Raw genomic sequence first — 64,137 nt, forward strand, 5'->3', positions numbered from 1 at the left:
AATTATTTGCTATATTTACCAATTATATTTAGAAAATTTTTTACATTGTTTTTAAAAATTTTGAATTCCAAATTATCTCCCTCCTGTCTCTCCTCACTCCTTGAGAAGGCAAACAATGATATCTGCTATCCATGTGAAGTAATGCAAAACCTATTTCCATATGAGCCTCTATGGTTGTGTCAACTTTTTACTCACAAGGGCCAGGTGGGACCCTTTCTCCCATCTAAAGTTGGTACTTCTCCCATCACATAGCAAAGTTGAATGAATGTAACTCCCAGGGATAACCTTCTGGGGAACTTACTAGGTTTGGGGCCCTTTAGTTAGAGGTTTCAGAACATCTTGGTTTGAATTCCAATTCCAACCTTGTCCCTTACTGCCTGTGTCACGTTGGGTAAGTCACTTCATTTCCTGCATCTTAGTTCCTCAGATGGAAAGAGGGGCTTGGACTAGATAGATGGTCCCTAAGATCTAACTCAATGGTTCTTAAATCATGGGTTCAATGATTATTTTTATTGTTTATTAAGCATCTATTATCAATTAACAAACATTTTTAATACAAAAAGAGGCGAAAGAAAGCCCCTGCCCTCAAAGAGCTTACAATCTAACGGGGGAGACAGCATGCAAACAAATCTATATAAAGTAAGCCAAATACAGGACAAATAGGAGATAACTAATAGAGGGAGGATATAGGAATTAAGAAGGTTTGGGAAAGGCTGCCTGCATATGTATAAGTCAAATCAACAAGCATTCTTTAAGCACCTACTATGTGCCAAGCACATCCCTAAGTGCTAGGGATACAAAGAAAGAAGAAAAGCTCCTGCTCTCATAAAGCTCACGATCTAATTGGGGGCAGGGAGAGACACCTAAGCAAATCAGCATGAACAAACAGGAGAAACTGGTGACAGATCTTAGAGGGAAAGCACTTGCATCAAGGTCCGAAAACTATTAATTAATAGTCATCGTTTGCAGCTCCTTTCCACTAAACCCCTTAATAGATGGATGGAAGGAAGAAAGAAGGTTAGAAGGAAGGATGGAAGGAAGGAAAGAAAGAAGGAAGGATGGAACGATGGATGGATGGATGAAAAGAAGGGTGGAAAGATGGATAGAAGGAAGGGTGGAAAGAAGGAAGGAAGGAAGAAGGGAGGAGGGAAGAGGAGGAGGAGGCAGGAAGGATACATGCGCGAGGGGTGCGGGGACTGGGAAGCCGGAGGAGGGCCCAGAGGAGTGAGCGCGCACGGGTAACCGGAGAGCCCCGGGTCCGCTCCCGCGCCAGGCTCGGGTTGGGGTTCTCAGCTCCAGCTCCGCGCCCGCGTGGGCCGGAGGAGCGCGCGGGGGGCGGGCCGGGGGCGGAGCCGGCCCGCGCGGCGTGGCGTGGAGCGGTGGTGGCCGCCGGGGGCGCTGCGCGGGGCTGCGGAAGCGGAAGGAGCGCAGCAGGAGGTTCGCGGCGGCGGAGGCGCAGGCGGGCGCCGGGGCACACCGTGCAGGAGGCGGCGGCGGCGGCGGCGGCGGCGGCGGCCGGAGCGGACGCGCAGGAGGCCGCGCCGGGGCCCTCGGGGCTCGCCGAGCTGACGGGACGGACGATGGGCGCGCGCGCCGGGCCCCCTCCGCAGCTGTCCGCGCTGCTGCCGCTGCTGCTGCTGCTGCTCGAGCTGCTGGGGCCAGGCGCGCAGGCTGCGCGGGGTCGCGGCGCCGACAAGCAGAACACGTTCCGCCGGGCGGCCAGCGGCGTCTACCAGAGCGTGAGCAGCCTGTGCGGGGAGGACAACGTGCGAGCCGTGCAGAAGGTGGGGCGCCCCCGGTGTGCGCCCTGGCCCGAGCGCCTTCGGGGTCACCTTGCCCCCGGGCATCCTCGCCCGAGGAGGGAGACTGGGGACGCGGCGGGGGTCAGCCGGGAATGCCGGAGGGCCCCCAGGAGTGGGGAGCCCCCCTCAGCCTCGGGAGGGGCAGCGTGGTCCAGGGACATTTGTGACGCGCGTAGGGTCCTGGGAGGGGAGGGCTTCTCTCTCCAGCTTCCCCCTCCCTGCCTCCCATCCATCTGTGGGGCCGGGGCTGAGAACGAAGGGCACTTTGGCCCGTGGGTACCTTGGGCTCCCTCTCTGGTCAGTCTGTAGTCTTACAAATCCCACCTCACCCTAGATTTTCTCCTTGGCCCTGGCTCCTTGGGGACTGTGCCGAGCTGCCAGGGCCCTGGCCTCGGGGGACCCCCAGGGAGAGCTCCCAGCAGCCCCTTTCACAGGCTGCTTCACGGCGGGTGATGGGAGGGTGCTGGCCTTAGCTGAACCCTCGGGGGGGGGGGCTGGGTGGTCCTCACTCCCCTCACCTCGAGAAATGAAAAAAGATTTTTCTTAAGTAGACTGACCCCTCCCCCCCACTCACAGTACCTTATGTAAATACCACCTTGTTTAGTCGTCTTAGGGTTTTTCATCCTACCATGACTGAGCCTCAACCCACTTCCCCGGGGAAACTTAACAGCACATTATCCTCTTTAGGAAAATCCAGTAGAGCTTGGGCACAAAGTGCCCTTGGCACTCCTTCCTTACTCAGATCTCCGAGTCGCATCCACATTTGGCTTGCTCTTATTTCTTTCTTTATAAAACTTAACTTTTTGGTTTAGAGGACAGTGACAGGCTCCTGTCTTCTGGCCCTATTATCCCCTCATCCCTGTTCAGATCTAGGGAAGGTACAGGTTGTTGCCTTGACAGTGGCACCCAGTGGCCATCAGCAGTAGGTTTATGGGGCAGAGCAAGGGGCACTGATTACGATCTGTCCTCGACAGTTAAGGCACTTGCTGATACTGGCAGAGTTCCCAGAAGTAATTACCTATGTTCATCTTTCTCAGTTGTATTCTACCTCTTCTAACGGCTGTGCATTTCCCTCCCCCAAATGGTAGGTACTTAGACCAATTCTAAGAACCAAAGTTGTTGACTGGTACCTTTGAATTCCAGGAGAAAAGGAACTGGAGCTTTCCAGCCCAGGAAGGATTGGGGAGAGCAGCATGTGGGTTCAAGGTTTCCTCTTTGAGTGGTGGAGAACTCCAAACCAGACCCTCAGCCTTGTTAGCCTTTACTAAAAGTTTGGTAGACTGACTCTTTCCACAAATGACCTTGTTGGGAGTGTGAATTTTTTGTAGCTTTCACTTAGCCATCCTATCCTAATCTACCATTCCTCTGAGGAATTATTTGGGTATAAGACTTGTTTTTTATCTCTGAAGTATAATACTATCTTTGGGTTTCCAGTTTCATCTCTGAAGCATAATACAGCCTTTGGATTTCCAGCCTAAGGAACTTAAACATAGTAGCAAGACAAAGGGAAAATGGGCGCTTGTGTCCTCCAAAACGTTAGCTTGTTTCACAGAAGGATTTGTATCAAGTCGGTGGAACTAGGTAGGTAGTAATTTCTTCACCAGATAGGGAAAGGAGGCTTTGAATCTGGAAGAAAGTATCTTCGTGTAACATAGATTTAGAGTCTTAGGTTAGATGGTAAGAAGCTCTTTGGGGGCAGGGACTGTCTTTTGCTTTTTTTTTTTTGCTTAGCACAGTGCCTGACACGGTAGCTCATAATAAATGTAGGAAGGCTCTTTAGAGGGCATTAAGTACAGTTCATGATGACGAAATTGAGGCAGAGTGTTAGAAGCTTGCCCAAGGTTAAACACCTGGTAAATAGGAGGGTTGGGATTTGAATCCAGGTTCCTTGATTCCAAATCTAGAGGGAATTGAGAATTTGTTTTTGTCTGCAACTTGTCCTGTGATTTCATTGGTATGAGAAACACTTCTTGGCACCTTCTCTGCCATTTGTAGTGGGAACCCTGAGAGGTTTGGTGACTTACCTTGTGTCTACAGCAAGTACGTGTCAGAGGTGAGATTTGAACTCAGGTCCTTGGGGCTCAGAGCTGCCACTTTAGGCCAAAGTGTCTCTCAAGTCAAAATAAAGTCAGGACAAAGAAAGTCCTACTTTGTGCTGATTTGATTTTCCATGGAATAGTGACCCCACTTTTGGCAGTACATTTAATTTTGAATCTTAAAAAAAAAAGTGGATGCTGGTAGATTCTGAGCTCTTCAATATAAGGCTCATTTAATGGGTCTTTACTAGGATTGCTTTGGTTAGTCCCAGAGGTAGCGACATGGTGGTTGGAAATTGTTGAGTACTGGACCCAAGTTCAAATCCCATACTCTAAACTGTGTGAGATGGAGCAAGTCACTTAACCGCTTTTCTCAATGAGAGAGTCTCTTAAGAGGGAATGTATGTAAAGTGCTGTGTTTGCAAAACACCTTATAAATGTCATCTATTGGGGGTGGGGGGGTATGTGTAGGTATGTGTCTGATAGGAACATTCTGGCTTTCTGTTTGGTCCAGAGTCATAGAGGCAGCCTTGGGGGAAAAAAGTGCTGTTGCCTATTTACTTTTAAGAGATGTGTCCCTACATCTAGTTTTAAGAATTGGGTAGAAATGTCTCCCTTGGAAATCTGGTGAATTGACTTACCTTGTTTGAGATGGCAGCAGATTTCCTTGGACCTGCCTAAAGGGCATTGAGGTACAGTACCAGATTACTTTGAAATGAGAGCTTAATGTGTACCTGGGACAGTGGATAGAGTCCTGGGCCTGGAGTCAGGAAGACCTGAGTTCAAATCTAGCCTCAGACTGTATGACCCTGGGCAAATCACTTCACTGCTGTTTGCCTCAGTTTTCTTATCTGTAGATTGGGGATAAGAATAATGCCTACTGTACAGGGTTGTTGTGAGGATCAAATGTAAAGAGCTTAACACAGTGCATGGCGCATAGTAAATGATATATAAATGTTAGCTGCCAGTATAGAGAAGGGTAGTACAAACAAGCATAGCCCTGGGTTCCACGCTCGGGAGCTTGTGATCTAGTTAGAGAACCCACATGTTCACATGAAACATTTAAACGGCGCTGCAAGGCACCGCATGCCAAGTGAGACAAAGAAATGGGACACAGAGTGCCAGAGGAGGCCAGATACAGGAGAAAGAGACATGGCCCTAAGAAATCCAAGGGCTCCATGAAGGGGGCCCTGAGATCTGAAAGAGGGAGTCAGAGGGGGTCAAGGAGGGCGTCCCAGCCAGTGGGAAAGAGCATTGAAAGGGGAATGAGCAGGACAGGGACTGCAAGTCCAGGGCATTCTGCTCAGGTTGGATGGATGGAGAGGGTATTTGCTGCTAACTTCGCTCAGTGACCTTGAACAAGACACTTCCTCTCTGAATCTGGGTTTCTTTATTTGTGAGGAAAGAGTACGGTTAAGTAGATGGTCTTGAAGCTCTGCTCTGCCTCCAGAGTTCTCAGAATCTTCAACTAAAGATGAGCAAGAGCTGGGAGAGGGAGGAGAGGGCTTTGCCTGCCTTGGGCTTGCCCCTGTGTGAGCAGCAAAGATAACAGCAAACATCTGTCCTAACCATTGCGTAGGGTAGGTTTGCCTTCAGGGCTGCCAGAGATGGCGCCCCACCCCCTTCTCCCCCACTTCTGTGGCTTCCCTTTGTGGTGAAGCTTTTTTTGGGCCACAGCTCCATATTCTTTGAGGCCATTTGCAATTTTGCAGGAGAGTTGGGGAAAGGGAGAAATGGTGCCAGCCCTCCCAGCATTACAAGGGCCTAGGCAGCAAGGCAGAGCCCAACAGGTTGGGGACCCAGCTCACCGAGCCCTGGCAGTGACTCGACAGGCTTGGTTACTTTACATTCCTGGTCTCAGATGGCCCAGATTGTCCCCTAGATCACTTTGAAGATCTCATGTTCTCAAGAAGTTTAATAAGAAAGCAACCCCTAGCCAAACAATTCAAGTCCACCGGGAGAGAAGATGGAGTTTTTTTGGTGGTTGTTTTTTCTAAATGTATTTCTTGAAAAGACAAATGACCTTAAGCTCCTTTTTTTTTTTTTTTTGGGCCAAGTTCCAGGGATGGGGAACCTGCAACCTCGATGATACCTGTGGTCCTCTAAGTCCTCAAGTGCCATCCTTTGACTTCACAGATTCAGTCAGAGGACCTCACTTGAGGACCTAGAGGGCCACACTGGCCTTGGGGCCAAAGGTTCCCCGTCCCTGTATAAGCAATTTGTCAACTTAAGTGGCCTTAACTTTAGAATTTGAAACAGTCCTTCAAAATCAGTAAGGCCCATCTCAGTCTTTTTATAGGTGAGGGAACTCGGGCCAAAGAGGTTGTTTTACCCAAGGTCACCCAGGTGGTTGCAGTTGGCAGAGCTGGTACTTGAAGCAAAGTCCTTAATCTCTAAACTCTCTACACTTTTCAGTGGGCCACGATTCCTTTTCCTAATTGGTTTCCTTTGTTCCCTAAGGGTATATTAGATTGCTAAATGATACTTTGGGCCTTGGACAAGGCAAATTTCCCTCAGCTGTCAGATCGGAAGTAGTTGGTTTAGAATTTCTTACTGTATTGACACCACAACAAAGCCTGTAGGATCCATGGTGAATGTGAGTCGTGCGATGGGGAATTTCTTGAGATTTTTCCCTAAAATACCACCCTCATTCCACCCCCGCCCCCAAAAAGGGATTTCAGAATTCAGATCTTACAGACTATTTAGTTCAATCCAAATTTGAACAAGAATGTGTTCTGCAGCATTCCTCACAAGTGGTTATCCCTCATTTGCTTCCAGTGAGGGGAAACTGTTCACTGCGTGCTGAGGCAGCTGGTGGTTTACTTTGAGACAACACTAATGGTTCTTCCCCCACCCCCGATACTGATAAGTGCCTTGTAAATCTTAAAGCACCATATAAATGCTGTTATTAACTTTTTTAAAGGCAGGTTTTCATATGTATAATAATGAATATTATATTTCTTGCCTTCACAGTGGGTGAGAGATGAAGTTGGAGGGAGGGAGAGAATTTGGAACTGAAAATTTAAAAAAATTGTAATATACAAGTCAGCAAAAACTTAACTTACACATCAGTCAAGGCTGACGGTATATGTAGAATCCCATCCCTGTTGTTCTGCCTTGGCAAAGAAGGGAAGGGGAGGTACATTTTCACATCTCTTGGGGCCAGGCTTGTTCATTATAGTTGGAAGAATTCAGTTTTGTTTTTCCTTCTATTTATGACTGTTCTGCTCACCTCACCTTGCATCCATCCATAAAAGTCTTTTTGTGCTTCTCTGAATTCCTCACATGTATTTCGCATAGCACAGTGGTCTTCTCTAATTCTTAGAAAGTCTTCCCTTTCTCAGGATCCTCCTTCGCTCTTCAGTCTTTGTGGTGAAACAAAAGAAATCTAGTTCTTCTTCCACACCAAACCACCTTTCAGATATTTAAAGGACCATTTGTTTTCCCCATGTTGAGTTGGCCTTTTTTTGGCCAGCCGTTTCTCCCTAAAGTCCTTGCTGAGGAGACATTTTTTTCTCCCTCAAATTTCCTCACCGGTGCATCACTGCAAGAGGTGTCGCCCGCTTCTGCTGAAAAGGTGGTGAGCCTCCTGATTCTGCTGGGCTACTTATTCCCTCTCCCCCCAAATCTGTTTTTGGCTATCAGGGTGTCAGCACATTGGCCCATCCTAGACTTTTCATATGGTCTCAGATGATTGTTCCTGGAGATAGACCTGATTTATTTGAAGATAACAAGATGGCGTCCTTCAGTGGCTGGATTGTTGTGAATGTGGCTTCAAAGGGTCCTTGGGTTCCTTCAAAGTGGCTCCATTCTTCCCCTTTTCTCCTTTCTTCCTTCTCCATAAGAGCACAGCCCACCTACCATGTTGGACTGATAATGATGTCAGCCCCTTGTCTTTATTTAGCGTAAGAACTCAGAATTCTTCAGCAGCTCTGTCTTATTATTACATCCTCCAGATGAACCAGCTCATGGTCCACACAAGAGGCAAAACAGATAACTTCTAAATTGTTAAGTGGCCTTAAGTTGTAGTTTAGCTTTGGACAGATGACGATCCTCTGAAGGGCACACTGGAGGATAGCCTCTTCCTCCCCAGGCCCCTCCTTGCCTCCAGTGCTGCCTGAGCCAGGGGTTTTGTATTTGTACAAGCTCTTTACTTCTTGCCTTGTCCTCCACCAGACAGTCCTCAGTCTGTCTTCCCCTCTTCCCCCCAAATTTCTAAAGTACCTTTTTATCTTGGGCAGGGAACAGAAGCTCATATATGGTCTACCACATGACCAGCAATGGAGGAAATTGGAGAAGTGAATTTACAGAACTCTTTATTAATGCTTTATTTCTTGGTCTTTGTAGTTTTTCTCCAGGTCAACCGAGAGATTTGTAAATGGAGTAGATATCTTAGTGGAGACACTGTGGAGACTCTGGACCGATCTTCTGGATGTTCTCGGAATCGACGGTAGGTAGAATGCCTGCTCTTCTAATAACTCGCCATGTCCCATTGGGTCAGGGAGAGCATTGGTAATACGGAGTCTGAAATAGGTCCCGGTGTTTTAGAGCGTTGGCTTCCTCTGATCACATTCACAGCTTGTTTATGACCCGTGAGTTATGTCACTTCCACCGAGTGGTAGGTAGCATTTTGGTTCCTTTTCTTTAGAAGGAGAAGCAGAGATGCCAGTCAAGGGACAGGCCTTGGAAAGGGTCTCCTGATGACCTGTGCAATTGTCAGCCCCTTTCATTTTTCCATCTGTCGTATGTAGCTGGTTTCTCTATTTGCTTTGTACTCTTTTGTGGGGGCCGGGGGTGGGGGGAAGGAGTCTTCAGGACCAGTAACTGGGTCTGAGCTACACTTGAGGCCCTCCTTACCTCTCACCTGGACTTATGCAGTAGTCACCTAATTAGCCTTCCCATTTTCACACACTTCCCTCTCCATCCTTTACACAGCTAGCACATTGGCATTTCCCAAAGCCTGGATGTCAGTCCTCTGCTCAAGAAGCTTTGTTGGCTCTCCATCCCTCTGTACAAAAGACAGACCCCTCCTCATGATGACCAGCTTGTGGTCTGCCTGTGCACTCGACTTTACCTTTCTCCTCCTCCTCAAGTGCTTTCTCAATACTTGCTTCTCCTCTTATATAACTAGAACGCTCTCCCTTTCACCTCCTGGAATCCCTAGCTGTCTTCACAGCTCAGCTGAGCTGAGTTATTACAGTGCCTGCCCTCCCTGCTGTACCCCTCTAAAAATTTACTTTTACCGACTTGTCTCCACATGGGTGTAGGATACAGGCTTCTTCGGGGCAGGTTTGGTTTCCTTCTTGTCTTTATACCTCGGGGTGCCTGGAACTTAATAGAGGGGCTTACTATTTGTAGAAGGGTCAGTGAATAACCCTGAGGGCTGGCTGCTTCATGGGTCTGACAGACAGACCCGGGTTCCCACCCTGCCCCTCAGAATCCAGGTCACTGGAGCGCCCTGAGGAGAGCGATCTGGCTCATTCAGGGATTGCTTTTGGCTTCCTCTTTTCCCCTAGGACCTTTAATAGCTGCTCTTGGGAGACACCCCAGATAAAGCAATTCCCTGCAATCCCATGTAGAGTCTGTGTTTACCATCTCCCCAGATTATGAAATCCCTTCCAGCAAGCCCTGAAGACCTGAACCTGATTACAGGAGATTGCATAGGACAGGGCAGCGGCTACATGCACCTTAAGGGAATCGCGTCTGCTTCCTTACTGAGCAGCCAGTGATAAATCAGTTACCAGACCCCAAAGAGGGCTGGCCCCCGCTTCAGTTTTCACACCTGTGGAGTAGGAACAGTGGTACCCCAGCCACCTCTGCCCTCTCACTCAGATGTTAGGGGATGGTCAATAAATGGGAAAGGGAAGGAGATAAGCAGTAGTCAGAATGCTAGGCACAGAGACCTTGACTCTCTTGTCTGGATGGTTCTCTGTAGTGAGTTTCATTCCAAGCCAGTTTTCTCCATCCTCTTGTCATCTCCTTCCTGTGGTGCAGTCACTTTGTGCTGTGGGAATCCCAGTTTAATGAAAGTGGCGGCTTCCATACATTGTCTTTTAAGTTTTCAAGGGGCATTATTTATATCGTGGCACGTGATCCTCCCAACATCCCTTCTTAGTTCTGTGGTTATTCCCATTTTGCAGAGGAGGAAATCGAGACAACCAAATATACCAAAGCACCTGCACAACTACCACCATATATGTGTGTGTGTATATGTGTGTAGTTGTTGTTCAGTTGTATCCAACTCTTCTTCACCCCATTTGGGGTTTCCTTAGCAAAGATCCTGGAGTGATTTGCTATTTCCTTCTCCAGCTCATTTTACAGATGAAGAAATGGAGGCAGACAGGGTTAAGTGACTTGCCCACGATCACACAGCTAGCAAGTGTCTGAGGCCAAATTTGAACTCAGGGAGAGTAGTCTTCCTGACTCCAGGCCTGGTGCTTTGTGCTCTGTGGTGCCACCTATCTGCCATATCTATCTATACATATATATACATGGACATGCATGTAGATATACACACACAGTATGTGTGTATTTTTTATATTATGTCACACTGAAATTGACTGTGTTACAAGCTAGTTCATATTTCCTCACATGATCAAAGGCAGATGTCAGCCTAGCAGAATATGGGGGTGCGGTATAGTGGATAGAGGACCTGGAATTAAATCACGACCTGGTTTGAATCCTTTCTCTAATACTTTCAGTCAACCAGTAAGCATTGCTTAAGTGCCTACTGTGTGCCAGGTGCTATGCTAAGCACTGTGGATACAAAGAAAGGAAAAAGACACACTCTGCCTTCAAGGAGCTCACAGTCAAACAAGTATAAACCAACAAGTTGTAGACAAGATAAATAGGAAATTATCAGTGCGGGGAGGCACTAGAATTAAGAGGGATCAGGAAAGACTTCCTATAGAAGGTTTCTATCTCTGTGCCATGGTCATGAAACTTCATCTCTTTGACTCTGCTTGCTAATCAGTAAAATAGAGATAATAACAAGTTTGGGCTTTCCCTGGCATAGCCCAGGGTGACCTCCCACTCGAAGGAGGGGTCAGAATAGAGCTGACCCCTCTGAGGTGGTAAATTAGCACCATCAGACTCCTACTTCTGAGACTGAAATTCAGTCTCTGACCTTTTGGAACTAACAGTCTAGGAGAAGGGAGATGGTAGTTACTGGGAGGGGGTTTGCCCATAAGTGTTAGCATTGAATGTTGTCCCTGTCTTGTCTGTGTCCACCTTTGAATTCGGGGGGCCCCCTGGTCTGTTGCTGCTCATTCAGTCCTTTTTTCTCCTCTTCCCTGTTTTTCAGCCTCGAACCTGACGCATTATTTTAGCCCCGCAGCCGTGGCTAACAACCCCACTCGAGCTCTGTTGTTGGTCGGTGCCGTCCTCCTGGCCTACTGGTTCTTGTCTCTCTTCCTGGGATTTCTCTTCTATCTCTTGCACGTCCTGTTTGGTCGCTTCTTCTGGGTTGTGAGGGTCACCCTGTTTGCCCTCTCCTGTGTATACATCCTGCAGAAGTATGAAGGAGAGCCTGAACAGGCGGTCCTGCCCCTCTGCTTAGTGGTTGCCATTTACTTTATGACGGGCCCTGTGGGCTTCTACTGGAGGAGCGGCGGCACCGGCGGTGGCAGCGGCGGCTCCAACCTCAGCATGGGCAGCCACAGCCTGGAGGAGAAGATTGACCATCTTGATAGCCAGATCAGACTACTCAACATCCGCCTCTCCCGGGTGCTCGAAGGCATCGATCGCGACAGTGACAAATGAGACAAGCCAGGTTAATCACCTTTCACCAGCTCTTGGAAAATCAAAAAGCACTATCTTACTAAAAGTTACAAAGCAACAAAACAGCACATTGTGAGGTTATTGGACCACATTACAACTTTAGGTTGAGAAGAATTTTAAAATAACTTATGTAGAACACTGAGACACCCTGAGAACCATTAGTTGTGTAAAAAAAATATTTTTTCAAACGATAAAACCCACATTAGCTGTATACGAAAAAATTTATCCATGCATAGAGCATACAATTACTTTTTTCAAGTGTTTAAAGACATATTTTGTAAGGTTTTTATAAAGGCAGATCAAGTCAAGTCTATTAAAACTTTAAAGTGAGGAGAAGATTATGTGAATTTGGCATTTTAGAGAAGCTTAATCTCAAGCATTTGTTTTCACAGCTCTAAAAAGACACTGTGGGTTCACATGTGAGGTGTTTCCATTTTCACAAGTTGTAAGCTTTGGGGGAGGGGGCCCACAGTTGGGTTATCAGGTGTCAGTTGCTGTATGAACATATAGAAAACTAATTATTAGAATTGTCATTGCCCCATTCAGGTCTCCTTTTTAAAAATTTTTTATTTTCTCAAGTCTCCTTTAAATGAAGAATTCATTTTTGCAAACAGACCTGAGATTTGCTCTGTATTTTGTCATACTTGAAACTGGGGATTTTCCTCCAAAGGGTTTTAGAAAGTGAAAATCCAAGAGAATCAGAGAAATGTTTTGGAGCTTGGAGTCTGAAGTTTGGTAGCGAGGTGGCGGTCACATTGACACTCTCAACAGGCAGGTCTTGGTTTGATAACCTTCTTTTAAGGGCTGCCTTGTTAGGAAGCTTTGGGTTGACTTGGACCCAAATAAGGCCTCTGAAAGGAAAAAAAAAGCCCAGCAAGTAACACAACTTGCAAGTTATTTAAGCATCCCTCAGGACCACTGGGCAGCAATAAGCGCTCTTCAGGTTTTATTCTTAACATTTTAATAGTAGAATCTCTAGGTGCTTTTTGCCTGAAGTCTATGGTGTCCTCATTTCCGGTGATCCTTGGAGAAGTTACCTATGATTGGAATCATAGGAGGATTTGAGGGAGCTTTGTTTGGTGGGGGAGTCAGTAACATGCTCTGGTTTGCTAATTGGTACATCCCAGGTTTATGACTGCTATCAGCTTGAGTGAAATCTGTGGAGCAAAAGACAAAACCTCAGGGAAGTGTGCACAGGAGCTCCTCCTGATCTTGGGGGATGGTGGATGTTTCCACAGGTACCCTAAGATGCTGATTGTTTCCCTACTGATTTCCTCCCTGACCACCAGGGTGCTCAGTTTCCCTATCAACCACTAAGTGGAAATCTGACTGGGGTGGGGGCAGGGGTGAGGGTAACTGGTAGAAGCAGGTACCTGTCCAGAGCAGTAGTCATGATTTGGAGAACCCAGAATTTAACAACCTCATGTGATCCTTACTGGGATTTTTTTTTCTTTGCAAGCATTTGGAAAAACAATTTTTGAGAATTTTATGAAACTGCTATTTTTAAGTTGCACATAATGCAACACAAGGCTGCTTTGATTGGCTTCCTGTCAATTCAGGAAGTGTTAATTTAGATTCAGTTCAGTTGATCTTTGTGGGTATTGGTGGAAACACATATTTTCTGGATTGAAATGGTTCCAGTCGTGTTACTCAAGTCCTGCTAGCTCATGTCTTTTTAGCACCTCTGGGAGCTGGGCTCAGGGGAAAGGGAAGTCATTCTCATTCTTGCTTAGGTTCCAGGACCCCTCTCCAAATTACTTTTTGGAATTATTGTTGATTCTGTACATACTTAACTGCTTTTCAGTTTCCTCCCTATCCTAGACCACGTGGATGTGCTGTGTCATTTACAAAATGTCTTGAGTTTTAAGTCACTCTTTTTATTGGTTAGTTTGTGTGCTTTAATTTTTTTCCTGGAGTGAAATCAGTTCCTTATTCTTCATTTTTCCAAAGTTGTAAAACCCATGAGAGGTATCTTGCTGGACAAAGAACAAGACTAGGGAAGTAAAAGAAGTTGACTTTTTAGTAAATTCAAAGGACACAGGGAGGAAGGGGTGTGTGTGTGTGTGTGTGTGTGTGTGTGTGTGTGTGTAAACATACATACATGGAAACAAGCATGTCTGTGTGTGAGAGAAAATGTGTGTGTTTGTGTATGTGTACACGTACATACATGGGAACAGCCATGTCTGTGTGTGAGCAAAAATGCCCTGAAAATGGAGCCCAGGGCTAGAAACCATAAGTCTGTAACAGGCACCATTCCTCTGAGTAGCGAGAAGCATGAGATTCATGCCTGATTTTTCTATGGAAGTGTATCTGTGTATAATTTTATACTGTGTAATATACAGGTAGGGAGATGCCTCTCTTTTTAAATGAAGAATCTTCAACTGGCGATAACATTCTTAAAGGGTTACCGATGTTTTAAAACCGATCAGAATTCTGGATGCCAATGACAGAAACTTTCACGTTGAAGATACTACATACAAACCTTTGACATGTGGCCCAGGCTTGTTTTCATCTACTAGGGGGCTTTTGTAGAGAAGATCTCCAGCGGGATGAAAACTGATATAATACAGCCACTCCCCTTTGCCCCTTGCATCCAACCTTTTCTTTTGAGCTCACCCTTTTGTATGTGGAAAAATATATTTTTGTACCATGTGTCTCATACCTTGAACAACATTTTGTATATCTTAAATGCCGTAGGATAATAATACAGAACAATACTACTCATGACAGGTTCTAATGACTAATATGATGCTATTATAAGTAGAAACTGACCACATAAAATTTATCAGTATTAATTTCCCCACTGTATCAATATCATGATGGCTGTTTACTAAGGGTAGTAATTTTAAACAAGATAAATGCAAACTGTTCATATTGATAGAATCTTTAAGTTGCCGTTTCAATGTTTGGGAGAAATTTTTTTCATCAGTGCAAATTTTGGCTTGTCCCATTGTATGCACAGTGATGTCTTAGTGCATCCCCTTAATATGTTGAAATATATTTTTCCATACAAAGTTCTGTTGCTGTCTCTCCCCCCTTTCCTCCTCCATCTCCCACCTTATTTCTGCTTTAGGTTCCAGCTCCAGTCCCATTGATGTGATTGGGGAGTAGTAAACCTGCCTTCTTGCAACAGGATTTCCTGAATGCCAGCTTTGCCTTGCCCCCGGAACGGTCAGGGGTAATCTTTAATTGCTTCATTTCTGCTCAGTCTGACACTCCCCTGCCTCCCCCCCACCCCAACTCCCTACCCCTACTTAAACAGACCTTGAGAAAAAGGATATCTCTCTTTCTGGTTCATACTTGTTGGTAGATTTTGAAACTGGCTGATCTAACTATAAATTCAGCTGTCATCTTACAAAGTGTTAGGGTTAAAAGCTTAAGATGTCAAAACTCCTAAGCTATGGGTGTGCATCGTAATGCATCACAGTTCTACAAAAATACCTAGTTCTAGGGCAGTTTGTAAATTTCAGAGCTCTGCCTCTTCTCTATAGATAATGGAATTCTTTCTCTTTTTCCGGATGTGATACAGTGCTTTTAATTGGTATTGGGTGTCAATCAGTACGCTGTATAGTATCTGGTATAAATCAGCCTTGTTCCTGAATATTGCATTCTTCTGACTGTTTTGCTATTAAATAAATGCCTTGTCGATGCCCCGTCCTGTGGAATATAAACTGGTACCAATTTAGGCTTTTCGATGGCTGTGTTTCTGACTGTGGTTCGCATTCCATACCAGTTCTCTATATTTGGCAGCTAATGAAGTTATTGACCATACGTCTAATGTCTATTTTTAAAAATAGAAAGGTTTTACTGTAATGTCAACTTAATTAACCGCATGTGTTAAATCTCTTGAATCCAGTGTTTCATTGAATTCTTGTGATGGTAATGTTGATTAGCACCCTTCCACACCCAATGAAACAATCATCTTCGTTTGCCCTATTCTCAACTGGAAATTGTGTCTTTTGGTATGACACCACTTGTCAGCACTGATATTAGTGATTTCATATTGTTTCCTGCACCACATTGCAGATTTAGATCGTATTTAAGTTTATAAAAGTTGTGGGATTTTTGTGTTTTTGTTTTTGTTTTTCTTTCTGTAAAACAACTTGATTTGTTGCTAGTGATGTAAGACTCAAGGCATGTGACCCTTGGGGAATCAGGTCTACTGCTGTCATTGTTGGGAATCCTCAATATATCAAACTTATTTTTACAAAGGTATATATACATTCCTTTATTTATTAAATGATCACCAGATTGATGTTAATGTAGTGAAATATTTGTAGGCTGATTTCAGAACTGAAATAATAAGATATTGTGAAAATTAAAGCTTAATAAATGTTTACCGTAATTCTGTTGTAAGGATTTTCTGAAAGCCTTTGCTTGACTAGAAGTATGCAGCATTTCCATAAGTTTGTCCATGGGCACCTTGGGTTCTTTTACACACTGCTAATTGGATGGTGAGAAGATCTATCAGTTCTTTTGAAGTGCATCAGATGTAATTTTTATGCTCAGGTGTGGGATTTCCAGTCCAAATTCTAACCAACATTTAAGAAGGCATAGAATTGTCCTTAAATGTAAGAAATGTGTATTAAATATTTTGGGGCTCTAAATACTGCCCCAATCCTCTTTACTGCAACCAACTCTCATCTGACCTCTACCCCCCAACCTGTCTACTTCCTGATATTTCAGTCCCCATTCCCTTTCAGCCACCTGCTCCATTCTCCTTGTACATTACTGGCATTAGATGCATGTGGCACAACGTGTGTGTGTGTGTGTGTGTGTGTGTGTGTGTGTGTGTGTGTGTGTGTGTTGTTTCCCCCCACCTCTTGGGTATGAAAGGAACACTCCTTTTTAGTAACAAAGAGGGAATGTTTTTTGCTTTATAAGGAATACATTAACATAACCCAGGAGTCTTGGCATATTTCATTCAAGTGGAGGGGGTGGTTTGGCAATGATTATTTTTGAAGCCCCCAAGCATCAGCTTTGACAGCTTTGGGGGAGGATTCATCATGTCTTAGATGATTTATTTTACTGTATGAGATCTCCCTCTTGTACAGAATAGTGATAGAAGAAAGAATAGGGAAACAGGGTGGGTGGACATTTGCATCAATGTATTCTATCACTCCTGTAGCTGTTTTTTTTTTTTTCATTACTAGGGATGGGACATGAAAATTGGAAGATAAAAACAAAAAACTAGGTTCTAAATGACTTGAAGATCCTATCTTACTTGCTGCTAAGAAGGCCTTTTAGGAATTTCAGATTTCTGGGCTTCACTCAGCTTTCTGTTAAGCATTTACTCAACCACACCTGAAAACACTAAAGGTGTTGTAGTGAATCGGAGAAGAGTTAATGTGCCATCCAGTAGGCTTTTGTAGATGCAGTTATGGTTTATGCTAGCTTTACCAGGGCCAAATCAGACTCTACTTCTCCCCACAAATTCTGGTTCTCAAGATTTTTCTTCAAAAATCATAGGTTTGGGGGGCTTTTTTTTTTATTACGGTAGGAACTTATGCTAGAATTGGGGGATTTCAAGGACCATTAACAGTGTCTCACTGGATTTTATCACCCTTAATACTTAACTATGCAAATGGTAGCCATGCATGAACAGTTCAGTTTTGTTTCAGGCTGGTGGTGGAAACTCCTATTTTTAACTATTCTGTGACAAGCACCGCTCTAAGTTTGCTGGAAAATAAATATTGAGATAAAAACATGATCTCTGTCCTCAGGGAACTTATCTGCTAGTAGACCAGGGGTGGGGAACCTGCGGCCTCAAGGCCACAAGTGGCCTTGAGGCCAGAGGTCTGCACTTGAGGACCTAGAGGGCCACATGTGGCCTTGAGGTCAAAGGTTCCTCCCCTCTTCCCCGCCCCCAGCGTAGTAAAAGAACAGGACACCTACACATATGGGTATAAGGCAGTGTTATACAAAATGTTAGTAAACTATAAGACAAATGAGACTTGAAGGGAGAAAGGTCATTACTGACAAGTGATGAGGATGAACTGGAAGCCAGATGCCAAACTTAATTTTAAAATAAGGATAAACTAAAGTTGATGGCAGCAAAAAAGAAAGGGGGAGGGGAAGGTGGTACAAGTAGAGAACACAGACCTGAAAAGACTATTGGCTTTGGAATCAGAGGGCCTGGGTTCAGTCTCTTCTCTGACACTATCTGTGTGATATTGGGGAAGTAACTTGACTCCCCTGGGCCTCAGGTCCTCGTGTGGAATGACATTGGACTAGATGACCTTTGCCTGACCTTTCCATCTCTAGGTCTGACCCTATAACCTTAAAAGAGGAAAGTTATTGAAGTGGTGGTCCAGAAATGGCATTGGAAATTGAAGGGTCAATGGATGACCAATTCTTTGACTCTCTGAGTCAGGGAGGAGGAGGAGGAGGAGCGGGAAATGAAAAGGGTTGCATTGGATGCGGGCTCAAGGGACAGCCAGTTTTCCATTAAAATAAATGAAAGGAATATTAGTTTAAAACTTTTGAGAGTTCTGGGGAATTTGTAAAAATGATTTACTAAAATTCTACAGAAGAGATACAGCTATATAGGCCTGTCAAAAGTACTATTACATGGATTTGAAAGTGATCAAGGGGATGTCATCATGTCAAGAAGTCATGGGTTCCTTGTCAACTTTGAAGGTCTTTGACTAATGGCCTGAGGGATTTGGGTGCTGTGGTTATAACATTTTTTTCTTTTGAAAAAGGATATTACACAATTTGGGCAGCTAGGTGGCGCAGTGGGTAGAGTGCTGGACCTGGTGTCAGGAAGACCTGTGTTCAAATCTAGCCTCAGACACTTACTAGCTGTGTGACCCTGAACAAGTCTCTTAACCCTGATTGCCCCAGTTTTCTCATCTGTAAAATGAGCTGGAGAAGGAAATGGCAAACCACTCCAGTATCTTTGCCAAAAAAACCTCACTAACGGTCACAAAAGAGTTGGACACAACTGGAAAATGACTAAATGGCAACTTATCAGGTTTGTACATGGTATAAATTAGTACACTGGATGGCAGCATTGGTATCTAAAAATCTTAACAATCTAGAAAACAAGGCTAGATCAAGATAAGATAATAGAGCTAATAATGATATATATAATAATAACATGATATAATAATAGAGCTAAATTAGAAGATTACAAGATGGGAGAGGCATGGTTTGAAAAAGATCTGGGGGTTTGAGAGGATCAGTCAATAGACATTAAGCCCTTAGTACATGATGTCAGGCACTGCCAAGTGCTGGGGATACAGAAAGAAGCAAAACACAATCCCTGCCCTCAAGGATCTTGCAATCTAATGGGAGGAGACAACATGCAAACAAATATGCAAATACAGGAAATAAGAGAGGGAAGACCCTGGAATCAAGAGGAAGGCTTTGTGTAGGAATTTCATTTGGGACTTAATGGAAGCCAGGGAGGTCAGTAGTTGGAGCAGAGGAGGAAGAGTGATCCAGACACAGGACAGCCAAAGAAGATGACCTGAGCTGAGAGATGAAGCGTTTTGTCTGTGGAACAGCCAGGTGGCCAGTGTCGCTGGACCAAAGAGTACATGTTAAGGAGTAAGGTGTAAGCAGACTGGAAAGGTAGGAGGGGTCTGGGTTATGAGGGCCTTTGGATGCCAAACAGGGCATTTTGGGGTGGGGGAGGGCATGATGGGGAGCCACTGGAGTTTATTGAGTAGAAGGGGTAACATGATTGGACCTAAGCTTTAGGAAAATCATTTCTGTGGCTAAATAGAGGGTAGCCTGGAGTAGGGAAAGACCTGAGGCAGGCAGACTTACCAGCAGGCTGTTGCAATAGTCCAGGTGTGAGGGGATGTGGGGACCTGCACCAGGGTTGGGGCAGTTCCAGAGGAGAGAAGGGGGCATATTTGTAAGATGATGCAAAGGTGAAGTCAATGGGCCTTGACAACAGCTTAGGTGGGGGGGGGGGGGGGCCAGCAAGAGAAAGGAGTCCGGCATGACTTCCAGGTTGAGAATTGTAGCAACAATGTTGCTAGCAGCTATTTTGGGGGTGCAAGGCCAACAAGAGCACACAGGAGGGCTGCTAGCACAGGTTCTTTTATCTGCTTTTCTAAGGAAAGAAACTTTAAGGGGTTAACAATCTCAGTTTAATTAAACATACATATATCATTCACTTAGTTCAGGGGGAAAAGATCAGCCCCCTGAACTTCAGGGAAAATACAAACAGAAATTAGAAACATCAACAGACAGACCTTGTCTGATCAAATCACAATTCATAGTTACCAGAGAAGCACCAACATTTGGGTTACAAAGCTGAGGGGGGGGGCGCTGTTTCAATGGCTTGCCCATAGTCTCATCACTCTTTCAATGAGTGTACCCCCAAAAGTGAAATGCTACACTTCCAACACATACACTCTCAGGGCCCTGGGTGCTTGAGGCTCACCATCCACATCATGTACAAATCAATGACTCTCCACTGCCCCAGTGCTGAGAAGCATTCCAAGACAGAAGATCCCACTTTACTTACCCCATTCAAACAAAGGCCAGATGCATCAAAGGCACTTGACAGCCCTAGCATCCCAAAAGAGCACAGCAAAAAGTCCTACCCTGATTACTATTACCAAAACCTGAGATACAGGGACAAAGGTGTTGCCCTTTACCGTAAGAGAAAAGGTGGGAGGGGTGGGGAGGCTTTAGGGGAAAAGATTTGTTGTGTTTCGGACATGCTGAGTTTCAAATGTCTACAGGACATTTAATTTGAGATATCTGAAAGGCAGTTGGAGAAGTGAGATTGGAGGTCAGCAGAAAGATTGGGGCAGGAAACGTAGATTTGAGAATCACCAGCAGGGGCAGCTAGGTGGCGCAGTGAGTAGAGCACCAGCCCTAAAGTCAGGAGGACCGGAGTTCAAATTCGACCCCAGACACGACACATTAGCTGTGTGACCTTGGGCAAGTCACTTAACCCCAATTGCCCCTCCCACCGCAAAAAAACACCAAAAAAAAAAAAAAGAGAGAGAGAGAGAATCATCAGCGTAGATGGGGCAATTAAATCCAGGGAAGCTAATGAGATCAACAAGTGATAATGTAGGGGCAAAAGAGAAGAGGCCCAGGACAACTTTTGAAGGGCATGATTTGGACAAGGGTCTAGCAAAGAAGACAGAGCAGGAGGAGAACCAGGAGAGAGGAATGTCTAGAAAACCTAGAGAGAAGAGAGTACCATGGCAGAAGGACTGCTCAGCAGTGTCCAAGGCTGCAGAGAGGTCAAGGAGAATGAGGATTCACAAAAGACCATTGGACTTGGCAACTAAAAGACCATTGGTAACTGAAGAGAGCACTTTGGATGGAATGGTAAAATCAGAAGCCAAATTGTGAGGGGTTAAAGAGAGAGTGAGAGGAGAGAAAATGGAGATACCTACTATAAATGCCCTTTTTGAAGAGTAGCTACAAAGGGCAGAAGAGATAAAGCTTGATAGGGATTGAAGGATCATGTGAGGGGATTCTTGGGATTAGGAAGACAGGGACATAACATATAAGGGTAGTAGGGAGTGATCCATGGGATGAGGAGAGATTAAAATAAGAAAGTGGGGATGACAGAGTGGGCAATCTCATGGAAGAGATGAGATGGAATGGGATCTCTTGAACAAGCAGGAGGATTAGCCTTGGTAAGGAATATGGCCACTTCATCATGGGAAGCTGGGTTTAAAAGAGAGGGCCAAAAAGCACCTGAGTGATAGGAGATGAAGAAGAGAGGAGGGAATTCACGGTGAATGGCCTCCATTTTTTTTCCTGTAAAATATGAGGCAAGGTTCTCAGCTGAGAGAGTGTGGGGAGGGGGAGCCATGGGAAGTTTGAGGATGGCCAACTTGACAAGTGGGATGTGGCAGATAAAAAGGGAATGTGATACTGGACTGTATCAAGAGGGGACACAGATTTCAGGAATGAGGTGTTGTCTCCTTGTACTCTGGTCAGAAGACATCTAGGGTATTCTGTTCAATCTGGGGTGCTGAAAAAAATTTTTTTAGGAAGGCTGTTGATAAGCTGAGGAGCTTCCATATGGGGACCACGACGGTGGAGAGGCTTGAGATATGAGTAAAACTAGCATACAGACCATCTCTAACGTTCAATTGTTAATTTGTCCCATTTTACCCTTCCGGTCCCCTCACACCTTACTGCGCCTCTACCCCCGCCCCCAATATACAATCATGTTCCACCAGTCTACCTGTGGTTCATTGAACATGACATTCCATGTCTTGTGTATGTGACTTCACATTGTTCCCCCGTGTTCTGGTACCCCTCTTATCATGCCTTGATTTCTTCAAGACAGCTCAGGAGCATCAAGGAAAAAGTAAAAGTGTTAGGGATGAAGAGGGAATAATCCTTCTGGATCTTAAGGTATACTATTAAATATTCATATGATCAGTTTATGTTGGTTAGAAAGTAGAGGTTATATAACAAATTGCTTACTTTCTCAGAGAAGGGAGAGGTGAGGGAGGGAGAAAGAAAATTTGGAACTCAAAATTAAAAAAAAATGAATGTTAAAAATTGTCTACATCTGACTGGGGGAAAAATAAAATATTTTTTTAAAAAATTTAGAAATAAAACAAAAATAAAGAAAAAATAGAGGCTAGATCCGTGGGATACACTATGTATGCACACACACACACACACACACACACACACACACGCACACAAATCTATGTATACATGACCAAAAGCCTTTCCCTATAAGTTATCAAAGTATATGAAGTTATCAAAGAATTTCACTGTATTAACATCCATATGAAGAAATGTTCCAAGTCACTAATAATAAGAGAAATGCAAATCAAAACAGCTCTGAGATTTCACCTCATACCATACAAATAGGCAAAGATGACAAAAGATTGGAATAGTCAATGTTGGAGGGGTTGTGGGAAGATAGGTACACTAGTACATTGTTGGTGGAGTTATGAATCAGTACAATTATTTTAGAAATCAACTTGGAATTATGCAAATAAAGTGGCTAGAATGTCTATATCTTTTGACATAGAGATTACAACTTTGTTACAACTCCTGTTCCCTATATAGTCACCATATATACCAAAATATATATAGCAACAGTAACAAATATTGGAAACAAAGTAGATACCTGATGATTAGACAGGGCAACTAGGTGGCGCAGTGGATAGAGTGCTGGATCTGGAGTCAGGAAGATCTGAGTTCAAATTTGGCTTCAGACACTAGCTATATGATCTTGGGCGAGTCACTTAACCTTGTTTGCCTCAGTTTCCTCCTCTATAAAATGAGCTGGAGAAGGCAATGGCAAACCTCTCCAGCATCTCTGCCAAGAAAACCCCAAGTGGGGTCATGAAGAATCAGACCCAACTGAAAATGACTGAAGAACAGCAAATTGATTAGGAACAGTTAAATAAATCTCAGTACTTAATGATAGTGGACTATTGCTGTGCTGTAAGAAACAATGAATATGATGAATATTCATGATATGTATACTATATAGACATTTATAGTACATATATACACATATACATACATGCATACATACATACATACATACATATGGAGTGAAGTAATCAGAGCCAAGAAAACAATATACACAATGACCACAACAATGAAAATGGGAAAAAACCAAACCATAAAACAATTAAAAATGAATATTGCAAAATTACAAAGAACTAGCATGCTTTCAAAGGTACAGGTGCCAACTTACCTACTACCCAGTTCCAGGTCACAGGTCCAGAGCAGACTGACAAATCCCCATCCCTGGGGATGGCATTCTTGGGTAGAAGAGTCCTGGGCAGTCTACTGAGAAAGGGGGCAGAGGGCAGAGGTATGGCTCAGACCCAAGGGGCAGAGCTGGGTCTCAATTCCAGCTTCTATCTCAGAGGGAAACTGCAGAAAAATAATGAGGGCAGGACTTCCAGACCAAAAACAAATCTACAGTTTCACTCTGAGCCAGCAGATCATTCCAACTGGCTGATAATAGAGACAAGCAGCAGTATATTATTGCCCAGACCCAAATGCAGGTCAGGAACTTACAGAGCTCAGACAGGGGGAACTAGGAGAAATAGAAGAAAATGTAAGGTTATTTCATAGTGAAAACAACGGGCCTGGAAAACATATTGAAGAGAAAAAAAATTAATCGTTGGACTATCTGAATGCTACCACCAAACAAAAGCCTAGACATCATATTTCAAGAAATCTTAAAAGAAAGGTGTCTACATCTCTTAGAATCAGAGAGCAAAATAGAAACAAAGAATCTACTGGTCATCTCCTGAAAGGAACCCCCAAATAAAAACTCCCAGGAACATTATAAACAAAATCCAGAGCTTTTAGGTCAAAGAAAAAAAAATGCAGCAAACAGCCAGAAGAAAAGAATTTAAGTACCACAGAGCCATAGTCAGAATCACAAATGATATAGCAGCCACCACCATGAAGGAGTGAAGAGATTGAAATACAATATTCCAGAAGGCAAAGGTTATACATTTATAGCCAAAAATAACTTACCCAGAAAAACTGCGTATAATCCTACAAGGTAAAAAAATGAGAGGAAAAGAAGGATATGCCAGGGGGAGGGAAGGGAAAGGAAGGTTAGAGAAAATTATTTCACATAAACTGGGTTATCAAGCAGATGTCTATCTTTGCTGAGGGCTTGGGAAAAGGCAGCTGACACCTCAATCTCACTCTTATCTGAACTGGTCAAAGGAGAAAGTAATATGCACACACAGAGACACACACGGAGACACGTACACACAGAGTTGGGTGTAGAAATACATTTCACTCAGCAGGGAAGTCAGAAGGAAAGGGGAGAAGGAGGAGAAGGCAAATTAGAAGGAGGGGAGATCAAGGGAGGGATTAGTCCTAAGCAAAACAAACTCTAAGGATGCACAAAAAAATATTTATAGCTCTTTTTGAGGTGGCAAAAATTGGGAATCCGAGGGAGTGCCTATAAAATAGGAAAAGGCTGAACAAGTTATGATAAAGACAAACAGCTCTGAAAAAATTAAGCTTTTTGGTATAATGACCAACCATGATTTCAGAGGTCTAATAGTGAAACATGCTATCCACTCCTGATAGAGAGGGGAAGGACTCAGAATGAGAATGAGACAAATAATTTTTTGGACATAGGCAATGAGAAAATCTGTTTTTCTTGACTATATATGTTTGTAATGGGTTTTGTTCTCAATTGGTAGTGGGTGGATGGGAGATTGAGAAGGCATATTTTTGCTGATTAAAAATATATAATTTTAAAAATAATATACTTTATCTAGAAATGCTGTTTCTCCTTTGCCCCTCTTTTCATTATTCTCATTGATATTCTAGATCTTTTATTTTGACAAATAAGTTTTATTATTATTTTATAAGTTCTGTAAAATTTTCTAATAATTTGATAGGCATAGCATTAAAGCTGTAAATTAACTTTGGTAATTGTAATGTTAATACAGTTTGAAGATCTTTCCCCACCCATTAATAGGCCTCACATGAAGCCCATTAAGGGAAGCTTGATTAGGGGAGGCTTGTTTTGTAGGAAGGCCCACACCTTTTGCTAATTTCTGATTAGGCACTGGGTCATGAGGGTTGTGATGCCCTCTGGCTCTGAAGAAGTATATATATACTCTGAGGTTAGCATTTTGCTTTGGGGCTCACTCATTGGAAGAGAATTCATGTGAGTTGGCCAGAGGAGACTCTGGGGAGGAGCTTTGAAAAACCCAGATGTTGGTGTTTCTCTCTTTGGTAACTATGTATGTATTGCTGTGGTCAGACAGTTAGAAGCCCCGTCTGTTGGTCTTTATTTCTCTGTTTGTAATTTCTGCTTGTAACTTCTGTTTGTATTTTCTCTGAAGTTCAGGGTGCTGACTTTTCCCCTGAACTAAGTGAATGATATATATGTTCAATTAAAGTAAGATTGTTGACCCCTTTAAAGTTGCTTTTCTTTTAGAAAAGAAACTGTGCTAGCAGCCCTCCTGTGTGCTGGTGTTGTTGGTCTTACACCTCCACAGCAGCTGCCAGTAGCATTGTTGTTACAGTAATACTGTCATTTTTATTATGTTGGCATGGCTTAGTCACAAGCACTGAATATTCCAACTATTGAAGTTGTTCTTCATTCTTTTAATTCTTTAAGGAACATTTTGTAGTTGAAGCTATTCAAGTATTTTGTGTGTTTTGGTAAATTGATCTCCAAATAGTTTATACATCTTGTAATTATTTGGAATGAGATGGTAGGAGAGCCATGGAACCAGCAAGAAAGAGGACTAGACACTTTTTCTGATCCCCATGATCTCTCAAACCTCTTCAAAAGGGAAATTATATGCCAAAGACAAAACAACCCCAGAGATCTCCATGGTATGGCACACCTGGAACCCAAAAGAACAGAGGTTCCCAAACTTATTTGGTCTACCTGCCCCCATTTAAAAAAAATTACTCAGCTCCCACCCTCCCCAGAAATCTTTAACCCTTTAACTTCTTTTTGAGATTTGTATTATTTTCAAAAAATGTAATTTTTAAAAAAGACTCATCTTAGACTTAATAATTTATTGTAAATTTGTGAGTTTCTTCCTGCATTGAAATTTTGATGATGCAATATTGCATCATGTAACCATATAGTATTGGATTGTAAACAAGTCTTTACATAACACATATTCCTGCTGATGCATACTGGACTTCCCAACAATGCATAATATACTCACCTGCCAACACTTGCTTGTTAAGACCTGTTGGCAGACTTGACCACTGATGGGTTCTAACTTGCATTTTGTGTGTTTATTTGGAAAATAATGTAATCACTATGACTTTAACTCTATTACACAACAGATGAAACATGTACAAACAGTTTTTCAAAATTTTCTTATCTTCTCTTCTTTCCTCATGCTTCTACCGCCCCATTATTTTTATTCAACACTCCACAATTGCACTTGAGGCTACTACCAACCCCCAGGATCATTCCAGTGCCCCACAGAGGGCAGTATTGCCCATTTTAGGAACCTATGCAAAAGAAGGTTAAAAACAACAAGAACCAACCTATGCTTACCTTGAGCTTCCTCAGTAGCCCCTTCCTACTGCCCAGCATGCTGTCAGTAGCAAGACCATACTAGGTGACTGAGGGACCTGATCCATGGGTTTGAAACAAAGCCTACCCACACACAAAACCTATCTCCCTCTTTTTGGTGCCGTGGAAATACAGGCTCAAGGGTGCAATATTTGCCTGAGGTCAAAACAGCCTGCCAGCACCATGGCAGCAGCATTAATCTGTGCCACAAAAGATCTCTGCTGTAGAGTAGAAGAACAGAAAGATAAGAGGCAGGCCCATGTCTGGGCCTGAAGTAGAGCTCAAGCCCACACTCTGACCTCCCCTACTCCCAGAGCTTCTGTGATCCAAACTACAGAAAATCAACCCATGGCACCAGTATGGCAGTGCTCTGAACTTCTGGTGATGGGCTAAAGAACTGAGGAACAGAGAGAGTGAGACAGGATGAGGGGACAGGACACCAGGCTGGGCAAAGGGGCTATGCAGCACTCTCTTGAGCCTCAGGGAAAAAATATCCAGAATCCAGCTGGAGCCAACTTTGTCCCCAGCCATCTCACTTAGGGCAGAGACCTAAGCTGGTAAACTGTGAATTGCCCAGTGTGGGAGGAGGCTAAGATGCTTTGAGATTCAGCCCCAAGGAAAACTACCATCAGAGAGGAGAGACTGTCAGAAAATGAACATAGGGAAAAAGAAGAGGACAAAACAGACAAATGACCAAAGATCTCAGGCAGGAGAAAACTCAATGACCTCAAACCTAAGCAGATAAATCAACAAGGAAAACATTGACAGCAGAAAGAAATGTGGCCTCCAGATCTAGTAAACAAACTGAGGTTTCTATGAATAAATATTGCAAAACAAAGGAAAATGATCCAACACCTGAGGCAGAGGACCATGTGGGATTTGAGGAGAACATGGAACCACATGGTTTAAAAGGAAATGAGAATCATGGAAATAGAATTTATGGTTTGCATGACAAAAGTAATGGGCAGAATAGAACAACTTGAGTCTATGATGGCCAGTCTCACCAAAGAAACAAAAGAGAGAATAATTGATTGAGAATGCAAATACACAGATGTGAAGGACAATCCAGAAGAAGAGAACCAAAAAGAAAAATTAACATGAAAAAAATATGCTCACTTTGCAAGCAAAACGTACTCAAAATATACTCATATTCAAAGCTAGGATGTGTAGAGACATCCTGAGGATTGTAGGTCTTCCAGAAGAATATGACAAAACAAAAAACCTGAACAGCATAATGCAGGAAGTAATACAAGAGAACTGCCCAGAACTTTAGAACACAGATGATGAAATCCTAATTGAAAGCATTCATAGATTACCTCCAGAAGAACAAACAAACAAAAAACCAAGGTTATAAACTCCAAGAAACATAGTGGTTAAATTTAACAATTCAGTTCAGAAATAAGTTCTGCAAGTAATCAGGAGAATGATCTTCAAACACAAAGGAAAGAAAATTCAAATACAAGATTATTCTGTATCCCCCAGAAAGCGCAGGAAGGAATGTGTGTTCTAAACAGCAATGGAGCTCAGGGTGCAAATTGCCAGGATGATCTGTGCTGCAAATCTGAGCTTAAATATAAATTTTTGAAAAGGTGGATTTGCAATAATAAAAAGGCATTTGAAACATTCTTAGAAAGAAAACCAGACCTGAATAGATTAATTGCTTCTCAAGTACCCCAGAGAATAGAAGTGCAAGAGAGGTGAACAAATACAGCAGCCAAAGATAGTAACAGCAACAGTGATTGCAGAAAGAGCAGCAAGATACCTCTTTCTAAAAGCACACAAGGAGTCAAGTGTGAAGGTGGAAGTCAGGTGTAGATAACAGTGAAGAGGCCTGGAGCATTATGGACAGAATGTGGTGACACCCTGTCTATAGGTGAATCAATGACTTTTTTCTTTGTGGGACATTATAAAATGAAAGGGTACATGAAATGGGGGGAGGACAGAGGGGAATATGTGATGTGCCCAGGTCAAATTGAGGGCTAGCAATGAGGGGAAGGTGATCCCTGTAGTCTTTCAGGAAGAGAATGGGTGAGGAGTAAGAGGGAAGTATTGAAAAAGAGGGGAAAAGGAGGGAAACCTTGCTTTTGTGGTGGGAGGGGATTTCACTGATGAATGTTCTTGTTCCTGAAGAGAGATGATCTGTGAAAGGAGTGAGATGAATGAAAAGGCCAAGAGAGACAGAGGTTCTGGGTAATTAATAATCAATTTATTAATTAGGCTAGCTGATAATCAATAAGTTGATGGCCAGTGGTTTCTCTTGGTGACCAAAGACAAATCATGGAGATCCTTGAATGCTTAAATACCTTTGGTAAAAGGAGGGGGGGGGCATATTAGTGAGGAGGTGGGCTAGGAGTCTTCAGCTCTTCCTGCTGAGAACATGGCTTGATTATGAGACTCAGTTGCCTCCAGCAATCTGGACAAAGGAATCCATCTCTACCCAGACCACTCTGGGTGGTTTTCTCTTTCATGAGCTGGGTTACCCTAAACTCTAATGGAGGGGTGCAAGGACATGGGCTTATTTGCTATGGGAAAGAATTCACCTAGATTAGATTCTGTTTACACTCTAAGTAGAAGTAAGGTCTTCTAGTTGGGTGGGGTCCTGCCCAATATCTCCAAGATCACAGAGCATGTTCCTGGAGGATTTGGGCAATCTCATCTATCAGTAACATCCTTCAGAGACTGACTGATTGGCCTACAGGGCATGGTCCTTAAATGAAGAAACAGAAAGGGAAAACCTTAATCCTAATTTAATAATTGGTTACTAATATAATAGAAAAAGAATCACTTCTCTGAAGAAATTGGAGACCATAGGCTAGATGGTCTGAGAGATTTCACATGGTGGATGGAGTTCTACCATGGTGAAGTATCCTTTCTGTCACCTGTAGGAGTTGGCATTGTTCTGGGAGTGAAGCCCAATGGAAAAGGGGAACCCAAGGGACAAGCTCTACAAGACACTAGGAGAAAGTGCCCAGAGGGCAGAGCCCAAAAGGAGATACCTTGGAAGTTTTGATTCCATGAGAAATACCAAGAATAGAGAGGGACTAGATAATTATAGGGGTGATGAATGAGAGAATGAGGATCTAGAGTAAACAGAAAGAGAGGATGGATAATGAAGAGAGTGACAGTAATTCTGTCTGGAAAGGGACGCCAAAAAATGAATTTTAAAAAGAAATGATCAAGACTTATTGGAGGGGAGGAGAAGAAGGGGCAATTTAATCAATAAACATTTAAGCACTTATCATGTGCCACGCCCCATGCTAAGCACTGGGGACACAAATGTGAAAAGAGAGAGTGCCTGCTCTGAAGGAGCTTACAATCTAATGGAGGAAGACAACACAGAAAAGGAAGCTGGAAGGTGGCAGAGGTGCAAAGTGCAGCCAGATGGATGAGGAGATGCCCGAATTGGGCTCACACCTTGAAAGGAGGTTTGGAGTTCATGGCCCTTTCCTCCAATCAGACAATCAGAAGAGGGGAGAGCTGAGGTAGAGGACCGAGGCTGATGGGACCTGCTTGATAAACTGAGAAGGAAAAAAAGAAGGAAGAATTAAATAACCAGATAAAAGCAGGAAAGAAAAAGGAACTAACAAGCAGAACCCCAAAGAGAAAGGGAAAATAAACAAGAAGAAGGAATCAGGGTAAGGGAAAGAGAACCAGTAGGAATAGAGCCATTTTTAAAAAAAAGATTAAGTAACTGAAGAAACAGTACTGTGTTTATAGCAGAAGAGAGGGAAAACTCATAACTTGAAAAGACCAATATTAGAGACAAATAGAGGAAAATGTTTAGAAAAAATATTTGCAATTTCCTTTCTATTATTGACTCTTGGATTTTAAACAATACTGTTGTGTGTTGATGGTTTATTTTGTAGCCTACAACTTTACTGAAACTACACGTAATCATACTTTTTCCTATCTTTGCTCCCTATCTCCTTTTCATTATAGGCTTCCTTCCTTCCTTCCTTCTTTCCTTCTTTCTTCCTTCCTTCCTTTCTTTCCTTCTTTCTTTTTTCTTCCTTCCTTCCTTCCTTCTTTCTTTCTTTCTTTCTTTCTTTCTTTCTTTCTTTCTTTCTTTCTTTCTTTCTTTCTTTCTTTCTTTCCTTCTCTGTTTCTTTCTTTCTCTTTCTCTCTCTCTTCTTTTCCTTCCTTCCTTCTTTTTGCTTCTTTCCTTTCCTCCCTCTCTTCTTTCTTTTTTTCTTAATTTCTTTCCTTTCAACCTTCTCTTTACAATCTCCTCCCCTCTTAGGGTTTGTCTTACTTATAACTAAAACTTCCCAGAATCTACTCTCTTCTTTTTTCCCACTTTCCTCAGATCTAGTGTCCTTCTTTCTCCTTGTCGAATATATTTCTACACCAGACTCTGTGTGTATGTGTATTTGTGTGTGCCCATGTGTGTTCAGTTCTCTTTAGACCAATTCAATGCTGCTCCACCCACTTTTTCCATGTCTGCATAGAATTTTGCTTGTATACCCCGATTATGTGAGATAATATGTTCTGCTGTCCTTTCTCCCCCTCCTATACTCATCCTTCACCTCTCCTTTCTTTTTTCAACATTGTCAGAGAAAAACAAAACCTCTCCCGGGCTCTTGGTCTCATTTGATTCCTTCTATGATCCCTGTGACATTAAAGCTCTGAAAGGAACCTTAGTTGGCATCTTTTTCCTATTAAAATAGAAACAGCTCATCCTTACAAAGTCCTTTCCAGTTGTTCACTTAGTAACTTTTTTGGTTTCTTTTGCTTCCTCTGTATTTTAAAGTTCCTTTTCAGCTTTTGGTCTTTTCATCAGGAATGCTTAGAAATCTTCTATTTCATCAAAGATCTGGTTTTTTCCCTTTATAGGATTATCTCAGTTTTTCTGTGGAAAAGTCATTCTTGGTTGTAGGCATATATCTAGTTTTTTGGAATATCTCATTCCGTGCTGTTGACGCCTTTAAAGTGGTAGAGGTTAAATCTTCTGTTATACTAATTGTGGTTCCTTGATATTTGAATTTTTTTTTCTGATCGCATTATTTTTTACTTGATCTGGAAGCTCTAGATTTTGTCAATGACATTCCTGGGCATTTTCATTTGGGGGTTTCTTTCAGGAGTTGGTTGGTGTATTCTTTTTATTTTCACTTTTCCCTCTTGTTTTAATATGTCTAGGCAGTTTTCTTTCATTATTTTAAAAAACGTTATGTACAGGTTCTTTCTTTTTTTGGTTATGGATTTCAGAGAGCATAATGATTCTTAAGTTATTTCTGCCTGATCTGTTTCCCAGGTCAGTTGCTTTTTGACATTAAGGACCTTACATTTTCTTCTATTTTTTTCAACCTTCTGACTTTGTTTTAATATTTCTTGTCTCCTGGAATCAATAACTTCTATTTCAGCCATTTCCATTATTGCATAAGATTTTGAACCTCGTGTTAAGCTGTTAATTGTCTTTTTAAGTCTCTCTCCTCTATACCTCTTATTTCTTTTCCAATTCTTTCCTTTATTTCTCTCATTTCATTTATAATGTAATTTTCATTCTCATTTTAAAACTCTTTAAAAATTAAATTTTATTTTATTTTCAGATCTACCTCTGACCTTTCTTACACATACCTCCATTGGTTGAGAAAGCAAGAAAAACAAAACTCTTGACATAAATATGTATAGAAAAACAAAACTCCTGACATAAATTTGTATAAACAAGCAAAACTAATTGCTGTCTTGGCCATGTTCCCTGCCAAAATGGCTCAATTTGTACTCAAGTCAGAGTACATCACCTCTCTGTATGGAGGAGGATAACATGTTTCATCTTGAGTCCTTTGGAATTGTGGTTGGTTATTGTACTGATTAGAGTTCCTAAGTCTTTCAAAATTGTCTTTACAATATTGTTATTATTATATACATTCTTCTTCTGGTTCTGTTCATTTCACTTTTCATCTGTTCATATAAGTCTTCCCAGGGGTGAAATTCATTTTCAAGGAATGTTTTATTTAATAAGATAAATTTTATCATTAGCTTCATGGTAGCTCCAGATGAGAAAGTGCTCACCCACCCTCAGTCCCCAAGCAGAGTCTCAAAACAGTTCTTTCTTGTGAAAGAGCTTGTGACTGGCATAGTCCCAACCCCTCAGGGGACATGTATACAGGGTAATAAGCCCAGAGATTAGGCCATCTCCCCTCCCAGCCACCAATCCTCTTGCTGAATGGTACAGCTAGAATTAAGCTCCCTCCATCCTTGCCCTTTATTCCTTATGAGATAAATTCTTATTTCTCTCTTATATTAATAGCCAATTATTAATTGAGATTAAGATTTTTATCTTTCTTATTTCCTCATTTAGAAATAAACTGCTGCAGGTTACTCAGCCAGGCCTTGTGAAAAATATTGTTGATAGATAGGATTGTCCAAATCTTGTGGGTACGCGCTACTCACCTGACCCAACTAGAAGATCTTACAAGGAGAATCTATTGTAGGTGGAATTCTTAATCTGTTATCCTTCATTGTTCATTTACTGGGTTAAGGATAGATCCTTTTGTATAGATTGCCTGTGGCAGGAGTAGTCTGGCTTAAGACGAATCTGTCTTTGTCCAGGAGTGACATGATCAGTCAGTTGCATACCCGGCTTCTCATTAGAATAAGCCCACCTATCAATTCATTTTCTCATTAATTGTTAACCAATGAGAGTTGATTGCTGCCTCTCAGGAACAAGGGTATGTAAGCATCAAGAGGCTTACATGAGGAGACTGATTTACTAGAGAAAGCCAAATGACCACCCTTTTATCAATTTTTTCTAATCATAATTAATCAAATGATTGCTAATTGCCCAGAAATTGTCTCTCAAACTTTTCATTCATCACACCTTACATTGTTACACTTTATACATAATTTAGAAAGTGTCCATATTTCACTGGTCTTGACTATATACTTCAGATAACAGAGAGTTCTTCTATTGGTTGAATTATGGCTCTTTGTCTAAAATTCTATAGAAGTTTTTTTTGTTTGTTTGCTTTTTTTCAGCAGGGCAATTGGGGTTAAGTGACTTGCCCAAGGTCACACAGCTAGTACCTGTGTCAAGTGTCCAAGGTCAGATTTGAACTCAGATCCTCCTGACTCCAGGGCTGGTGCTCTACTCACTGTGCCACCAAGCTGCCCCCAATTCTATAGAAGTTTGAGCCTTGAGGGTCTTTGGACCTTTTAATGGAGTGAGGAAACCATTGTTCATGGTTCCTCCTTGGGAAGCCACTCTGATCACTGTAGGCTTCCTTTGCCCTAAGGACGATGGTGGCTAGACATTGGCTCTGTTCCCTGTTGGCATCATTTCTCCTCTTCTCTTTGTGAGTGATAATAAAGTTTTAACTACCATCCCTCTGTGGCTCTGATACTCTTTATCTGAACTCTCTCTTAATATAGTTCTCACTCAAAGTCAGAGAAGAAAAGAGTGAGGCAGAGTTGTTGGAATCTTCTGTATGTACACTTGGTTCTAATTCAAAACAGAGACCTGTGTCCTTCTGTTCCAAGTCATTGTGAATTTTCAGAAGCACCACATGCCCATGCTCCCAGGATTGGGTTCCTCATTGGCCACGTCCCTTTGGGCCAGAAATAGAGTTTAAATCTTCCAGGTGTACCCCTGAAAATGATCATAACAAAATGAATCTTGTCCTCAAATGTTCCTAAATTATTTAGAAATGAGACCTCTGATACTGATGAAAGAAAGGATCCCAGGATTTAGAGCCAAAAGGGACTTTAAGAGTTTATCTGCTTGGTCTCTTTTCATAGGATTGTTGTTTTAGAGCTCGAAAAGATCTCAGAGGTTGCTGAGTACAGCTCTCTGCTGGAAAACCACTGATGTCCCACCCTCTAACTGTCCCAACTCCAAATGTCCTCCAAAGCTCTGTCCTGAGCCCTCTTCTCTCTATATAACCTCTCTTGGTGACTTCATCAGCTGCCATGAGTTCATTATGTAAATGGCTCCCAGATCTATACATCAAACCTACAGGTGAACGTACGGGAACATACTCTAACGTCCCAAAAGAAAATTTGTATTATGCCTCATCTTTGAAGTAATAATAAAAATTAGCATTTATATAGCACCTTAAGGTTTGCAAAATGTTTTACAAATATCTCATTCAATCCTCACAGCAACCATGAGCAGTAGGTAATATCATTATCCTGAGTTCACAGATGAGAACACTGAGGTATAGGTCAAGTGACTTGCCCAAGGTCACATAGCTAGTAAGCTTCTGGGGTCAAATTTGAACTCAGGCCTTACTGAATTCCAGCGCTTCATCCAGTTCCAGTGCTCCATCCATTTTGCTACCTGGCAGCTAATTGTATTCAGGGTCACTGAATCAGTTCGTTTTGGTTAACTGTATCTTTTTGTTACAAAGAAGGATTTCTTTTCCAGGGTGTGTATGTGTGTGTGTGTGTGTGTGTGTGTGTGTGTGTGTGTGTATGTGTGTAGATCCAGAAATGATTGTGTTGTTTAAAAAAAAAGGCATCAATACAACTTAAAAAAAAAAGAAAAAAATAGGGCAGCTAGGTGACATAGTGGGTAGAGTACCAGCTCTGGAGTCAGGAGGACCTGAGTTCAAATCCGGCCTCAGACACATAGTTGCGTGACCCTGGGCAAGTCACTTAACCTCAATTGCCTTCCCCCCCAAAAAAAACTGAGAAAAGAAAAATTAAATTTTTAAAGTTTCTTTAGTTTGATGAGTAAAATATCTTTATGATCCCTATTCAATAAATGGCAACCTTTGTGGGCCATGAAAATATCCAATCTGCAAGAAAAACCACTGAGGCAGAGCTCTGAGCCAATAACCATTTATTAAAAGGACGTGGCCTACTTTAATGAATGGGACCTCAGATCTTCCTTGAGGTCTGAGATGCCCCCTTCCTCCAGGACTTTAGTTTTATAGTGCTTGATACATAAATGATACAGAAAAGACAAAGTAAAATACAGAGTCTCATTGGTTGAGAGACCTATATCTTGACCTTCTTCTTGACCTTCAGATCATACTTCTGGTCAATGATTGCTAGAGGATCTCTAAATATGGGTGGAGCTAATGGCCTTTCAGTAGCCCCATGTTGAGCAATAGAGTCATAGGCAGCTCTAGCAATGGAAAGACAGGGTTACTCATTGGTCAAGTACTGTTGGTCAAGTGCCCATAGACCCGTTTCCCTAGTAAAGGGATGATAAGAATGGAGGGACAATTGAAAATAACTGGGGAGACTTTCCACATCCTTGAGTCATCTCCATTATTCTGAGTTTGGTCACTTACTCATTAGGACAAAAGATGGAGGTCCTTTAGTTAGAATCTTGTGGTTAAGCAAGTGAGCTTCATAACAAGAAAGTGAACTTATAATCTATATGTAAAATACATGTTAATATATGTAATTCCTATATTAATCATTGGTAGACAAGTATAATGCTAATAGGGACCATTGCTAGTTATCTTGACTTGTGTCTTGCCACTGGACTCAGATAACTCTGGAGGAGAGAGTGAGGCTGATGACTTTGCTCAGCTCTGCCTCCACCACCTTCTCTTCACTCTCACAGTCACCACACCAAGATGGCGCACATTGCTTCTCTCCTGGACTATCACAATAGCCTTCCAAATGGTTTTGGTTCCTCTTGCCTCTTTGTTCTCAACATACTTGCCAAGTAGGTGTTCCTAAAGCGCACATCCGACCCAAAAATGTCCTGTGGGTGGCTCCTTCTTTCATCTAGGACCAAATACAAACTTCTCTGGTATTGAAAGCCCTTTATAATCCAGCTTACAATCTTGCCTGCCATAGTACCCGTTATTCCCTGTCATACACTCTCTGTATCAGCCAAACTGACCTGTTTGCTGACTCTCAGCCTAGAGCCAATGGACATAGCACCGGAGGACCTGAGTTCAAATCCTGCCTCAGACACTTAGTAACTGTCTACCTTAGTTTCCTCAGTTGTAAAATGTGGATATAGCATCCATGCTTATCGTGAGGAGTAAAAGAGATGATATTTATAAAGCATATGTAGTAGGTACTTAACAATGGCCTGTTTCCTTTCTTTCTCATCCTTGACATTCCATTTCCTAACTCTGTCCCCCATGCCTGGAATATACTCGGGGCAGCTAGGTGGTGTAGTGAATAGAGTGCTGGGCCTGCAGTCAGGGACACCTTAGTTAAAATCTGGTCTCAGACACTTCCTAGCTGTGTGACCCTGGGCAAGTCACTTCACCCTTTTTGCCTCAGTTTCTTCATTTGCAAAATGAACCAGAGAAGGAAATGGGAAAGCACGCCAGTATCTTTGCCAAGGCAACCCCAAATGGGGTCAAGAAGAGTTGGACATTGCTGAACAACAGCAGCCATAGCCATGCTCCCTCGACCTCAGGCTCACTTGGCAGATGGCTTCTCAACCTTGCTCCACAGAGGATGCCTTCTCCTCCCCTAGGCCCTAATTTCAGCTTCCCCTATTAGAATGTAATCTCCTTGAAGGCAAGAAGGAACTTTCTTTTTACTAATGTTTATATTCCCAGTGTTCTGTTTTCCCTAGTCCAATCTCTTGGGATCCCTAGTTTCTTTCAAAGCTCAGCTCAAGTAACATTTCCTATTGTTATTCTTGTAGTGGTTTTTTGCCCTTCAAAAGAGGGAGTGACCTAATGACCACTTCCTGTTGGAGGCCTTCCTGATACCCTCCAGCCTCTGGCTAGGGCCTCCCCAACTCCCCTTCCAAAATAACCATTTATTTACTTTGTATTTTTGTAGGTTGCCTCCCCTGCTAGAATATAAACCACTTGAGAGCAGGAATGGTTTAATTGTTTTTGTCTTTGAATTCTCAGTGCACAACACATAGTAGGTGCTAAATAAATGCTTGTTGGGTGTCCACAGTATGTTGGTTAAAAACCATCAGATTCTGGTTCTGTGGCCTCCAAGGCTAGATGGCAGTAGATGTAAACTCTAGTCCCAGCTCTGTAATGATTAATGATTTTAGATTTGCTGATAGGGTTTAGGTTAGAGGTTCCCAAACTTATTTGGCCTACTGCCCCCTTTAAAAAAATCGCTCAGCATCCCCCTGCATCATTTCAAAAGAATATAAAAATTTTTTTAAAAATGATGCATTTTGAATTTAATAATTTGTTGTAAATTTGTGGGTTTTTTCCTTCATTGAAATTTTGATGACAAAATATTGCTTCATGTAACCATATAGTGTATTGTAAACAAGTCATTACAACTCACGTATTCCTGCCGATGGATGCTGAACTTCCCTACAATGCCTTACAAACTAACCTGCTGACATTTGCTTGTTAAGACCTGTCAATGGACTTGACCAATGATCAGTTATAACTCACATTTTGTGTGTTTATTTGGAAAATAATGTAATCACTATGACTTTAACTCCATTACACAACAGAGTAAACATGTACAGTTTTTCAAAATTTTCTTCTCTTCTTTCCTTGAGCTTCTATTGCCCCCTTATTTTTATTCAATGCCTTCCAATTGTACCTGAGGCTACTACCACCCCCACCCGCATTGTTCCAGTGTCCCCCAGAGGGCAGTATCACCCAAGATGGGGACCTATGGTAGGGGAATTTGGAGGTGATCTAATCTGACTCATTAAACCTGGAGAAGGAAATGGCAAACCACTCCAGTATCTTTGCCAAGAATACCCCATGGATAATTGGCATGCTATGGTCCATGGGGTCTCCAAGAGTCAGATGGGACTGAATGACTGTAGAACAACAATCATTTTATAGAGAAGTGATGTGACTCACTCTAAATCATAGAGCTAGTAAAGAGCTAAGGCAAAATTTTGAACCCCCATTCTCTGATTCTGAATTCAGTGCTTTGTTTCATGCCTTGTGTCATGGATAAATCTTTAAATGTCTGGCTTTAGTGGCCCATACATACCTAGCCCCTGTATCATGGATAAAGCTTTGAATGTCTGGCTTTAATGGCCCATGGCCCCAATTTTGACCAGGCTTTGCATAGTTAATTGACATAATCCAATATGTACTATATGACATTTAGTCATCTCATTGTGATGTGGGGTAAATATTCTTGATAGTGGCTGTTCATAATAATTATCTTTTGTGCACCTGCAAGCTGTATTCTAATGACAAAAGGATGAACTAAGAGGTGAATAACCAAATTTTCATCTCAAATCTGGCTGTGATGATAGCAAGGTTTATTAACCAGAAGAGCTATTTATTGAAACAAAACAACAGAGAGGATGACAGTAAGTCAGAACCAATGGGGGGACATGAGTCTCTACAAGAGATAACACTAAAGAAGGTAAAGATCTTCCTTTCCTCTGAAGGTCTGTATGATGAGACTTGAAATTTGTGAACGAGCTGTTACTTTGCTGGTGAGGATGAAACAGTTACTAGAAAATCCTATTCTTGTTGCTGCTCAGTCATGTTCAACTTTTCATTACCCCATTTGGGGTTTTCTGAGTGGTTTGCTATTTCCTTTTCCAGATGAGGAAACTGAGGCAAACAGGGTCAGATGACTTGCCCAGGGTCTTGTTCACTTGTTTCAGTTGTGCTTGACTTTTTGTGACGCCATTTGGGTTTTCTTGGCAAGGATATTGGAGTAGTTTGCCATTTCCTTCTCCAGCTCATTTTGCAGTTGAGGAAACTGAGGAAAACAGGGTTAGGTTAAGTGACTTGCCCAGGATCACACATCTAGTAAGTGTCTGAAGCCAGATTTGAACTCAGAAAGATGAGTCCAGGTCCCTACTTATACAGAAAACCAGAAAATTCAAAGAAACAGAATTTCTTCCCAGTACTATGCTGCGCCCTCTATTAAAGACCTACTCTGTTGTCTCCTCATGGCTTATAGTTACCTACTTTGATGGCATTGCCTACATTCTCAAAGGTCACACCAGTGAAACCCAAGCTCAGACACCTCCTACAAATTTTAGTATGGAACTGGCAAAGAACTGAGTATCTTTCACCTAAAGACATAAGCTGAGCTCAGAGAGGCTCCTCCCCAAAGTGACGTCCAAGTGATGCTATTTTTGGCCATAGCAACTCTTAATAGAGCCAACAAGTCATTGTTTCATAATCTATACTATAGTTAATTCTGCTATAATGCAACATGTGTGTGATAATTTCTCATTTTTATATACCTTTAAATATATTTTAATGTACTTATTTGTTTTGATATATTTTATTTTTAGTATTTTTTATTAATTTGTATTATGCCATTCCAAGAAGAACGGCATAAACAATTTTGTGCCAACTGATACCTGTGTTCTGTTCATATTATCCTCACCTAGCTAAAACCTGACTCATGGAATGATATTATTAAGGGAAGACTCTTTGACATTTCTTAGCTATGTCAGGGCAACAGATAAGAAATCAGAGGGGGCAGAGCCAAGATGGCATCATGAAAACAGGGACTTATTGGAGCTCTCTTACAAATTCTATCAGATACCTCTAAAAAAGTGAATCTGAGTAGATTTGAGAGAGGTAGAAGCCATTAAAAGACTGAGTGTGGCAGATTGCCAAGTCAGGAGAACCCGCAGGGTTGACAGGATGGATCTGTGGGCTGGGAGTGCCTGGCCACACGGAACCGCACCAGACCACAGGAGAGCAGAAGCAGCAGCAGACTCCAGCCAGCTCACCAGTCTGGGAAAGTGCAGGCCTGCGGATATTAAACCATAGTGGAACTGGAGCAAGGCCGGGGCTGAATTGCTGTCTCTCGTGGTGATCCCTAGGCCTCTCAGGCTAGGATGGGAGTCTCACCAGCGCAGCCCCTGTGGCAGCTGCAACAGCTGCTCCTGAGGCTTTTAGCCCACAGTCTAAAGGTTTGAAACTTCACCTTCTTGAACTTCCAGGAGCCATGATAACCCAGTAAAATGCAGGTGCTCCCTTCCCTCCCTTCTTCACCTTGAATGATCCAGAGAATACTGCCCTGGGTAAAACCCTGGGCTAGAGGAGCCAGAAGTGAGGGTGCAGTAGACTTCTAGCTCGGGAGGCTGGGGAGAAGGGCCCTGTTAGACAGAGAACACACAGGAGGCACTGGAGGTTTCAGACTCCAGCCTCTAAAAGTTCACTATTGATCTGGTCAGAAAGGAAAGACAGCTTCAAACGGGTTAAAAATAAGATTGATTCTAGTCTAGTCTCCTCGTAACACAATATTGCTGATAATGGAAGCATTACACACTCCTACAGCACTCCCTAATCACCCTTCTCGCAGGGGCTGGCAAAGAGGGAGGGGCAACTACCCTTATGTCTTGATAGGGTCAATGGAGACAAGCACAACTTGTGCATTCAACCCTAAAAGGTTCTCCTAAATCCTCTCAAGGCTCAATGGGGGCTGGTCGAGGCAAACACAGATGGGGGCCAGTCAAGGTGCATAGCATCCCAGCTTGTGCATTCAATCATAACAGTTCCCCAACTCACTGACCAATGACCACCTATTTTATAGGGCATCAGACAAAGAAGGCACATTGCCAACAATAACCTCACAAGTTTACATCACCTCATCCCTATATCTCACTGTGCAGTGAATGTTTACAATTTCGGCACACGTTTATATTATTTATCCTTATATTATTTAATATTTTTATTTTAACATTGATTTCCACAAGATTTTGAGTTGCAAATTTTCTCCCCATTTCTACCCTCCCCCCCCACTTCAAGATGACATATATTCTGATTGTCCCTTTCCCCAGTCTGCCCTCCCTTCTGTCACCCCCCCCCATCCCCTTTCCTCTTACTTTCTTCTAGGGCAAGATAGATTTCTATACCCCATTGCCTATATATCTTATTTCCCAGTTGCATGTAAAAACAACTCTTTTTTTGAGCATCTGTTTTTAGAACTTTGAGTTCCAAATTCTCTCCCTTCTTCCCTCCCTACCCACCCCTCCTTGAGAAGGCAAGCAATTCAATAGCACACTTCTCTCACCCAGATCCAGAAGTTTTCCCACTGACCTGCTCTGTGGTCTTTGGTGTTTGTGGGTTGAGACGTCTAGTAACTGCTACAGTTCAGTGATTCCTGGCCCTGAGGTCTGCTCACCCTATCTCCTCCACCCTGGTCTGTCTTTGTGCGGCCCATGCTGGGCTGTGCTCCACTCCCAGCACAGTGCAATAGACCCTTCCCAGTGACTATCCAGGCCGTCCTGGGCTGGAGATCTGCTTTCCTCTGTTATGTAGTGGGTTCTGTAGCTCTAGAGTTTGTTCAGAGCCATTTTTAACAGGTGCTTGGAGGGATTTGGGAGAGAGCTTAAGCAAGTCCCTGTTTTCCAGCCACCATCTTGGCTCCGTCCCCAAAATCTATCCCTATATAATGCTGTGCAAGTGTGGTGGAGATGTTTTGAACCATGAACCTGGGAACTCATATCTAATACCTGGGAAAGAGAGATCGTTATGGCCACAGATCCTGGGAAACTGAGGTTGTTATGGCCATAGATCCTGGGAAACTGAACTCTAAGAAATAATAATAAAAATCCACTTTACACACACTAAAATCCACCTTACTTACACTAAAATTCACTTTACTGGCAGGCCCCTCTTGTGGTGGTGGAAGGAGACCAGTGCAGGAAGAGAGGTGTCCCTGCAGGCCCCACCTCGGGAGATAAGCAGGAGTTCCTGAGCCCCAGGGGGGTGGAGCCAGCAAGTGCCAACCCCAGGACCCCAAGTGTGCCTTCGCACAGCCAGGGGAAGTGGCAGACACCAGCACAGACAAGGGCTGAGACCACCCATGCTATAGAGCAGCCCTAGGGGAAGAGGAGACTTCTAGCAGCCAGACCACCCCTCCCCCACACTGCACACTGTGACACCCAGGGAAACTCAGAAAGTCTTCACCTGGCCTCAACCTTGGCATACACCATCCAACTTCAGTTCAGCACCAGGTGAGTTGAAGTAGTATAGAGCCTCTAGCTGACAAAACCAAAGCCCACAGCACACAAAACCAGTAACTAGGCCCCAGTTCCCAGTACAGGAAGCTCGGGACAGAACCCCCTGGGCCCCAGAAGCAGAGAACCACTTTGAAAGCCAGGAAAAAGTCAACCACTATGAAGAAGCAATCCAGAAAGACAAAGACCATTGAATCATATTATGGGGACAGGGAAGATCAAAATACCAATTCAGAAGAGGACAGCATTGATACTATACCCACATCTGAAACCTCAAAAGGCAATATGAACTGGTTTCAAGCCCAAAAAGCATTCCTGGAAGAGCTCAAGGAGGATTTTAAAAGCCGAATTAGAGAGGCAAAAGAAAACATGGAAAAAAATTTCACTGATGAGAACAAATCTTTAGAAAATAAACTTGATGAAATGGTTAAGGAGGTACAGAATCTAATTGGAGAGAATGACTCCTTGAAAAGTAGAATTGGCCAAATGGAAAAAGAGGTACAAAAGCTAAATGAAGAAAGTAATTTGTTAAAAATTCGAATTAGGTAAGAAATCAAAGGGCACTTTTGAGCTTCCTTCCCAAGGTGACTTAGCTAATTGTGAAGGAATGCTACTGGTTCTGACTCTGTAGTTAACTTTGAAACATGTGAATAGTCAGCTCATTGTAATCTTTTAAACATAGTTTAATCTGTAACCTGACTTTATTTACCTATAGATGCTATTTAAGTTTGTTTGCTTAGGGGAGGTGTGAAATCATGATCCTGTCTAAATCTGTTCTACCTTTATGACATCGAAGAAAGCATGGGATTATGGCTTTTTAATTTTTATAGCCTAAAAGATTGTATGAGATTGCAATACGTGAAAAATTATTTGTCTCTCTGATGTAATTTCTTGTTAGAAAACTTGTCAGAAACTCTATTCAGCATTCAGGGTTATTTTTTGGAATCCTAAGCCTGTGCTTAAGCATAATAAAACCTAGGTTTTTAACCTCTACAATTTCTATTTTGTGGTCAGTTCATTTAGGCAACAGTAACCTACCACACAAACTCAAAGATGAGGTATTTCTCTCAAAACATATGTGATCCTAAAAATCACTGAGCTATGCAAAATTTCATAATAAAAAGCCCAATAGAGCTTATGGGGAAAATGGGATTTGGAGCACAAACACCTCCAGCTATAGGCATTTCTTTTATTTTCACATCTTTGTCTCTAATAGTCTACAACAAGGCTGTCTAAAATACGGCCCATGGGCCACATGTGGCCCGAGGTGCGATTTTATGAGGCCCTCCTGTGTTTACTAAAAGAATAGACATTGACATAAATGCTTTAGTAAATGAAGCCGAGCTACCACAGAGCTCTCACTAAAATGACAAATCAAAATATATTGTCTATTGTTTCAATAAAAACTTTTAAAAGTACCATGACTTTTTGTAGCGCTTGCTAAACCTAACTAAGGTAAGTCTATTATATTGGGGTACTGTATTTTTTATTCTGGGTACGGCCCTCGAATAATTATTTTATTTTAATGTGGCCCTAAGATAACCTAAGGTTGGACAGCCCTAGTCTACAATGTGGATTCTTTTATATTTGTTGTTCAGTAGGTAATCATATGATCTCTTGTTTCTTTCAGAATGCTTTATTGGGGCAGCTAGTATTGCACAGTGGATGGAGCATGGGCTCTGCAGTCAGGAGGACGTGAGTTCAAATCCAGCCTTAGACGTTTACCAGCTGTGTGACCCTAGGCAAGTCACTTAACCCCAATTGCCTCCAAAACAAACAAAATGCTTTATTAGCTCAAGCTTTCCCTCATTACTTCAAGTTTTGATCATCATCTAGCTTCAATATGGTGGGAGGGCAGGTGGAGTGAAAGACAATGAGGAATCCAGGATGACTCCTAAATCATGACCCTGAGATACTGGGAGAGTAGTGTTGCCCATTACAGTAGTAGGAAAGTGGGGGGAGCTTTTTGGGGGGAAGTAAATAAATTCTGTTTTTGATGTACTGCCTTTACGATGTCTACCAGTTCAAGACGTCTGAAACGCAGTTGGAGATGTGAGACTGGAGATCAGCAGAAAGATTGGGAGAGTAAAGGTAGATTTGAGAATCATCAGCATAGAAATGGTAATTAAATCCATGGGAGTCGATGAAATCTGCATGTGAAGTAGTATAGAGGGAGAAGAGAAGAGGGCCCTGGATACAACCCTGAGGTGCGCCTATGGTTAAAGGCCATGATCTGGAGTAGCATCTAGCAAAGGAGATTAAAAAAGAGAGGTCAGATAAGTAGGAAGAGAATCAGGAGAGAGGGGCGTACTAAAAACCTAGAGAAAAGAGAGAATCAAGGAGAAAAGGGGGATCAAGAGTGTCAAAGGCTGCAGAGAGGTCAAGGAGAATGAGGATTCAGAAAAGGCCATTGGATTTGGCCACTAAGAGACCATCAGTAACTTTGGAGAGAGCAGCTTTGGTGGAATGATAAAGTGAGATTGTAGTGGGTTAAGAAGGGAGCGAGAGGAGAGAAAGTGGAGGCGGCTACCATAGACAGCCTTTTTGAAGAGTTTAGCTACAAAGGGTAGAAGAGATAACAGGGCCATAGTTAGCTGAGATGGAAGGAGCAAGTGAGGGTTTTTTCCAGATGGAGGAGACATGAGCATATTTGTAGGCCGTAGGAAATGAGCCAGTAGAGGAGAAATAAGTGAGAGGGCAGGAGATGACAGAAGGGCCAGTCTCCTGGACGAGATGCCACAGAATGAGATCATTTGAACAAATAGAGAGGTTAGCGTTGGGAGGGAGTAAGGCCACTTCATGTGAAGCCAGAGGTCAAGGAAAGAGGGGCAGAAGGCACCTGAGAGATAGAGGATGAGGAAGAGGGGAGAAGAGGGAGTTCACAGCAAATGGCCTCCATTTTTTTTTCTGTAAAATATGAGGTAAGATTCTCGGCTGAGAGAATGGAAGGAGGGAGAACCATGGGAGGTTTGAAGAGCGATGAAAAGGTACCCCGTAGAAAATGCCCATGCCTTGTAATCTCAAGCTGGTTCCAATTGCCCTTTCATAGATGTCCTACTGTCTAGTGGGGGGTCATCTCTAGTCATCCTGATCTAGATCTGGACACTGGAACCTTCTCTGGAGGAGAAAGTGAGGCTGGTGACTTTGCACAGCCCTCCTTACTTAAATCCAATTCACTTGCAAGTCATGGCATCACCTTCCTGATATCATAGTTCTCTTTGAGAACAAAGGGCAAACAACAACTGTCTAGTGATGTTTGTGCAGGTTACGATGGCACCAGGGTACACTGCATGGTCTACAAATACCTTCTGCATTCTCAAGAAGAGTCGGTTTGATGTTATATAGAACGTGTTAAGCTCTACATATCATCATGCATCCTAATTATTTGACAAATTACTTTATGGTAAATATAGTGACTCTTATTCAGTTAACTAGAACACCTTATTTCCCAAACATTCTGGATACAAGAGACTTTACTATGTGTTTTAAATGTCAAATATTCAAGGACCATAGCTTTCTCTCTTGAACATTTTCCCACCTTCACAGGACCTTAACAAAGGTAGCCATAAGCCCTAATTGGAATTAGGCTCAAGATTTTTTGTGGACATGCTGCAGCTACATCTGGCCAACTCAGTGATCAGACAAATGGACAACATAGATTGCTTGGTTATCAAATTTAATAATAAAATCTAACAATTTATGTTTATCTAGGCTCTCTTTTAGAGATGCCCTAAATTGGATAAAAATAGTTATTACTCGCCTCATGTATGGGTGGCATTCCAGTTACATAATATTGTTTGGATCGTAGATTCATTCAGTGGTGGTTTTTTTAGGCACAGAGTCATTCAGTCTAACTGACCTTTATCATCGTCCCAACTCCAAATTCTTCCCAAAATATTGCACAACTTGTTAAATTAATTAAGTAAAGGTCAGATATATCTGGATCTATTTACTTGGTCAGAAAGCTATGATTCATTCATGTAACATTCACAAAGAGCACAAGGAGGTCAGTGTCACTGGATCATAGAATACATGGGGGTATCGGGGTGTGAGTGGGGGAAGGTGAAAATTTTAAGAAGACTAGAAAGGGAGTCCCAGTGATGGACATTTATTGCCTGAGGACCACTCTAGCTAAGTCCAGAGGGATTCATCAGTAGTTTGGCTATTAGATAACAAATCAACAAGCATTTATAAGGTACTTATTATGTGCTAAGCACTGGGGATACAAAGTGTGGAACATTTTATAACATTTTATATCATTTTTTAAATTTCGATAAGACTCAGAGCCTGAACTAATTAACCAGAAGAAAAGCCTAATCCTAACAGTCTCTTTGTTCCCCGAGTAAGCTCAGAGATGCCTCTTCTTATGTCAACACACTCAGACAGAGCATTCCTTTCTCTGTCCATGGCCATTAAGGGTGAAAACCCTGACCCCAGACACTATCTTGAATTATGTGACTTTTCCTTATCTTAATATTTTATGGGCATATACTGTGTTATGGAATGTTAATGGCAAATTAAACACAGAGATCCTGGGTTGTAATTTCAATTGATACTTTGTCAACTATCTGGTTTGTTGTATTTACAATCTATTCCATTAAGGAAAATCCTTGTCTTGTATCATAGTTAACATACATGGGGGTCATAAAAGTGATGTAATGCAGGCTGCTATGTTGGGACCAAAAAAATGTATTTAAGCTTACTCATTTCTTTGTTTGGGGAGTCAGACTTAGTCTGACCCCTATGCATGCATGTATCTGCTAAATTTAAAGGGAATGAGTAAATAAATGTATAAGTAATATGAATTTTTCTATCACCTAGCCTGTTGTTTCCTTCAACCAACTTTCAGGTTTAACAGTTATGGTGCCGTGAACTACGGATGGAAATGATGGAATCGGGACAAAGAACTGCAAGCCCAATCTCGCCAACGCCATCCTTAGGTGCCTCAAGATTTATTTTTTCCTGGAATCTTGGCCTTGATGAGGTGGGAGTAAGTTGTCCCTATTCCCAGCTTCCAAAAGGACTCCCACAAATTTGGTTGAAGTCTGAAATTCCCTTTAAACTAGCCTTAGGGACAGGGACCAACTCAAGTTAAATCTCTCGCTTTGAATTAATTAGGTCTCCTTTGAGGATCCGGATCTAAGAAAAAAAAAAACAGGGATCAACTCAAGTTAAATCACTTGCTTTGGATTAATTAGGTCCCCTTCGAAGAGGAAAAAAAAAAAGAAAAAGAAAAAAAATGGCTATGGATCAATCAAAAACTAAAATTAGAAGTCCAACCATTCCTCCACTACCTCCACCATATTCCTCACCCCCTCCCTCTCCCTTCCTTCCCTTGGAAGCCCTGATCCTGGGGAGAAAAAGTGCATTTTGCTGTTACCCTCTCCCCCTCTGCCTCCCAGTAAAGGCTGCGATCGGGAGGGAAGTAACTCTGTTCTGCTATTGTTGCCTCCTCTCTCTCCCTCCTCCTCCCCTTTCCCCCTTCCCTTAAAGGCTCTGTTTTTGCCTTTTGCCCTATTCCTGCTTCTTTTCCTTTAAAAGCTCTGATTATGGGGAGGACAAATGCATTTTATTCTTACTCATTGCCTTCCTTTACCTGCCCTAGTCCTCCTCTATCTCCCCTTTCCACCTTCCTAAGGGATAGGATATAGAGAGTCAGAAAAATCAGGAACACCAAGGCTTCCCCAAAGACCATAGGGGTGCTAATAGCCAATTCATGAGAGCTTCTAATTTTCTGTCTCTGTTGTTTAAACTCTGAGCTCAGTCTATATTTGTTTTGTTAATTGTCTGTTATGTGTGTGAGGGCATGTGCTGTGAAATGTCTATACTTTGTAAAATCTGAAACGCAGGCAGCCAGAGATCCCTAAGGCTGCAAGTAGGGAGACAAAGACTGTTTTCTTTGGTAATGTCTGGTCTGTCCAACCAGATGTACAAAAAAAATAGAGCTGAAACATTTTAGCAGATTCTGGGAGTAATCATTAAAAGTTTGGAAATTGATTAGTTGGATTTTTGAGGGCAAACTCCTGAGATTGTAAAGTCATTCCAGGAGCTCACTCTTGCTGAAACACCCTCCCAATGCTGATCACTTATCATTCCCCACTCCCTCCCCAGAGTTAAGAGGGAATCTTTTCCCTTAGATTTAGGTGCAAAAAGGTTTTTAAGGAGTGAGCAAAAGGTGAAGTTTACTTGAGTTACAGTCATTGAGATCTTTCACCATCGTTGTCCTGTCTCTGACCAAGCCAGGGCTGCAGTAAAAGTTAGAGCAGCTAAAACAAACTCCTCTCCTCCCAGATCAGATTACGAGAAGAGAATGCAGGAGAACTGTGGGGAAAACTTAAATCACCCTTCCCCACCTGGCAAAGGAGAAGAAGGGCAGAAATTCACAGACTGATAGTATCCTGACAGTCCTGTGCCCCTGGGTACCTTTGTAATCCATCTTTTTGGCAAAGCTTGGAAATGTCATCCAGGTCCTATGCATTCTGCCCACTTTGTTCCCAGCAGCTGCAACACTGCCCTAGGCTCAGTAACTTCTGCAGTTGTTGGGGAAGGGCAAGGTAGATGGATTTGGACTTTGGTTAGCATTCCCTAAACTCTGCCTCCCAGAATTGTCACCACTGAGATACCAGCTTCTGCTCTAGGTAACTTCATACTTTTCTGTTCCAATTGCAAAACTGTATTTTATCTCTGTTTGACCTACATTTTTTATGTAACTGTTAACTTTGAAGTGGTTTTTGAATACCAAAAGTAATAAGCTGAATCATTTCTATATGTGGTAATCTGGAAATGCATTTGATGTCATCTGAAATTTATTGTTTCTGTATTTCTAAAATTGCATTGTATTTCTAACATTCTCTTGGCTTGTGAAATTTGAGAAGATCATGGTGTGATAGAAATGATATTATAGCAGTTTTAATCTGATTTTGATATATGTGAATTGGGTTTTTAAAGGGATGTGATAAAATTTGACAATTTGGAACTGTTATATTTGGTTATAACAAGAAATAATTAATAATACTGATGTCTACTATGAGAACAGACTTTCCATGTGAAATCTTGACTATCATGAGAGTATACATGGTGGTTTAAAGTTATAGTTTCAAATGATGAGATGAAAGATTCTCTGTGCAAGGAGATTTAGAAATGCATTCACCTAATTTGATAAATGGGTTGTTTCAAGTTTTAAAATGCATAACTATGTTTAGGGCATTGTTACATTTCTAAATTGTATAATTTGGCAAACAGATGTATCAGCAATATTGAAAAAAATGTGGTTTTGTAGATAATAATATTTTCTTTTACTGTGCTAAGAGTAGTGGGCCTTAGAAATTAAAATGTTACCACTAGTGATTATGAATCCAGATTTGATTTGCCCATCCAACTCAGTTATGATCACTTGATTGGTAATTAATTAGTTTCGTTTCAAGTTTTAAATACATGATAATTGCTTGTGGTGTACCTATATTTCTAAATTTGTTATATTATGCAAATTGATTAACATTGCATTACCTATATTGATAAAAAAAACCAATTCCTCTTATAATCTAGATGTTGTTAGATTAAGAATTGTACTTAATTAAGAAATTGAGGTTGTTAACTGAAACAAGGACTTTTGGCACCATCTAGCCATGAATTCTTATCCATCTTGTGTAAAGCTTTCTGTGTAGAGGAATTCCTATGAAGTAAGTTTTTTTAAAGTCCTGGTAAACTTTGTTATTGTGATAAGGCTAATTTAATTGGGTAAACTTATAGAAACAAAGTGTCCTCTACATTACAACATCTTTTTGACTAAAACTTTGAAATATCTAGGAATTCTGTATAATTTTTGAGAATGAGGACATTTTCCACCAACTTAGTTAATGAATTCCAGTGTTTAAGGGTTAATTTGCATTAAGGAGAAAGAGACAGATGTCTATCATTTTAAAACCTTCTAAATAATGTTCTTCAGAAAAGTTTAGTGAGCATTCCTTTTAACATCAGGATAAATTTTAAACTGTTTTTAAGGAAGGGAAATAATTCTAGAAATGTTTTGGAAAGTATTTTTGTGATTTTAAGCAAGAGTTAGAGCTTATTGATGTGTATAAGATTTAATTCCTGAACTGTCCCTTTCCTCTAGAATGAGTAAACAGGGACATAAATCCATCAACCTGTGAGGTTGGTCGTTAACCTCTTTGTTTTGTTTAAGAAGCTGGAATGGGATTCCAGTACAGACAGTTATGTCAGCAAAAAGTATTAATTTATGAGCTGTCTTGTCTTATGGTTGAAACGTAAAGGAAAGCTGAATAGTGGGTTTGAGAGATTTGGAAAGGTAAATAAAGGTTTGATTGGAAATACAAAAGGCAGATAAGAAGGTTTGGCAACAAATGGGAGTTAGCTAAACCTCTCCTGTCTTGAGAGAATACGAGTTTCAGATGGTTTAAGTGAGTTGAGAGAGAGTATGAGAAAGTATTTTAGAAGACAGAAAAGTTATGTAGCTTGATTTGATAATTATTAGCTCAATGAAATTTGGGACAATCCTATCTAAAGGATATTTATTTGCTATTTAAGATTTTATGGGACTACAATTTAATATTGTTTTAAGCTCTGATTACAGGGATAGGTCTTATGAAGCCAGTAGCAGAATGGCAGGCATTACAGGCTGAAAACTTCTAAAGGGATGTCTGTGCCTGGGAAAAGGTTTTGAAGATGACCTTGGACATGGCCTAGGTAGGATCTTCCTGACTCTATTTCCCAATTCTGCTATTTCCTTTCTGAAAAGGAAAAATCCCCCACCTGATTACTCCTAAGCCCTGCTTTCAGCATCTAATGGCTATATGATTGGCTATCAGATATAACTCATGCCTGGAATCAAACAGAGCTAAGGAAGTTCTTCCCTTCTGTTAAGATATATGACATTGTCCCTCTTTTCTTTTATAGCAAATTTATATTGTCAAGAAGTTTTGTAAGCACAATTCTAAATCTATTAGGTAATAGATGGATATTGGAATATCTCTGAGTTATTACAATAGGATGCAGGAATGAATAGTTTACAATGTTAAACAATTTTAACCTATGTTCATGGCCAAAAAAATTAAAATAATATAGTGATAACATCCTCCAAAGGGAGGAAATGATTAGGCCAAGTAATAGGAAAAGATGTAATGTGATAGAATGTCTAATTAAATAGGATAGCAAATTTTGAGGAAGGCAATAGGATCAGATTAATTCCTCTAAGAATTATATACAGATGTATATGATTGGCTCCAAAATTTATCAGTCATGGAAGTTCAAGCTAATAAGAATGTTTAGGTAATAAGGTCTTAAATTTGGATTTTCGCACAAGAAAATTGTATAAGATAGTGGTAAAAAGTGAAATTATATCTCCTTTATAAAGTATCTGTCTGCTGATTTTAAAAGGCAGATGAGTTCAATTTATGGTTGGATGGACCTTCATATTTTAAAAGATTCTTATACCAGGTACAAGATTTAGGTAAGGATAGAAACAGCAAATAACATATACACTGAAATTTTCTGAAGTTTCAAAAATGGAAAACCAAATTTAAGTGATTGTACTAAGTTACATTAAGTAAGAATTATCTGGGAACGTCTAGATCTGAACCAGAGAAGCAGAATTCTCTTTTAGAACTGTCCTAAGAATAAAACCCTTTTTTTTAAATTTAGATTTATTTATTTAACATATTTGGTTTTCAGCATTGATTTTCACAACAGTTTGAATTATAAATTTTCTCCCCATTTCCACCCTCCCCCCCACTCCAAGATGGCATATATTCTGGTTGCCCTGTTCCCCAGTCAGCCCTCCCCTCTCATCCCCTTTTCCCTTCCTTTCTTGTAGGGCAAGATAAATTTCTACGCCCCATTGCCTGTGTATCTTATTTTTTAGTTGCATGCAAAAACTTTTTTTTTGTTTTTGAACATCTGTTTTTAAAACTTTGAGTTCCAAATTCTCTCCCCTCTTCCCTTCCCACCCACCCTCCCCAAGAAGTCGAGCAATTTAACCTAGGCCACACATGTATCATTATGTATAACCCTTCCACAATACTCATGCTGTGAAAGGCTAACTACATTTTGCTCCCTCCCAACCTATCCCGCTTTATTGAATTTTCTCCCTTGACCCTGTCCCCCTTCCAAAGTGTTTGTTTTGATTACTTCCACCCCCATCTGCCCTCCCCTCCATCATCCCCCCCACTTTTATTTTTTTTTTATCTTCCTCCCTCTTCTTTCCTGTGGGGTAAGACACCCAACTGAGTATGTATGGTATTCCCTCCTCAGGCCAAATCCGATGAGAGCAAGGTTCACTCATTCCCCCCTCACCTGCCCTCTCCCCTCCTCCCACAGAACTGCTTCCTCTTGCCACCTTTATGCGAGATAATCCACCCCATTCTGTCTCTCCCTATCTCCCTCTCTCAGTATGTTGCTCTCTCATCCCTTAGTTTCATTTTATTTCTTTTAGATATCTTCCCTTCATCTTCAACTCACCCTGTGTCTGCTCTCTCTCTTCTACATATATATATATATATATATACGTATATATATATATATATATACACACACATATATATAAACACACACATATATATACATACATACACACATACATATACACATAGATATATACATACATACACATTCACTTATATATATATACATAAACATATATATGCATATTAGAATAAAACCCTTTTTGTCAAAGATGGGATATCTAGGGACCAAATAGCTACAATCAGGCATCTGGAATATAAAAAAAAAATGCTGCTTAAATGAACATTGGGGATATGTAACTGGGATTTAAAGTTACTTTGTATCTATGTCGAATAAGGTCCTTAAATGTTTCAAAGTGATGTAAGAGCAAATTGGGTATTAATACAAATTGTGTAATTAATTACTGGAATTAAATCAGAAACATCATGCAAGCTATTTAAAACCAGTCTTAAGGATGTTCTCTAAGCAATATGAGATTATAGTCACATCTTAAACTAATTGGAACTTGCCATTCAAAGACTTAATGGGACTGTTAACTGACTATTTTTCTTGAGTCTAACTCCAGGTGTGAATATCAAAGAAGGCTGATCCAAGATGCCAGCAACCCTTTGAGGGGAAGGCAGGCGTGAACTGCAGGTATGATTTAAACCCGGCAGCCTGGCCCAATGCAGCTTGCAATTTGACACAACTTCTGCCTGGAGTTGACAGGAAACTGGGGAAAATATCGTCCCTTTACTCCAAGTCCCTAATCTCTTAGTAGCAAATTTCTATAATCAGAAGGTTTTGTAAGTACAGCAACAAATCTATTAAAATAATTGAGTATGGAACATCTTAGATTACTATAGGACTGGAACTAATGTTACTGTGTAAGTTAGGGTCTTTAATTCTTGGTAATGGTATGAAGACAATTAGGTCAAGGGCTTGTGAGAATATTATTTTGTTAATACCCTGCCTGTCTAAAGCTTTGTTAAGAATGGCTTGTGGTTTATTTTGTAAACACCATCAAAGAGACATGACATGACTAAAAGTTTATGATGCTCAACATTGTTACTAATGATTGCATTACTTTGTATGGTTCATGTTTAAATTTTCTTGGTTATCTAATGTGTAAATGTAAAACATGTGACATGCAAATTCCCCCCATCCCAATACCAGTCTATTATGAGCCATCTAAGTGGTTTGGTCTGTACCTGACTTAATGTAATTGTACAACTTTGTGAAATATGAGAAAAACTTTATTGTATTTGTTTAAACTCAGCCCTGTGAGGCCGGGATACTGAACCATTTATTGCACTGTTTGAACTTAGCCCTGCGTGGCTGGGACCTATGTTGTGCTGTTTTTCTCTCAATTATCAAATCATATGTGTTCTGGGAGCTCCCATCAGGTCTGACTACTTCTATAGCTGCCAACTTGTGGATATGGAATCCTTGATCCTTCTGTCACATCTGAGGACGGCCCCTGCTCCTGAGTGAACATCTGAGCCCATAGGAGACCTTGCCCTCCGGTTTCAAAGAGCCTGAAGGGGACAGCATCAGACGCAGATAGTTTTTTTCCCAAGAGTCCAGACTGGAACCTGAATGAAGAACTACTCTTTCCCTTTCTGAGTCCTTTGCATTCCCAAGACTGTTTACCTATATCTTCAGTGTCTTTAGCTTATTTTACTTAGTTGCTTTATTTTCCCCGTTATGCTCCCTACTCTGATCCCCCTTGCAACTCGCTCCCTCTGCTTATTTACAATTAGTTTACAATTACTGCCCCATCTCTGAGGATGTCCAGCCACAGGAAGGAAAAGAAACCTGAAACCACCTAGATAAGGATTTTTAGAACTTCACCCCTGAGGAAGATAGAGATGTTTCCATACCTTAATTGGTCTTCAGGTGAAACTTTCAGTTTGCCTTTGACTGAAAGGAGGAAATGTGGAACATTTTATACCATTTTATATCATTTTTGTAATTTCAATAAGACTCAGAGCCTAAACTAATTAACCAGGAGAAAAGCCTGATCCTAACAGTCTCTTTGTTCTCTGAGTAAGCTCAGAGATGCCTCTTCTTATGTCAGCACACTCAGAGCATTCCTTTCTCTGTCCATGGCCATTAAGGGTGAAAACCCTGACCCCAGACACTATCTTGAATTGTGTGACTTTTCCTTATCTTAATATTTTATGGGCACATACTATGTTATGGAGTGTTAATGGCAAATTAAACACAGAGATCCTGGTTTGTAATTTCAATTGATACTTTGTCAACTATCTGATTTGTTGTATTTACAATCTATTTCATTAAGGAAAATCCTTGTCTTGTATCATAGTTAACATACATGGGGGTCATAAAAGTGATGTAATGCAGGCTACTATGTTGGGACCAAAAAAATGTATTTAAGCTTACTCATTTCTTTGTTTGGGGAGTCAGACTTAGTCTGACCCCTATGCATGCATGTATCTGCTAAGTTTAAAGGGAATGAATAAATAAATGTATAAGTAATACGAATTTTTCTATCACCTAGCCTGTTGTTTCCTTCAACCAACTTTCAGGTTTAACAAAAGGAATAAATTAAACAGTGCCTGCCCTCAAGGAGCTTGTATTCTATAGGAGGAAACAAAATGTACACATAGGTAAGAGTGGAGTTAAAACCATCCTATCTGGCTAAGCTGACTTGACCAGATGAGAACACTTTTTGATTGAATCAAATGATCAGAGACAGTATGAACAGGGCCTGTATACTTCCTTGAATCAATCAAAGCCATAGTGTGAGCCATTGAGGCTTGCCGTAATGAATTTGTATAAAAAGGGAAGTTATTTCAGAAGTGAGGGAGAAAAGGGATTCTAGGTGTCTGAATTCAAGAAATGGAACAAAGGGATGACTGAGCAGCAGCAGAGAAGAGAAATGTGGAAGAGAGTCATTGGCATTACAGGTGTCTCAGAGAAGAGACTCCAGGTTGAGGAAAGTCCCAAGACAAGACCAACTCTTTCCCTAACCTCTCCCAATGCCTATCTATCCACAGACACTATAGTATAATCTGCTGTTCCACCACCCAGATGTGAACAGTAAAATGAATTTTGCCAGAGGTCAGAGACTAACTAGTAATGGAAAGACATGTAAGGTTAGGAAGCCAACACCCACAAATGGGCTGTGATACTTATGAACTAACTTACTGAGTTTAGGCATACTAACCTTAATCATAATTATGATAGTATGAAGTAGATAATAGATGTAAATGGATTTAAGTGATTAATTAATTAAGCATTTTTTTCTCCTGCCCAATGATTATAAAAGAGGTGATGGAGACCCTGTAAGTACATATACATACAAAGTACCACAGACAGGAAACATATCACAGCCATAGCCCTCCAGACACCTCCACACACTGCTTGGATAACACCTCACCTCTGGGCCATGTAACCTTGCTTCCATAGACCTTTGATTTAAATGTGACCATGATTTTAAAAATAATTCAAAAATGATAAAAAAAGTCATCAATATAAACATTTTCATATAAAAAGACAAGAAACTAGGAGCTCTGAGTTACCCATTTATCATATATACTCTCAAAGTTTGAGCCCACTTTCCCCTGGAGTCTGGATGTGCTTATGGGAGTGTGTCAGATTTTTGGAAGGATATTTTACACCAGCAGATATTGCTGTATCACCTCAGGAAATATTTCCCTTTCTATAAGCTATTTATAGCTGCCTGACTAAATTTATTCTCAATTTATAATCTTGGGAAGGAACACATTGTTAGGAACTCAAGCTGATAGGATCAAAGAATTATACCCTACAGCAACCAGGCTTTGGGGAACTAAATCATCCATCAGAGTAGGAATTGGGAAAAAGATCCTCAAAGTTTATGTAGGCCACCTATATTGAAGTTAACATGGAAGGGCTGACATTTTCTGGCTTGTCAGTGTCCCTATCTGAAGTTCCTTGTACTGTTTTCTGTGTATTGTTTTAAAAATTTAATTGGTACTCTTTTCTTCTTTTTTGTTTGCATTGCTATCACTAACCTCTTCACTCTCCATCCTGCCCCCAATAAAAGCCCTCACTTGAAATAAATAATACCTAAGCAGAATGAATTTTTGTTGTATTGTGATCATGACTGAAAATGCATGTCTCGTTCTCCACCATGAGGTGGGAAGCATGCTTTATCAGTCTGGAGTCATGATTAGTCAGTGAATTGATCAGAGTTCTTAAGTCTGAAAATATTGTCTTAAAATACATCTCCTGCTTCTTCTCATTTCTCTCTGCATTAATTCATAAAAGTCTTACCAAGTTTCTCTAAGCGCATTCCCTTTTATTATATATTATATATATATATTTATTATTTTATACAACTCAATGATGTTCCGTCATATTAATACACCATAATTTATGGTACCAATTGACAGGTACCCCTTTGTTTATAGTTCTTTGCTACAAAAAGAGCTGCTATAATTATTTTTGTACTTTTCTCTCTGTCTTTGGTCTCTTCATTTATGTCTTCCTTTATTCTGTAAAGTGTTGCCTCAGACAAACTGAGACCTGTAAGAAATAGATTTATCAATTAGCTTAAAATTATTTAAGCACGGTCTTTAGTAGAACTAAAATTTTCCCTTTTCTCCTATGTTGTTCTACTCTAGTATTCCTTATGCTAATGCCCTATTTTAAAATGTTGGAGAAAGGTAATGTTTTTGCAAAACCAATCCACCCCCAACCCCATTTCCCCCCATTTGTCCAAGTCCCACTAGCATTAGCAGACTGCATGCCAGAAAGTAGCTAACTTCATCTCCCCCTCACTGTTTGAGGAGTAACTGAAGAAAGGTAGCATCGGGTCTACAAGGGCACCAAGCCTTGAAACTCAATAAAACAGCCACACCCAGGAGAAACTTCATGAGGATTCCATGAAGGGAGAAAAGGACTTCCACTCACCAGAATCTGTGTCACCTCTTTGTTATACAGGTATCTTACATGTACCCCACTCACATTTTGTTTTTAGTGTGAACCCACTCTCCCTAGGTTCCTTGTGTTTCTCGAATTTGGGGAGATTGTTTCTGTAACAAGTGTCTGTTATATCCGTTTAGTAAACACCTATTTTAAAAGCCAGTTAAATGTGCTTGATAATAATCCAAGAAGCACACCAGGTGGGGCTCATGAGTAACAGTTCTAGAGACTCTTCAGGTCATTCCTAGGAAGCCTGGGAGCAGATGTCAGCTTCCCCTAGGACATGGCTGCCAAATTTCAGTGCCATTGGGGAAAGTGGCCTTGGAAAGTACAACCCTTGGGGTGTGCTCCCTTCTCAATTTAGCTAATCCAAAAGTAACACCTCTTTTGTGAAACCTCCCTTGATCCCTCAACATGGCCAAAATCGAGCTCAACTGTAAAAGAAGGTTGGCCCCTAAGGTCCTTTCAGCTGTAATTCTGTGATATTGTGACAACTCTGCCCCTTTATTTCCTTTGTGAAATGAGGGCGTTGGATGATATGGTCTAAGGTTCCTTTCTGCTTTAAATCTATGATTCTGGGCCTCAGTTTACTCATATGTAAAATGAGGGAATTGAGCTATGCCTCTAGGCTCTCTTCCAGCTCTAAATTCCCTGGTCCTCAGTTTCTTTTATAAAATAAAGGGGTTAAACTACATGTTTTCTAGTTTCAAATTTATACTCCTAGGATCTCCCTCCAAAAAACTCCTGTAGTGTAGTCTTCTTTTTGTATTTGCTATCCCAAAGGTCTTAGCACACTGCTTGGCACATACTAAGCTTTTAATAAGTGTTTACTGGATGGATGGATAGATGGATAAAGGCCTTTTCCCAGCTCTAAGATGACAAATGTAAAAGGGAGAAGTGTGATTTTGCAATCCAATCCAATTCAGTATTTATTAAGGGTCTCTTGGTGCCAGGTGCCTGCCTAGCTACAATGATAGACAAAGAGCACAATGATTCCTGTCCTCAAGAAGCCTTCATGAATGTGAAGTGAGCATGGATAAGTCAATTATAAGGTCTTTTTAAGGAAGGAAAGAACATTAATGCATCAGATTATTCATTCATTGAACAAACATTAAATGTTTCCTACGTAAATGACACTTAACTAGGCACTGGGATTTCAATGAAAAATCCAAACAGTCTCTGCTCCAGAGAGCAACATATTCACAGGTCTTTCACAGATAACACGCAGGAGGCACTGGAGTTTCTGGACTCCAGCTTCTAACAGGTTCACTCTTGATGTGGTCAGACAGGAAGGACGGGAAGACAGCTTGGGAGGGGTTAATAATATTCCTTTATTCAATCTAGTTTTCTCAAAAGGATTGCTGATAATGGAAGCACTAAAGTCCTATAGCATTCCCTAATCACCCTTCCCAAAAGGGCCAATGAGAAGGGGGGGGGGGTTGCAACTACCCCTATGTCTCGACAGAGACACGCGCAGCTCATGTACTTCCTTAAATTCCCTCAAGCCTTGATGGGGGCAGGTCAAGGCACACATGCATTCCCCCACGGGTTCCCCATGGTTTCCCCCACGGGTTCCCTATGGATTTCCCACTCATTGGCCAGTGCGTTTGTTTTGGGGCAGGGCAATTGGGGTTAAGTGACTTGCCCAAGGTCACACAGCTAGTACCTGTGTCAAGTGTCTGAGGTCAAATTTGAACTCAGGTCCTCCTGACTCCAGGGCCGGAGCTCTACTCACTGCGCCACCTAGCTGCCCCAGCTTGCTTTATAGGGCAACAGACAAAGAAGGCATCTTGCCAACATTAAGCTCACAGCTTAACTTTAATGATATCATTCTGTGCAAGCATAGTAGATATCAATTATGCCACCCCTCTATCTCATGGCACAGTCACATTGGGACTATCACTAAGATTCTAGGAATTACTATCTGGGATCCTTAGGGTTATTCTGGGAGTTATCTAACACCTGGAAACTAGACATTGGCGTGGCCGTGGATCCTGGGAAACTGAACTCTAAAAAGGATAACAAAATCCTCCTTACATACTACAGGTAAGTCCAAAAAAAAAGAGTTTGTAGAAAGTCATTTTTGATGATGAAGACTGGCACTAACAATTGGAAAGATCAAAGAAGGCCTGATGTGGGCAGTGGACTCTTTGAAGGGAGGGGTTCCAGAAGGCACAGGAGAGGAGAGAGAGCATTCCAGGTGTAGGGTGAACCCTCCCCCTCCCACCCTACCCCATGAAAGGCACGGAGATGGGAGATGGAACATCATGCGTGGGGGAACAAGTATGCCAGTTTGGCTGGGGCATAGAGTGATGGAGATAGAGCAACATTGAACCACCTGGTAAGGTAGGCTGGTGCCATATTGTGAAATGCTTTCACTGCCAAATGGATGAGTTTATACTTGATCGCAGAGGTGCACCTTAGTTTATTGGGCATGGAGTCAAAACAGGTCTCTGATTTAGGAATATAATTTTGGCATCTGTGTGGAAGATAGATTGGAAAGGGGGGATCAGTTAGGAGGCTGGTGACATAGTGTCGGCTAGAGGAGATGAGGGCCAGAACTAGGATGGGCCTTGTGAGGAGAGAGGAAGGATCAGACAAAGAGATGCCGCCTACAAGACTTTGTAATTGATTGAGTATGGGATGTGGCAGGAGGGGAGAGGTGGGAGGTAGGGAGGGAGAGTGAAGACTTGAGGATGACTCTGGGCGTGGGGGGTGCCTGGAAAGAAGGCAGAGAAAAACAATGAATTCAGTTTTGGCCATCCTGAGGGAATCTCAGAAGGCTTCACAGAAGTGGTGCCTCTAGGGAAGCTAAGGATTCTAAGGCTGAGATGAGAAGGGGGAAGGGCGGTGTACTACTGGTGTAACATTTTTTCCAGGGCTACTTTTCTGATTTTGGGGTCTCACTCTCCTTTCCCATGTGTTTCAGGCCTGACTTTCCCTCATATAAACTAATAATAATTAGCATTTGTATAGAGCTTTACAAATATCATCTCTTTTTTTTAATCCTTCAACAACCTAGTGAGGTCAGTGCTATTACTGCCCGCCCCCTCCCCCCCCCACTTTACTGATGAGGAAACTGAGGCCTTTTACCAATATTATCTGGTTTGATCCTTATAAGAACCCTGTGGGATGTAGGTATTATAAACCCCACTTTACGGATGAGGAAAATGAGGCACTTTACAAATGTTCTCTCATTTGAACCTCGAAGGAACCCTGGGAGATAGGTCCTGTTATCACTCCATTTTACAGTAGAGGAAGTTGAGTCAGGTGACTTGCCCAGGGTCACACTGCTAAAAGCATCTGAGGTCGATTCTGAACTCAGGTCTTCCTGGCTTCAGACACAGAGCTCTACTCAAGGCTCCTGTATGTATGTATATATGTATGTATGTACGTATGTATGCCCAGCGCTTAGCTAGTACCTGGCACATAGTAGGTGCTTAATAAATGCTTATTGAATTTAGCACTTATTAAGCGCCTACTATGCGCCAGACTGCGTTAAAATTTTGGGCAGCTGCCGCAACTTCCCCTAACCTTCTCTCTGCCCTCCCGCAGCAGATGGAAGAAGGGCGGTACGGATGACCAGGTCTGGGCGTGCTCGCCGCGGAACAAGCTTCGGTGGCTGGGTTGTCAAGGCGACGCATCTCGGATGACTCCGCCCCCCTTCCCTCCCCGTTCTGTTCCCATTGGGCACTCCTCCCTCGGGCTCCCCGTTAGGATTGGCTAAGAGGCGCGGCCCTCTCACTCCGGCCGCCCGGCCCCCAGCGTGGCGGGATCTGGGCTGATGTGAGGCCAGGCGTCCGCCAGCCAATGGGAGCCTGGAATGAGGAATGGAGCTGGAAGGCGCGGATCCCTCCGCCGCCTGGGCGTTCTCAGCCGCGGGACTCGACTGTGGTAGCGTGATTGGTACTGCGAGGTCGGATGTCTTTGCCTTAGGCTGTGGGCTGCGTGTGTTCCTCCCTTCCCCCCCCCCCCCGGACACGTGTGTGAAGTGCGGCTGTACTTCAAGACCTTGCAAAACCGAGATTGAAAAACCCGCTTGGGCAAAGGTCGCGGCGAGAAGCGCCCCATCTCCAACTTTCCACCATTCCACCTGTGCAGGTGTCAGATTTTGCATTTTTAATTTGCAAAGTAAAATCCCCCTCTGTAGAATGTAAGCATTCATTAAGTGCTTGCTGTATACTGAACACATTACCAGGGGTAGCTAGGTGGAGAGACTCCTGGATCTCAGGAAGAACTGAATTCAAATATGACCTCAGACAGTAATAGCTGGATGACCCTGGGCAAGTCATAGCCCAGCCTCAGTTTCCCCATTTATAAAATGATTGTAATAATAATATCTACCTTCCCAGGGCAGCTGCACAGATTAAATGAAACAATATTTGTAAGCTACTTAGTGTGGTAAAATTTGTCCGTGGGCACCCAAAAGGACAGTTACCAACGTGGTTCTTGAGGTCCGGGTAGGCTAATAGCCGGAAGAAGTCAAGAGGGAAGCCGGTAGCCATGGCAAACATTAAAGCACTGTATTTTTAATTTGCGATCAATTAACCAACCAGCATTTATTAACAGCCTGTTTCTATGTGCCAGGTGCACCACGATAGGTGTTGGGGGGGAGGGGGCAGGGACAAAGAATGAACTGACCCCTGCTCTTAGAAGGCTTACATCCTTAAGACGGAGACAACTTGTACATAAAGAGGTATATACAAAACATAGCTCTTAGATAATAGCTAACACCTTTAAACGTTTGCAAATGGATTTGGTGGATTATTTTATTAGAAGCTCACAGGAGCCTGCTGTGGGTGGTACTCTTCTCCCCGTTTCACCAAGGAGGAGATTTAGATGTCAAGAGACTTCTAGGAAAGTTTTTTTTTCCTTAACTTTAAAGTAAACTACGTATATGAGGAGTGAGGGCAAAGGAAAATTATTACTGATTGGCTAGAGGTAGGGAAGGTGTAAGTAAGTTATATAAAAATATTCAGGGACTGGGTTTGAAAGGTACTGCTGCCAATCATATTTGTTAAAAGGAAGAGACATTCAATAACCTGTTTATTATATGCTCAGAGCACAATCCCATGGTGAATAAAGACCAGTGCGTCCCAATAGCGGTTTAAACAATCCTGTATAGCCCAAGGCAGGATGGATAGAACTGGAATTTTTACCAAGGGCAAAGGGGGAGGTAAAAGATCATATCACCTAAATTTGTAAATTGTAAATTGCCCTGCTGATTAAATATTCCACATTTGGTCAAATATTCTGCATTCAGCCTCTAAGGGACTATTATTCCTTATAGTGTCTCATCCAGTGCTGTTCTGTCACTGCTGGGCTACTTTCCTGATTCTCCCAGACTTGGGATAGAATTTCCATCTCTGCCCGTAATAATGATAATAATAATAGTAGTAGAATGTGTGTGGCACTTTAAGGTTTAAAAATCACTTTACATTTGATCCTCACAAGTAGGAGCTGTTATTATTCCCATCTTTATGGACGAGGAAATTGGGATTGAGAGAGGTTTAGTGACTTACCCAGGGTCATGTAGCTAATAAGTGTCTGAGGCTGGATTTTTTTTAGTATTTAGTTGCTTATTTAAAAAAATTTTTTCGATGAACAAAAATCTATTTTCTCTCCAGTCAATCTACTCCTCCTCCCTCATCTCCATCAAAAAACAACCATGGCCAACACCATCAACTCTCCTGCATTGGCCATGTCCAAAAAGTATATGTCTCAGTCTTCACCTTGATTCTATCACCTCTTGGTCAGGAGGTGGGTAATACCTTTCATTATTGGCCCTTGGAAGCCGGGTTGCTCATTGTATTGTTCAGACTTTTTAAACCTTTCAAAGTTGTTTGTTTTCACTGTGTTGTTATAATCTAAACTCTTCTCCTTGTTCTGTTCTCTTTACTCTGCTTCAGTTCATACAAATCTTCCCAGGTTTCTCTGAAACCATCCTTTTCATTGTTTCTTATAACAATAGAATGACTATTACATTCATATATCATATTCATTCAGTCATTCCCAGATTGACAAACTCCCCTAAGATACTATATGAACTCAAATATTTCTGATTCCAAGTATAGGTCTCAATGCACTGCAATGTAGATTCCTTTAAAAGTTTCTCTTGTTGAAGGCCCAGCTCAGGTAGAAGCTGCTCCAGGAAGCTTTTCCTGATAGCCTTAAGTGAAAGTGATTTCTCTTCCCAGCCACCTCCACCCCATGCTATCTACAACCTGGACATAATACCCATCCTTCTCCCTGCTACCCCCCAAATTAGAATCAACCCTTGGGATTCTGGACTGTGATAGGTGAGTTTTTTGCCTTATCTTGGCCAGAGCT

At 41.8% G+C, this 64,137-nt stretch overlaps 1 protein-coding gene across 1 annotated transcript; it reads left to right on the forward strand.

The window, feature by feature from the left end:
• The first annotated feature begins 1,503 nt into the window (after positions 1 to 1,503).
• Positions 1,504 to 15,973, forward strand: LOC118845879 (BRI3 binding protein). Its single transcript, XM_036753974.1, has 3 exons — positions 1,504 to 1,784; positions 8,186 to 8,288; positions 11,142 to 15,973. The coding sequence occupies exons 1-3, from the start codon at positions 1,581 to 1,583 to the stop codon at positions 11,597 to 11,599; spliced, it is 765 nt and encodes a 254-aa protein (XP_036609869.1). The 5' UTR covers positions 1,504 to 1,580; the 3' UTR covers positions 11,600 to 15,973.
• Positions 15,974 to 64,137: the final 48,164 nt, after the last annotated feature.

Source organism: Trichosurus vulpecula, chromosome 1 (assembly GCF_011100635.1).
Source record: "Trichosurus vulpecula isolate mTriVul1 chromosome 1, mTriVul1.pri, whole genome shotgun sequence".
Lineage (NCBI taxonomy): Eukaryota > Metazoa > Chordata > Mammalia > Diprotodontia > Phalangeridae > Trichosurus > Trichosurus vulpecula.

Bases quoted from the DNA above. Each gene is read 5' to 3' on its own strand.
- LOC118845879 (XM_036753974.1), top strand. From the start codon at position 1,581: ATGGGCGCGCGCGCCGGGCCCCCTCCGCAGCTGTCCGCGCTGCTGCCG. The intron at 1,785-8,185 runs GTGGGGCGCCCC...TGGTCTTTGTAG, and splicing joins ACGTGCGAGCCGTGCAGAAG to TTTTTCTCCAGGTCAACCGA. The intron at 8,289-11,141 runs GTAGGTAGAATG...CCTGTTTTTCAG, and splicing joins GGATGTTCTCGGAATCGACG to CCTCGAACCTGACGCATTAT.